Source organism: Macaca thibetana, chromosome 5, assembly GCF_024542745.1.
Source record: "Macaca thibetana thibetana isolate TM-01 chromosome 5, ASM2454274v1, whole genome shotgun sequence".
NCBI lineage: Eukaryota > Metazoa > Chordata > Mammalia > Primates > Cercopithecidae > Macaca > Macaca thibetana.
The window spans coordinates 48,296,631-48,368,719 of record NC_065582.1 but is presented as its reverse complement, the minus strand read 5'-3'; the positions used below and the strand labels follow the sequence as shown (position 1 = coordinate 48,368,719).

At 38.2% G+C, this 72,089-nt stretch overlaps 1 protein-coding gene and 1 pseudogene across 6 annotated transcripts; both read left to right on the top strand.

Annotated features, from left to right (window-relative positions):
- Positions 1–27,282: 27,282 nt before the first annotated feature.
- ZNF330 (zinc finger protein 330) lies at positions 27,283–45,274 on the top strand. Of its 6 annotated transcripts, XM_050790253.1 has the most exons (11): positions 27,283–27,421; positions 28,922–28,979; positions 33,238–33,363; positions 35,282–35,301; positions 35,402–35,472; positions 37,558–37,637; positions 40,130–40,256; positions 40,728–40,832; positions 41,998–42,044; positions 43,090–43,207; positions 44,286–45,274. In XM_050790253.1, exons 3-11 carry the CDS (start codon positions 33,244–33,246, stop codon positions 44,558–44,560), a joined length of 963 nt encoding a protein of 320 aa, XP_050646210.1. In that variant the 5' UTR covers positions 27,283–27,421; positions 28,922–28,979; positions 33,238–33,243; the 3' UTR covers positions 44,561–45,274. The 6 variants fall into 6 exon arrangements, with proteins under 6 accessions (XP_050646210.1, XP_050646208.1, XP_050646211.1 ...); XM_050790251.1 differs by lacking the exon at positions 28,922–28,979; XM_050790254.1 differs by lacking the exon at positions 27,283–27,421 and having other exon boundaries at positions 28,886–28,979.
- Positions 45,275–53,020: 7,746 nt separating this feature from the next.
- On the top strand, positions 53,021–53,600 carry LOC126954619 (probable ribosome biogenesis protein RLP24; annotated as a pseudogene).
- The last annotated feature ends 18,489 nt before the right edge of the window (positions 53,601–72,089 follow it).

The following is a 72,089-nucleotide window of genomic DNA, read 5'->3' as shown; positions in this document are numbered from 1 at the left end:
TCAGGAGCTCTTGTAAGGCAAGCCTGGTGGTGACAAAATCCCTCAGCATTTGCTTGTCTGGAAAGGATTGTGTTTCTCTTTTGCTTATGAAGTTTAGTTTGGCTGAATATGAAATTCTGGGTTGAAAATTCTTTTCTTTAAGAACATTGAATATTGGTCCCCACTCTCTTCTGGCTTGCAGAGTTTCTCCAGAGAGATCCACTGTTAGTCTGATGGGCTTCGCTTTGTGGGTAACCTGACCTTTCTCTCTGGCTGCCCTTAACATTTTTTCCTTCATTTCAACCTTGGTGAATCTGACAATTATGTGTCTTGGGGTTGTTCTTCTTGAGGAGTATCTTTGTGGTGTTCTCTGCATTTCCTAAATTTGAATGTTGGCCTATCTTGCTAGTTTGGGGAAGTTCTCCTGGATAATATCCTGAAGTGTGTTTTCCTTCTTGGTTCTATTCTCCCCATCATTTTCAGGTACACCAATCAATCGTAGGTTTGGTCTTTTCACATAGTCCCATATTTCTTGGAGGCTCTGTTCATTCCTTTTCATTCTTTTTTCTCTAATCTTGTCTTCATGCTTTTTTTTCCATTAAATTGATCTTCAATCTCTGATATCCTTTTTTCTTCTTGATCAATTAGGCTACTGATACTTGTGTACACTTCACAAAGGTCTCATGCTGTGTTTTTCAGGTTCATCAGGTCATTTATGTTCTTCTCTAAACTGGTTATTCTAGTTAGCAGTTCCTGTAACCTTTGTCAAGGTTCTTATCTTCCTTGCCTTGGGCTAGAACATGCTCCTTTAGCTTGGAGGAGTTTGTTATTACCCACTTTCTGAAGCCTACTTTTGTCAATTTGTCAAACTCATTGTCTGTCCAGTTTTGTGCCCTTGCTGGTGAGGAGTTGTGATCCTTTGGAGGAAAAGAGGTATTCTGATTTTTGGAATTTTCAGCATTTTTGTGTGGGTTCTTCCTCATCTTTGTGGATTCATCTATCTTTGATTTTTGATGCTGATAACCTTTGGATAGGGTTTTTGCATGGGCGTCCTTTTTGTTGATGTTTATGTTACTGCTTTCTGTTTGCTAGTTTTCATTCTAACAGTCAGGCCCCTTTTCTGCAGGTCTGCTGGAGTTTGCTGCAGGTCCACTCCACACCCTATTTGCTTGGATATTACCAGTAGAGGATGCAGAAGAGCATATTGCTTTCTGCTTCTTCCTCTGGAAGCTTCATCCCAGAGGGGCACCCTCCAGATGCCAGCTGGAGCTCTCCTGTATGAGGTGTCTGTCAAACCCTGCTGGGAGATATCTCCCAGTCAGGTGGCACAGGGGTCAGGGTCCCACTGGAGGAGGCAGTCTGTCCCTTAGCAGAACTCGAGCGTTGTGCCAGGAGATCTGCTGCTCTATTCAGAGCTGGCGGGCAGGAACGTTCGAGTCTGCTGAAGCTGTGCCCACAGCTGCCCCTTCCCTTAGGAGCTCTGTCCTAGGGAGATGGGAGTTTTATCTATAAGTCTCTGACTGGGGCTGCTGCCTTTCTTTCAGAGATGCCCTGCTCAGTGAGGAGGAATCTAGAGAGGCAGTCTGGCCACAGTGACTTTGCCGCACTGTGGTGGGCTCCACCCAGTCTAAACTTCCCAGTGGCTTTGTTTACACTGTGAGGGGAAAACCACCTACTCCAGCCTCAGCAATGGTAGTGCCCTCCCACCACCACCAAGCTGAAGCATCCCAGGTTGACTTCAGACTGCTGTGCTGGCAGCGAGAATTTCAAGCCAGTGGGTCTTAGCTTGCTGGGCTCCGTGGGGGTGGGACCCACTGAGCAAGACCACTTGGTTCCCTGGCTTCAGCCCCCTTTCGGGGGAGTGAACGGCTCTGTTTTGCTGGGGTTCCAGGTGCTACTGGGATATGAAAAAGTACTCCCGCAGGTAGCTTGGTGTCTGCCCAAACAGCTGCCCGGTTTTGTGCTTAAAATCCAGGGCCCTGGGCCAGATAGCACAGTCCCTCACGGCATAGTCCCTCACAGCTTCCCTTGGCTAGGGGAGGGAGTTCACTGGCCCCTTGCACTTCCTGGTGGAGGCGACACCCCACCCTGCTTCTGCTTGCCCTCCGTGGGCTGCACCCACTTCTAACCAGTCTGAATGAGATGAACCAGGTACCTCAGTTGGAAATGAAGACATCACCCACCTTCTGCGTTGGTCTCGCTGGTTGCTGCAGACCAGAGCTCTTCCTATTCAGCCATCTTGCCAGATCCCCCAATCAGTCGATTTTAAGTTTATCTAAGTGGAGATTATCTGGGTGAGTCTGACCTAATCAGGTGAGCCCTAAGAGAGAGAGTCTTCTCCTGGCTCTAAAAAAGTAAGCTGCCGTGTTTTGAGATAGTCATGTGTCTGTGACCTGAGGACGTCCCTAGGAACTGAGAGCAACCCTGGCCAACAGTCACCCAGAAAATTGGGAACTACAGTCCTATGACCACAAGGGAGTAAATTCTACCAACAACCTGAATGAGCTTGGAAAAGGTCCGTGAGCTTCACATGAGAGCCTGGCATTAGAGACGCCTTGCTTGCAGGCCTGTGAGACTTTAAGCAGACTCAGTGAAGCTATGTCTAGGTTTCTGACCCACAAAAACTCTGAGAAAATAAGAGTATTGTTTAAACCACCACTTAGAAAACTAAGACCTTTGGACTTAAGTATTCATACTTTTAACAAATAGTTATTGATCAATAATTATGTCTTCTGTCCTGTTAATCCAATCTGCACTTGGATATGGAGAGAGAATTAGGTTTTATTGTATTTTGTATAACTGACTGTATTTTCATAAGCCTTCCACTAGCTGGAGTAATTAATAGAGTGAAAAATTTAAAATTGTCAATTAAAATCAGTTCAGTCCCTTCCTATTTTAAACCTTCTCATTTCATGTAAGTATTCAGCCAATTTGAAGTCCAGCTCCATGAGGAACATTTCAGCATTGTGGACCTTCCCCACTCCACTTCACAAGTTAGCATGGTAAAGACTTAAGCTTTCCATGTAATCATTGTAATGGAGAAGAGATGGGTCCTTAAATTCATGCAGTGGCCACTAGTCCCTCACTGGTGTCAGCCATGAAGTGGTTGGCCTCGGTTACTTTCTGGATGGTGACCACTAAGTTAGGACTGATCCTATCCCTGATGTTTCTGTGGGTGCCAGTTGCTGATCTGTGGCTGGCGTAGGTCATGGTCCTGATTCTCTTGACTTGGGCTAGGCCTCAAGTAATCCCTGGCTGACACCGCCTCACTCAGCCCCTCTTCTGAGACTCCTCCACTTGTCTCTGGTTTGGGTGTTCCACCTCAATCCTTTGCCCAAGTATATCCAATGTCAGAACCTCTGGTTCTAGCTCTGCTTTCATCCACATCCCCTCAATTCTGGAGAAACTTTAAATGATGCAACCATTTACACAGCTCTTTGGGATAACACTTAGTATCTATTTGTAACAATGTACATGTCATATTTCCACATTGCTCTTGTCAAAGAGGGCGTCGTGTATTTGGAGAATGTTGTGACTTCTGTAATGAAGGGGAGATGGGTGCTTGGATATATATACTGCTTCATAAATAATAAATACAGTGCCAATAAATATAAAATTTTTAATTCATACACACATAAATATACTTTGTAGATGTGTTGATATACTATCTATCTATCTATCTGCACACACAATGCTCTATGTTGTTTATAATACACATATGTCTTAGCAAGGGATGCTCCCTGGCTTTGTGACCATTGAGGGCTGATGGTCCAGCTCCTGGTCATCTTATAGGTGTGTGCTCCTGATGTCTAACACCAGCATATCCTAGTCCATTTCATACTCAGCTTGGTTGTGGCCTCATCATTTTTCCTGCCACTTTGGGCCACTTTGGTGCTCACTGGCTTTGTAGACTCCCCTGCTTCCACCTGCTCCTACTTCCCATCCCCAGATCCTTATGAATCAGATGGAGCATGATTGGGCTTTTTCCCTTTTCTGGTCAAGATTTACCCAACATCATCATGGCTTCCTCTCTTAGCCAGCAGTGATCTGAATCCTAAGTGCTTGGTTCTTGGTTTGTTAAAAAATTTAGAAAATATTAACTTCCTTCAGCCTATTGCCTTACTGCAAAAAGCCCTCTTTTAATATGAGAAAAGGAAAATTAATTTGATTCTCTCTCCATTCCTAAGATAATAATCTTAATATCTTCTCCTCATTTCCAGTAAGCAGGTGAATGCCTCAGTCCAGGTAGAGAGTCAGGTACCCAAAAATGCAAGACAGGAAAATGTGACTATTTTTAAGGCTGTTACTTAAAAGTACACAGAGTATTCAATAGTGAATAAAATGGAAAAATCTCTGCTTCATGGAGTTTGTAGCCTAGTGAGGTAGACAGATATTATACAAATAAATACATAGTTGTTTTGTGTTTTGAAGTGGTGTTTTGAAGGAAAACAGCTGGTAGGGGAGAGAATGAATGGGGTTGACAGTGGTGAGAAATAGTTTAGACAGGAACATCAGGAAAGGTCTCTCTGAGACACAACAGAGACTCTCAGATGAGTGAATTTTGGCCAAAGCATAGGGGGAAGACATGTAGGAGAGCTCTAAGGTGGAGGAGTGTAAGAGAAGGCCTATAGTGCCTTCATATCCCACACAATGCAGAAGCCAAAGTCCTATCACCAACAACCCTCTGCCAGGGTGTAATCCCTCATTGCCTTGCCAGCCTACTGCTCTCGTGCTCTTTTATATCTCTGACCTCGTCCTCTACTTCTTTACTCTTCATTCTGTCTGAATTAGCCATACTTGCTCACTCGATGTTCCTCAAGCATGCCAGGCAAGCTCCCAACTCGGGGCCTTTGCACATGCCATTTTTTCTGGCTGGAAGGCACTTTTGCCAAGTAGTTGCAAAGATCACTTCTCACATTCTTCAAGTTCTTTCAAAAAATTCAATCTCTTCCTAAGACCTGCCTTGGCCACCTTCTCTAAAACTCCATTTCCTTCTGGTCTGTCATTTTATGTCACTCTTCCCTGCTTTTAGTTTTCTTCTTAGCACTTATCTTTATCTAACGTAATACATGTTTCATTCATGTATCTTATTTATTGCCTGTCTCCCATGTAATGTAATGGAAGCTGTAAGGACAAGGGATTTTATCAATGTCATTCACTACTGTATCTTAGCAATTAGAATAGTGCCTAGCACATAATAAGCATTCAATAAATGTTTGCTGAATGAATAAATGAATGATGGACAGATCTGTTTGGTTTGTGGTCCAGTTGGGACTGGTCATCCCAGTCTTTCTGTGTGAGATTCCCCAGCAATCTGAAACGTCTCCTGGGTTTTTAGCTGGTGATTCAAATTGTGTTCCTTTCTTCACATCTTTAACAGTTATTTGTGGAGCACTTATTATGTACCAGGCATTATTGTGGACACTGCGGATATGGTAGCAAGAAAGACAATATCCCTGTCTTTATGGCACTTAGATTTTAAGCCAAGTTTTGTTTTTTTTTTTCCTAGAGATTATATCTTGTGACAAAAATATCTTCTGCCTTCACCTGCCACAGTGCAACAGTAACGGCAGCAGCCAGCTTCACCAAATGTGGCACAATGGAGCAGGATGTGGGAGCAAGAAATGAGAGAGAAGCCTGTCTGATACAAATCTTCCAGAAGGACACAGAGATGCTTAGCAAGTGCCCTGCAGAAGAAATTATTTAGCTGGGAGGGGCCAGTGAATTCTCTATTTACAAGCTGGCTACAAGCTGGCTATGCAATTTCCCACCACTGTTTAACTTCCTCATTACATGACAAGGAGGATTATTTTATTTTAATTTTGTTCTTAGATAAATTAGAATGGCCACTGAGGAAGAATGACTACATCTGTGTGGGCTATAAAAAGCAACGAAGCATTGTCATTTCGATTCTCATACGCACATGGTTTTATAAAACTTGACTGCTCACATTTGAACGTGCCATTTGAAACACACATACTGTACACAACAAACTATACATTTCCAATGGCAAATGCCCACAGAAAGTTAACTGGAGTCATCGATGGAAAAAATCTGACAGGTACCCACTGCTGGCACTAATGTCTTTCTGCAGGGATTTCTGATGTATTGAAACAATTACTATGAATACAACTGGAGATATAGTATTATACACATTCAAAGTGTTGAAAGGTAGCTAAAGTATTCTAGGGAAAATTAATTTTTACTAACATTGTAGCTGAGGACAAAGGATTAGAAACTTTATATATATGGTATCTAGTTACTTAGGCATTACATTTTAATGAACTATAGAGTATTTTCACACATAACTGAATCTTAATAGCTAATATCATTTTCATATTTTATGTTAGGCCATATAGAATTCTTGCTTTGTGAATGCCAGATGTTTTCCATAATAATGTCAAATTTTAGTATAAATGGAGAATCTCAGACTGTTTTTAGGTTGATTTGAAAAAAAATACATGCTAGCGTACTGCCTGTTACAGTGTTACAACTGCAGGCTCTTTCAGGGTAGGGATGGGCTGACCTATGCTTGTTTTTCCTCACACATTACTAGAGCACCAGGCCCATAACCTCACATATAGAAGGTACTCAATATGAGTAGAACTAATGAAAGAACTGCCATATAAATAGGTTGGCTTAGAGAAACAGAGGTGTGAGTATTTAATCTTCACACTATTCACAGAAAAGGTAAATTGCATAAACATGGAGCCAGACTGCCCGAGTTCAAATCCTAACTCTGCTACTTACTTCATCTTGTGCTTCAGTTCCCTGCTTGGAAAAATGGGATAATAGTGGTATCTGCCTCATAGGCTGGTCATGAGGATTAAATGAGTTAATTAAAACATGTAAAAGATTTACAACACTGCCTGGCATATGGTAAGGACACAATAATAGCTACTATTATGTAAGATAAGTACAGATCTTCAAAAAGGAAACATGAAATACAATGCTATTAAGCCCTTTCTACCCTTTCCCCTACACATACCTTTCCAACACACATGAATACACATGAATACACACACACACACACACACGCCTGTGCACAAGCATAAACCCCTCATAAAACTAAAAAGAAAAGTTCCTCATAGGCTACCATGAAAAATACTCAATTGCCCACTGGAGATCCTGATGTAGTGTCTGTCACTTTAAATGAACTCAGCCTGCCGTCCTAAACCTGAGCTAGGATTATGTAAACAGCCACTGGAAGGCCTCCAAACTCTATTTCTGGAATTATTCCAAGTCATTTTCCATCTGCCAGTAATGCTAATCCTTGATCTTGGTGTGACTAGATAATCTTTTCAGATATTAATTTATGTGGCTTTCTCCCTGTATCTTTCTTTTTCAGTGCCCCTGACTACCTCCCTCTCCCTCTTTCTCCTTTCCCTACCTCCATTCAAGCTGTCCCTTGATCTCAGCTCTCTGGCTTCAGTGACTGGTGGAGCTGGGTAGAAGGTTGAGGGATGTGGTTATGGTAGAAAGCATCAGTAATCTGTAAAATGACTTACTTTCTTTGCTAAAAATCTAAGCCCACAAGGTAATTAATTATATGGGTGGTAAAACTGGTAGAAAGGTTAAGTCAATTTATGGGAGTAGGATGGTTTAGAAAAACACAAGGGGAGAAAGATTTTCTGCAATGTTTAAAAGGGTTCTATTATTGGATTGTGACAAGGTTTGCAATCTGAGGGTTTTATCAGTAAAAGAGACCTGATTATTGTTCATTGATAAAGTCAAAACATGCATCATGATTCTAGAGAGGTTTGGCTGTGAAGTAGTCTGGGAAACTAGAGTTATAGGCGCCTCATTACAGATTTCCACATGCACAGCTCACGTTGGAAGTGATAAAGAACAGCAGAAAGGGGGCACATGGACAAAGATTATGGACTTCTCCAAGTAATCTATGTGGACAGTAGACCAAAATCCAAAGTGCTCCTGTGCTTTGGCAATGCACAAAGTTTTGGAAATGTAGCAAAATCCCTATGGTGAAGAAACCCCAAGAAACAACAGGTAAAGCTTTCCCCTTGTCTTGTTGGATGGGGCTCAAAATAGAAATGAATTTGATGTACACAAAGTAAAGAGGTATGATGATTCTGGCAGGTGTTTTTACCATGCTGCAGTTCTTACTCTTTCTTCTGTTGGCAAAACCCTGATCCCCTTAAGGGGATTTCTGTCTCCTCCATTTGAGGAGACTTGATGAAACTGTTGGTCAAGTTTTCCTGTCTTTCTATAGCAAAAGGAGGAGGGCAAATGACCCACATTACATCAGTTAGGTTCCCCCTTTTGGACTTTGATTCTTGAGAGGGATGATGCAAATACCAAGGAGCTGTTGCATTTGATTGCCCCAGTGTCAGCGGTAATTCGTTCCTGCCAACTAGATCTTCCGAGCTGCCTTCGGTTCCGCCCTTTGCAAGTCCAGTTCTTTGAGTTTGCCTTTGATTTTGAGAATTGATTCATTATGCTTCCACTACATTCTTTCTCAAGTCAGAAAGGCTTTTGGTAGAAATACAAAGTTAGAAAGAGTTGGTATTTCTTGTTACAACTCATAAAACTATCAGTTCTAGTAACTATTTTACCATCCCACTGTGCATAGCTTTGGATTGAGGAACTAGTGATGAATTGCAGTTGTGGTTGGCCTTGGCTTCTTGATAAGATATGCATTTTAGTATCTCTTTTAGCTTTACAGATTGACCCTTTTAATAAGAGGCAACTCACCCTTTCCCCTGCCTCAGCACAAGTGACTGATTCCTTTAACTTCCCATCTTCCAGAATCTGCCTTGGAGACAAGTCCCAGAAAGGTGGCCAGCTGATCCAAAATCTCCTGATCAATTCAATGATGGTCCATCTATCTCAGTAAGTGTCAAGGTGAAGGTTTGCTCATATCCAGTGATCAAAACATGAACATAAGCTAATCTTCTTTTGATCAGTGTCTGATGTCAAGAGCTGGATTAATTTCATCCCAAAGACAAGGTGTTTTAACAATTTTTTTTTACTTCTTTGTGCTATTTCCTTTTATCTGAATTGTAGCTTTTGTTTGCTGTACAAATGCCACGCTAAAATTTTTATTTTATTATAAATAATTTATGTCAAAATCTTAGTGAATTCAGAATTACTATTCAATTTTGAATGTCTTCATTTGGTTTTTGTAAAAAAATGTAAGTTGAATATATGTTACTGTTGTTTTGAGTTATACAATAATAAATTTAGTTTTACATGTTAGGTACATAATTTCTAAATTTTGAATGTATCTATTTCCTCCATTTTTTGTAGCAGATTATCTTAGTATTTCAACATATAATATAAGGTAAAAGACACTCAATGTATTTATTTTAAAATTCTTAATAGTTTTTATTTGTAACTTATTGTATTTTAGGATAAACCATTTTCAGAATAACAAAGCAAATTAAGCTAAAACACATTTTGTATTTTCTCTCCAAATTTACTTTTATCATCTTTTACAATTTGTATTTTCTAAAGTCAACTAATCAAATATTTAGAAATGATCTCGGCCAGGTGCAGTGGCTCACGCCTGTAAATCCAGCACTTTGGGAGGCCGAGGCAGGTGGATCACGAGGTCAGGAGATTGAGACCATCCCAGCTAACACTGTGAAACCCCATCCCTACTAAAAATACAAAAAATTAGCCATGTGTGGCAGTGGGCTCCTGTATTCCCAGCTACTCGGGAGGCTGAGGCAGGAGAATGGCGTGAACCCGGGAGGCGGAGCTTGCAGTGAGCCGAGATCGCACCACTGCACTCCAGCCTGGTCAACAGACCGATACTCTGTCTCAAAAAAAAAAAAAAAAAAAAAAAAAAAAAAAAAATGACCTCAATAAGCAGAGTGCTCAGCACATAGTAAGTGCTTAAATATTTATTGTATCAATTAACAAGGCAATTTGATTGGCTTTTATTCACTATGAACTATCTTGCAAAGTATTAGACCACTCTTCTTTTTCTTGGTTTTTTTTTTTTTTTTTTTTTTTTTTTTTTGTTGTTGTTGTTGTTGTTGTTGGAGTTTTGCCCTTGTTGCCCAGGCTGCAGTGCAGTTGTGCGATCTCGGCTCACTGCAAGCTCCGCCTCCCGGGTTCACACCATTCTCCTGCCTCAGCCTCCCGAGTAGCTGGGAATACAGGCGCCCACTGCCACACACGGCTAATTTTTTGTAGTTTTAGTAGGAATGGGGTTTCACAGTGTTACCTGGGATGGTCTCGAACTCCTGACCTCAGATGATCCACCTGCCTCAGCCTCCCAAAGTGCAGGGATTACAGGCATGAGCCACCGTGCCCAGCCTAGACCATTCTTTATTTGTCCCTTTTCATAGATCATGAGAGATTAATTCATAGATTTTTCAGTTATGTCTGTTTCCAGAAATGCTCTCAGTTTGTCCAAAGTATTTACATGAAGTAAGATTCATTCACTACATAAAGTTTTGTTGAACACCTATTATGCTTTGGACATTGGGCTGACCTAAAAGTTAAACACATGATTCCTGCCTTCAAGGAGCTTGAGAGAGTTGAATAATGAACAGATAATGATAAGAGTGAAAAATGGTAAGTGTAATTATCGGTATGTTCAGAGGACCATGACTAAACGGAAGTATACATCAGAAAGGTTTTGGGGGTTCGAAAAAGATTCACAGAAGATGAGTTCGCTGATTTTTAAAAAGTATAAAAAGTCAATAAAAGTTTTATTGCTCTGTTTGGGGCTAAGAGCATCTCAAGCATACTTGTCTCTGCCTTGAAAATAAATCTTATCAGATAAGGCTAAAGTAGAACAATTAAGTGGCTAAACAGAAGTAGGCTTTTGCAACACCAAAAGCATAATTCACAAAATAAAAAAGATAAATTAGACTTTATCAAAGTTAAAACCTTTTTCTCTGTTAAGAGAATGAAAAGACAATTTACAGACTGGAAGAAAATATTTGCAAATCATATTATCTTGCAAATATTCTTATATTCAGAAGATACAAAGAACTTTTGAAACTTAACAATAAGAAAACAAACAACCCAATAAAAAATGAGCAACAGATTTGAACAGACACTTTACCAAAGAAGTGTGAATAGCAAACGAACACATGAAAAGATGCTCAACATCATTCATCATTTAGAGAAATGCACAAAAAAACCCTGAGATACCACTGCACACCTATTAGAATGTCTAAAAAACACAAACCAACAATACTGAGTGCTAGTGAGGATATAGAGCAATTAGAACTGTCACACATTGCTGTTGGGATTGCAAAATTGTATAGTCAATTTGGAAAGTAGTTTGTCAGTTTTTTAACATATACTTACCATATGACCCATCAAGCTACTTTTTTATCCAAGAGAACAGAAACTTATTTTACTTAAAAACCTTTATGTGAATGCTTATACATTGATTCATAATGTCCAATGGTGGAGACTATCCAAATGTCCTTCAACTGATGACTGGATAAAGTAACTGTGAGACATCCATATAGTGAAACAGTACTCAGCAATAGAAACACGCTCCTGGTACACTCAATAATGTGGATGAATCTCAAATGCATTTTGCTAAGTAAAGAAGTCAGACCACTAAATCTACATAATGTATGATTTCATTTATGTGGCATTCCAGGAAAAGCAAAATTATAGGGACAGAGAATAGAGGATTGGCAGAGGGCTGACTACAAAGAAACAGCACAATGGGAATTTTCAGATTGATGGACTGTTCTGTATTATAATTATAGTGATAAATATCACTATGTTTTGTCAAAACCATACAACTATATAACAGAAATTACATTTTACTGTATGTAAATTTTTAAAATGATAAAAGTAGAATTTCTATATTCTTGTATCTTCCCCCAAATTATACATAAGGAGGCAAACTCAATTTTTAGTAGAATGCCCTCAATATTTATAGTGGGTAAACAAGAGTATCAATTATTTACAATACATATGTGCATGTATACATATTGACAAGTGCTAAATCCAGGTTGACCATTTGAAGTACAAAAGATTGAACAGAGAAAATTAAATTTAAAATAATTAAATTACTGATGAAGCTTAGTTAGTTTGGGCTACTATAATGAGATACTGTAGACCGAATAGCTTATATACACAAGAAAAATTTATTTCTCACAGTTCTGGAGGCGGGAAGTCTGAGATCAGGGTGCTGGCATGGTTCGCTCTGGGGAGGGTCCTTTTTTGGGTTACAGACTGTCATATTCTTGCTGTATTCTCATATAGTGGAAAAGGTGAGAGAGCTCTCTAGGGTCTCTTTTATAAGGGCACTAATCCCATTGATAAGGATTCCATCCTCTGGACCTAATTGCCTCCCAAAGACTCCACCTCCTAATACTATCACATTGGGATACAGACTGTCATCTTCTGGGATACAGACTTTCATCTTCTTGCTGTATTCTTATATAGTGGAAAAGGTAAGAGAGCTCTCTAAGGTCTCTTTTATAAGGGCACTAATCTCATTGATGAGGATTCCATCCTCATGACCTAATTGCCTCCCAAAGACTCCACCTCCTAATACTATCACATTGGGAATTAGGGCTTCATTTTATGAATTTGTTGTGTGTGTTGGGGGAAAACACATACATTCAGTCCATTGCAGGCTCTTCTGCAAAAAAAATGTATGAAAATAAAAATTAAGGGTAACTCACATGGAGGTACAAAAGCATCATCAAGAAAAATGTTATGAATAGTGAGAAAGTAAGTCTTGGCTTTTGATTTTAAAGAATCTTCGTTTTCAGTTCTGGCTTACCACTGACCCTGAAATAAGTTGAAAAAAGTAGGCACTAAAAGTTCCAGTATCATCTGTATTGGGGATTCCCAATAAATCAGATCTATTTTACTAGTTAGGACTCATTTGGTTGCAAACAGCAGAAACCCAATCTCAACTAGATTAAACAGTAGGGTAATTCATTGGCCCACAGAACCAAAAGGATGATAGAAAAAGAAAGGTGTAGGAAACTGAGATAATACAATAGGTCAGATTATTATATCAGACTCACATGAATTAGTTACCTTACTCTGTGAATCTTTACTAATAATTTCAGAGACATAAGTAATATGAGACACAGGTGAAGCAGGGGAATGTTCTGGGACCACCAATGTAGGTCCACACATCTTTTCTTATATCTGGATGCATTCTGGCCCAAATTGATATACAATTACTATAAACAATGCATGAGGCCACATTACTCACACAGAAGAATGTTGTTTGGTTATGAAGCATTTTCATTTTATACCCAAATATAAAATGAAGTTTTAGGTTATAATTTACATGGTTTACATGAGACTTTCCAGATAGCCATGCCTCATAAATCCATAGATTCCAGATTTGTTTATATTAAGTGATTCCACACAGACCAGGTATATCTTTCTGAAGACATTGTATGAATGATGATTCTCCTTGTAGTTTTTATTGGTGTGTCTTCCAGAAGGTCAGCCATTCAAGGGTTTACAAAGAAATTTTTCCAGGTCACCTTTCTCATTTTTCTTTCTGGATGTGCCACCTCCTCAGTGTCTCCATGAAAAGGAGAGAATGGGTGTAGTCTTGCAGCTATTTTCTTCTTGGAACCAAAGCCTCAAGGACCTCTTAAATCAGGGACTCCACCTCACCAAGAAGTTTCTTTCTTTTTCTTTCCTTCTCATCCTTTCTATATCTCAATCTCCGCTTGACTTCATTTTGCCAATGTTCCTTCCTTATAGTTTGGAAGATGGCTACCAACAAACAGCTTGACTTTAGAAACCTTGTGCTATGGTCTGAATGTTGACCTTTCCCCAAAATCCGTATATTGGAACAGAATCCCCAGTGTGATACTATTAAGAAGTGGGACCTTCAGGTGACAATTAGGCCATGAGGGTTTCCACTCTCATGAATGGGTTTAGAGACCTTATAAAAGGGCTAGAGGGAGTTTGCTTGCCCTTTCAGCCATGTGAGGACACGGCAAGATGGTGCCATCTGTGAGAAATTGGCTTTCACCAGACACTGACTCGGATAGGACCTCGAGCTTGGATTTCCCAGCCTTCAAAATAAGTTTCTGTTGTTTGCAAATTACCCAGTCTAAGGTATTTGTTATAACAGCCCAAATGGAGGAAGACACTCCAGTAAATAGAATTATTTTTTCTTCATTTGTTTTCCTCTCAGAATCCAAGGAAAAATCTTGATGTTCCTTGTCTGGCTCATGTACCATTCCACTGTTGTTACGGTATTCAAGTCTTGGATCAAATGAAATCAGGGGAGCAAGTTTCTCTATTTAGGAAGAGAGATAGCAAAACTTCCTGAACTGCTAAAAAATAATAGCTGAGTTCACCAAAACATTTGAATCATACTTGTTTTAAACATAACCAGAATTTAGTCAGAATCCTAGTATTTTGTTAATTGATATATTCCTATAGACACTTTTATTCATGTTTTACTAGGTCTGAGTTTAAAGTAAGACTTTTTCTTAAAAATTACATGAAATTAATATAGAATGATTATTTTTCAAATTTTTTTTTGGAGGAGGAAGTCATACTCTAATTTAAAATAGTCTTTAAATATTTAAAAACTTTTTGGAATTTTGTATAAAAATGCTTTCAAAACCAGTTTGTGAGTTTTACAACAGAACTATTCTTATTAATTTATAAAAATATATTAAATTTTATTGTCTGTAGTCAAATGTTTTATCATTAGCATTTGTCTTAACAGGAAAAATGGAAAGTTATTCAATATATAGTGACAAAAAAAATTTCAAAAGTCTTTAGGGGTCAGACCACTAGCAAATTAACAAATAATATTTTACTCTGTAACTGCATGCTATTCCATAAAATGCAATACTGTCTATAAAAAATACAGTGGCAATAAATCCTTAAGAGTATGAGGTTTGGCACACATTAAAAAACTTTATGGTTTTTTTTGTGAAAATGCTGAAAGATTTATTTTCAATTTTGTTTTATGATATATATTTTGACCATATGACCACTGAGTTGGGTCTCTTCTTGGAGATTATTTTATATATATGTATAAAATATATATATTTTTTACATATATATAAAATATATATGTGTAAAATAATCAGACTGGGTAATTTGCATATATAATATATATAAATATATATATTTAAAAATACATAAAATATATAAATATGCCATATATACGTATATATATGGCATATTTATGCAGGCAAAAATACACAATTATAACAAAAAATGTGGACTCTGATCATTCTGTGTTACTGGGGAGTAATGTGCTCTGGTCACCATTTCCTCCTCCTTCAGCCTTCAGATAGACAAGGATTACTCCAACTTAATGTACTAGATACCCCAAAGGCACCAGGTCTGGGGAAGTTATTCTCACCCTTCCTGTAATTTTCAGGGTCTTTTTCTTGTGTCTTTGCTTATTAGCTTAGGACAGCCTTCAAGGAAGTTGTTTTGTTTCATCTCCATTTTTGCCAACAGTGCTGTTTGGATTCTGAGGAGGATAGAGAAAAGGCTCCCCCAAGAAGGAAAGGCATGGGTTTGGGCACAAAAACAACAGCCGCAACAGCAGCAACAACTAATCAGCTCATGTCTTCTTGGCTTTTGGTAAGGAGACTAACAGAAATATGCCCTCCCAAGCACAGTGAAGAAAAAAGAAAGTTCTTCTCTAGACCTTCCCAGAGGGATAACGTTTCTGTTAAGAATTTTGGAAGAATGGGTAGGACCCAGCAGAAGGGCAGGTGAGAGCAGAGAGAAAAGACATCCAAGTCAAGGCAACACTGTGTAAAATGCAGCCATTCAGGAACTGAGAACAGTTCATTGTGGATAAAGCCTGGGGTGTCGGGCCAGGAAATTTCCTGGTTTGTTAAGGAATTTGGATTTCACAATGTAAATTATGGAGTCCATTTGAAATAGATAATTGATATGAATAGGCTGCAGTTTTGAAGAATCAGTCTTGGAGTTAGAGGATAGATATGGGCAGATGTGATCAGAAACAGGGATGAGAGCCAGCAATATTCCAAGTGAGAAAAGCAGGAGAGTTGAGCTTATGCAGGAGCAGTGAGAACAGAATAAAAATTGTCATAATCTACTGGAAGTGAGAATTGAGAGATAAGGAGGAGTTCTTCATATTGTACCAAGAAAAATCTTTGCAAAAAGTAGTTATGATAATCCACTCACCTTGCTTAAAATGCCTTCATTGCTTTCATGTTCTTCTTAGACAAAAAGATAAAATTCCTTATCTATTTACTTTTGCATCTCTAGTATTTATTATACAATAGACACTAAAGAAGTACAAATATTCTGCATCCCATCTCCTCCCTCTCCTATGAGTATGTGCCATTTAAATTGATCTATTTTGCCCCCTGAGGGTGGAGAGGAATTTTAAAGAAGACAAACTGAGGTTACTGTCAGGGGCAGAGCTGGAAGCAGCATTTGGTACTCACAGTGCCAACTTTGATGTACATCATCCAAATAAGATAGCTAAGATAAAATTCTCAATAAGCTATACATTTTGATACAAATGTAAAAATTATTGTTATGCTTTTTTGCACATTTTATACTTGCTGAGTTGGTTCTCAGTCTTTGGTCAAATGTTAAGTATTTTGAGGGTCAGATATACAAATCTTGTCTCAGCATAACTGCAATCTAAGACTGTTCGTTATTTTAAAGGACCTTTTTCATATAAGTAAAACCCAGGAGTATTTTTGAGTGTAAAATTTTGTCAAGATCACTGATATATTTCTATAAATGCATGCCTTGCAGTCTTTTCCTGAGCATAGTTAATCCATTTGGGATAAACATTCTTAAAATAAAATGATCTTACATCAAACAAATATTGACATGCTTTTTAAGGTCATTTGAGACAAGGCTAGAATATTAACAATATTGATGCATGTGTTTTCACCAATGACTAGAGTTAAAATTCACTGCATTCATTTTATTATATAAATCTCAAGTATTAAGAAATCATATTAACTCATTTTGAGTTTTCATAGTCATTGTTATACCCTAAGCATCTAGTACAGGTACATAAGCTGTTCACATACAATGCTTGTAAGATGTTTTTCATATCCCATTTTTAAAAATAAACTTGAGGACCTAAGATGATAAAACAGAAGATTCTTTCAGGCTATTATTAATCTCTGCATGTTTCATTCTTTCTTTTCTACACTATGCTTCACAGGTAATAAAGGAAACAAAAAGAATGAGAACTGGGTTTGAAAAGGCAAAATTAGAGAGGAAAAATGGTTTTTATTATTGAGATAGATGATGGATTTACAGAGGCAGGACAAAAGATCCAGTCATTCTTCTAATGAATATTTTTGTTCCACATCAAAGCACAAATATGTTCCAGGGTTTGTGCATGAGTGGGTATTCATTATGATGAGAAATATTTCTTCTTGGGTGCCAAATAGCAGGGAATACACTTTATCCCAATTTAAAGCTAAACACATTTTATTTATTTAAAGAGAGCTGGCAATACCTTCAATACCTTCATATCCCACAGAATAACCTCTTAGTTTCTAGCTTCTCAGGGGCAATCCCAAATTTTCTGTCTATCTTGGAGGAGGCATGTCGCTAAAATTAATTTTAAGAAACTACTAATTTCACAGTTTCGGTCAGTGAGTGTGTGTGTGTGTGTGTGTGTGTGTGTGTGCGCGCGCGCGCCTGTGTTAGAAGAAAGGTTGTTCAATTAAAAAGAGTTAACATGTATGATTGCTTGATAAGGGGCGAAGTGGATCTAGCATCTTCCTTTTATGAAATGAAATAGCCGGGCGCGGTGGCTCAAGCCTGTAATCCCAGCACTTTGGGAGGCCGAGACGGGCGGATCACGAGGTCAGGAGATCGAGACCATCCTGGCTAACACGGTGAAACCCTGTCTTTACTAAAAAATACAAAAAAAAACTAGCCGGGCGAGGTGGCGGGCGCCTGTAGTCCCGGCTACTCAGGAGGCTGAGGCAGGAGAATGGCGGGAACCCGGGAGGCGGAGCTTGCAGTGAGCTGAGATCCGGCCACAGCACTCCAGCCTGGGTGACAGAGCGAGACTCCGTCTCAAAAAAAAAAAAAAAAGAAATGAAATAAAGATGATTCCTCTGTAAGATGATCCACTCTTTTTCCAAATTCACTCAAGATCACTCTCGCAGTGCTTGCTTCCTAAAGCCATCTTGGGGTCTGCTTTGTTGTCATTGCTCTCCTTGCACTGGCAGTTCCTTCCATCTTTTCTCTCTTTCTTTTATTTAAAAGAGTGTTCCCGGCTGGGCGTGGTGGCTCACACCTATAATCCCAGCACTTTGGGAGGCCGAGGCAGGTGGATCACCTGAGGTCAGGAGTTTGGACCAGTCTGGCCAACATGGTGAAACCTCATCTCTACTAAAAATATAAAAATTAGCCAGGTGTGATGGCAGGTGCCTGCAATCTCAGCTACTCAGAAGGCTGAGGCAGGAGAATTGCTGGAACCTAGGAGGCAGAGGTTACAGTGAGCCAAGATCGCACCATTGCACTCCAGCCCGGGCGACAACAGTGAGACTCAATCTTGGGAAAAAAAAGAAAAAAAAGAGTGTTCCCAAAGCAAAACAACAAGTTCAAAAAGATTGCCATAGTCAAGGACAGGTCATAAAGGTTTCAAATGAAGATGTCAGATGAAGAAAATGTAACAAATAAATTAGATACAAGTGGATTCAAAATTTTATAGATAAGAGGTAGTCAGAATGCCCCCCGAGTTGTGTGATTGCCCTAATCCTGGAAACCTGTGACTGTGTTATATGATCTGGCAAAGGGACTTTGAAGGTTATATTAGTTAGGGTTCTCTAGAGGGGCAGAACCAATAGGATATATGTGTATACGAAAGTGAGTTTATTTGGGAGAAATGGCTCACATGATTACAAGGCAAAGTCTCCTAATAGACTGTCTGTAAGTGGGGAAAAGAGAAGCCAGTAAGTGGTTCAGTTGGAGGCCGAAAGCCTCAAAACCAGGGAAGCCAGTAGTGCAGCTTTAGTCTGTGATTGAAGGGCTGAGAACCCCCGAGAAGCTGCTGGTGCAAGTCCCAAAGGCAGAAGAACCTGCAGTCTGATGTCCAAGGGCAGGAGGAGTGGAAGCAACTGTCCAGCATGGTAAGAAGGCAGCCAGCCAGTCTCACTTTCTTCTCTCTGCTTTGTTCTAGCCATGCTGGCATCCTGTTGGATGGTGCTCACCCACAAGGAGGGTGGGTCTTCCTCTCCCCGTCTGTGACTCAAATGTCCTTCTCCTCTGGCAACACCCTCACAGACACACCCGGAAACAATACTTTACCAGTTATCCAGGCATCCTTCAATCCAGTCAAGTTGACACCTAATATTAACCATCATACAGATTAATTAGAGATAAATTAAAATAGAGAGGTTATCCTAAATTATTTATGTGGGCCCGATCTAATTGCATGAGCCCTTAAAAGCAGAGTACTCTCTCTGGCTGGAATTAGAGAGAAGCAGCAGAAGGAAAAAAATCAGAGGGATGAAAAATGTGGGAGACACTTGACCCCATCAGTCTGTTGCTGGAGGGGGTCAAATGGAAAGTAGGAGAAGAAATGTGGGCAGCCTCTGAGAGCAAAGATCAGCCCCTGGATGACGGTCAGCACAGAAACAGGAGCCTCAGCGCTCAACCACAAGGTAGTGAATTGAACAATCCACCTAAATGAACTTTGGAGAGGATTCTTCTCCACAGCATCCAATCAGGAACACAGCCCTCCTGACATCTTAATTTGGGTTTTGTGGAATCCAAAGAAGAGAAAGCCTACCCAGACGTCCAACCTACAGAAGCTGTGAGATAAAAAATTGGGGGTTGTTTTAAGCCATTAAATTTGTGGTAATTTGTTTTGGCAGCATAGAAAAGTAACATATAGAGATATGGATTCTAATCAGCTAGTTTTAACACTAAAGGTTAAAACCTACTTAGGATGGCCTTTTCTCAACTTTTACTTTCTTTTTATCAGGAGGGTTTAGTCAAGACAAAAGAAACCATTGCAGGTATTTCAAGCAGGAAGGATTTAACACAACATACTAGGCACTTTATAAACAGAAAACAAACACAAGGGTTGAGGAAACAGTCAGGAAAACTGCCTCACAAAATATGGAAGTTGAAAGACTCACAGGGAATCACTATGGATGATCTCAGTTATCTGTGGCATCACAATGAGTGATCATCAGGAGAATGTCTGGAAGCCACTGGTAAAATTTCGTTTCTGTGGTATTCCTGCCTTGCCCTGCAGGAAGAATAATAATAACTTCTTCCTCTGTTCTGCTTTCTAAATCTCATGTGACTGCCTCTCACTGGTGGAAGCTAACTCAGATCCCAGCCTTCCAGCCCCTGTACTACAGAGAAGAGCACAGAAGGAGAAATATGGCCCCGAGTGGCTAGCATATTCCTCTATCTCATTGTTTCCATTGCATCGATACCCATAGGCAGAAAATTAAGTAAGGGAAAAAAAAAAAGGCAAGAAAAGAAAAGGAACACCAGCCACCAAAGCACTTAGCAGTTTCAGATTCAGACATTTACAAAGTGAAATTGCAAAAGAGTTTCAATTCTTCTTTGCAAGCTCTGTTCTACCTGGATGAGTGCCATTACTCTAGGTGTCAGGATATTTGTTCTGTGTTTATACAGAATCATGGAATGCTAGCAGCTATACCTTAATTCTTTCCTTTTCAATTTTGTTCTTTTTACAAAGGAATGGAAAGTCTTTTGAGGTTACTGAATACTTCAAGTCAAGATAGCTAGTTAGTAACTAAACAGGGTTAAGGTCTTTTGAAGTCTTTCTCATTTCCCAACTTAGTGTCAAGTTTTACAAAGAGTCTGATACTACTTGCAGACTAACAAGTCAGCCTGCTACTGTTTTGTGGATACTGGCAGAAGACACAAGACTCTTGGGTCAGAGACAAAGGACTTCAGTACTCATGGGATAACAGTGGCCAGAGCAGATACTATACACACTGTAGATTTGCATCACAGCAAGGAACAGTAAGTTTGAATAATTAACTGTTTTTTCAGCAAGTGGAAGCAAGCTTGCTCTTTGTCTGGTGAGACACCTTACGTCAATCCTCAAAGTTGCTCACTGCAAATATAAATCTCAGCAATGGCCCAGCTAAAGGGCCTTGCATTCTTGGCATATCAGCAAGAATATGCAGCTGAAGGACAAAGGCAAACTGCATCTCCCGACACCCACCAAGAAAGGGAAGACTAGAGGATATGCAGGAATTCACAGTTATAACTAAAAGTATTTCATATTTACTACAGGCAAAATAGTATATTTAATATATATGTACATGCTATTCTATTTCTGAAATTTGTCTACAAGTCTGCATGTTGTTATAGTTCACTTTTCACTACCATATAGCATTGCATTAGGTGAATATGTAACAATTTATTAATCCATTCTTATGCTGAACAGTTGAGCTGATTTGCAGTCTTTTTCCATTATGCTACTATAAATATTTTTGCATATATTTCCTGCTACCTATGTTTAGAAGTTTCCCTAGAGTATTTGATTAGGTGTGAAATTACTTGATTATCGAGGCTAAAAATAACTATGTATTTATTCACAATTTGTGTTTTCTTGCCTGTGAATTCCCCATTCATATCCTTTGCCCATTTTTTGATTGGGTTGCTTGTCTTTTTAAATGTATTAAGAGTTCATAATTTCATCATGGATTCGTAGTTAAAACCAAATCTCTTAGTAATAGAAAGTAACATTTTTAATTCCCCATCTGCCCAAATTGTGGGGGATATCTATAAAAAGACTCTAATTTCTTGAGGCCAGGAGTTTGAAGCCAGCCTGGGCAATATAGCAAGAATCCATCCCCAAAAGACAAAAAAGAATCCTATAATTTCTAATATTATTTTAACGGCAATATAATAAAATCATTTTCTTTAAAGGGACCAAACAAGGATGCTCTCTGTATCATGGTTTCTATTAACTATTGTAATGGAAGTCTTACCCATATCAATAAGGCAAAAAATTGAAATAAGATATAAGGAGATAGAAAGTAGAAAGAAAATGGTCATTAGTCACAGATGATATAATTCCTAATTATAAAAGCCAAAATTATTTGTGGAAAAATTATTAGAAATGGAAAGATGAATCACATTTGTAGTTTTTTTATTTGTTTTGTTTTTCTATGAGGCCACTTCTGTGTGTATTTGATGATCTTTTATTGTGATCTCTCATGGTTGGCTGGTTTTAATCTGTGGACAATCTGGAGGCCTAAGTTGACAATTCTTTCCTCCAGTGAGTATTTATATTTGCTTCTCACTGCAGTCAGGGACCACCACAGATCCGGGACCACTTTAGTTACCTTCAGGGTTTCAGGTTAGAACCTGAATCACTGATTAAGCTCCTTGAAGTGGTTGCTGGCAGGAGGCTTAATTTTCTTTTTGCAATGCTGACGTTGATTTTGCCTTCAGACAACACATTCCTTACACGTCAGCTTACATTTAACGTGCTGGTTGCAGTTGCAGCTTTTTTTTTTTTTTTTTCCAGGGAGAAGGTAGTGGTGATAAGAGATTTTTCTTACTTCCTATTAGCTCAGCAACATGTTAAAAATTATGTTTTATACAGAATCTAATTGCTTTGTATTGGAAGGGATTTTTAAAAAACATTGTTTTTCATTTGGCCCCATTGTTTTTTTAAAAGTCACCCTTACAGTTTGAAATTTCTTGTTTTGCGGAGTATCAAAAATCAAGGTGTGGCCAGCACTCTGGTTTCCTCCTGTATGTCCATTTTTCCATTTCTTCCTAATAACAGAACCCCAATTTTATTCTGGGTTGCAGTGTCCAGCTAAAATAAATCTCCATTTGCCAGTCTTTCTGGCAGCTAGGCATGCTCATGTAACTCAATTCTGGTCAATTATCTGAGGCCAGAGTCATTTGGTTGAAGATTGGGGAAAACTTCTTGGCAGAGGTTGACTTTGTTTTTGTGTGTCCTTTTGTCCTTTCTTCCCTTCCTCAATTTTCTTACTTAAAAGGTTAGTTAACTGTGATTATGATTGAGAGCACGGTAAAAGAATCCCAAAGACTTCAGTAGTAAAGTTCTTGCCTCACTATCCTTGTCTTGGACTTCTTGTACATGAAAGAAAAACCACCTTGTTGAATCCATCATTAATTAAGTTTTCAGTTACATATAGTTGGATGCATTTTCTGCCTATTTGGTATCTGATTTTGATGTAATGTTTAATCAGTGCCTAAATATCTTTAAGTAGGTTTTAGGAAAAAACCACAGTAGCAAATCACATTTATTTTTTATGTTTGGTAATTTAAACATATAACCACATAGCCACTTTATTATGGCTAATTACAGAAGCAGATGGTATTAGATGCACCTATGCTTGCTATTTCAAGAAAACTTTATTGAAGCTATAATTTGATCTCATTCCAAGAGAAATGAAAATATAATTTAAGTCAATAATTATTATCTGATAGTATTTTTCATGATGAACACATCTTACACTCCCAGTTAGAAAATGATCTGATTCAATTTATAATAATGCCCTATTATTTCTTCCAAGTACAACCATTAGTTTACTTTAATTCATATCATATTGAGTCTGTTTGAAAAGCACTAAGGGTTATTTATACATTGTTTTTCCACTTGTTGCTAAGAAGGAAAGTAATAGAATTGACTATCCCTTAACTATTTCATTTATTTTAACTTACTTTGATTTTTTTTGGAGGTCTGGTAACTATTGTCATCCAGATGGCCATACTGGATAAAACTTACTTTCTATATTAAAAATTAACAGTAAATGACTTTTCAGGTTTGGAAGATAGGGCTGTTTGACTTTGCTGTATAATCTTTACTGTCAATATTTTAATCAACTGGAAAAACCTCATTCCATCTCAAGTTCTATCCTCAGGCAGAGTTGTAATAATCATTCCTAAAGTGAAAGAAAGAATTTAATAGAAGAATAGAATTTAATTAAAAGAAATAAATAGAACAGGAAACTAGAAAAAAGTGGATGCTTTCTCCACTTTGAGTTGAGGCTTCACAGGATAACCTTGAACTACTCAATCTGATTTAAATGTCTCACTTAAGTGCTTCCAGAGTTCCAGGTGCTACCGAGACAATATCTCACTGAATAATCTGGAGGACCCACTGGAGACCACTGGATGACTATAGGCTCAAGGAGCAGGCAGGCAGGACTAAAAGGTAAATAGGAGGCTAAACCATGAGCAGGGGGCTATGGATCTCCAAGAGCCAGGTAGCAACAAAAGGAACTTAGCACTTAATGTTTCTCATGTGCCAGGCACTGTGCTGAGTGTTTTATATGTATTTTCATACTTAATCCTCTCAGTAAACCTAGGAAGAAGGGACTTAGTAACTGCAGACCGAAGACATCAAACTTTATGGATACTCTTGAGCCTCTTCAGCTTCCTCTTATCTGTTCTTATTCTACTGCAGAATACAGCAGTGAAGACCTTCAAATCAAACTAAACACATGCTTGAAGGTGGGCTTGTGGGTAGGAATTTTCTTGTGGTGTTTTTTAATCTTTGCTTTTTCCCACCCTACTTAGATACAAAGGCAACACAGAAAACTATTCCTACCAGCTTCTTCTGTGTGGCAACATTTTTTTCTAACCTTGTTTCTGCACCGAAGCTATTGTCCACTGTTCGTCCCAGCTTTATGCAAGAGTCTCCAACCCAGCTTCCTACTCTTCTTGGCCACAGGACCTGTGTCTCCAGCTGTACTGGTCCATTCTAACACTGCTATAAAGAACTACTTGAAACTAGGTAATTTATAAAGAAAAGAGGTTTAATTGTCTCACAGTTCCACAGGCTGTACAGGAGGTCTCAGGAAACACATAATCATGGCGGAGGGATGAAAGGGAAGCAGGCACAATCTTCACATGGTGGAGTGGGAGAGAGAGAGAGTGAACGGGGGAAGTGCTACACACTTTTTTTTTCCTTTTTTTTTTGAGATGGAGTCTCACTCTGTCGCCCAGGTTGGAGGGTTGTGGGATGATCTCGGCTCATTGCAACCTCCACCTCCTGGGTTCAAGCGATTCTCCTGTGTCAGCCTCCCAAGTAGCTGGGATTACAGGCTTGCACCACCTTGCCCAGTTAATTTTTTGTATTTTTAGTAGAGATGGGGTTTCACCATGATGGCCAAGCTGGTCTTGAGCTCCTGACCTCAAGTGATCCGCCCACCTCGGCCTCCCAAAGTGCTAGGATTACAGGCGTGAGCCACCACGCCCAGCCAGCTACACACGTTTAAACAATCAGATCTCATGAGAACTCACTCACTATCATGAGAACAGCAAGGGGGAAATCCGCCCCCATGATCCAATCACCTCTCTCCTCCAACATTGGGAATTACAATTCAACATGAGATTTGGGTGAGAACACAGAGCCACGCCATATTACCAGTGTACAAATTTCTCAGTAGAATCCAAGTTCTAGTTCACTGGGGAGTTTCAGATGGTACCAGCCAAATGCCAGCTCCAGAGCTTGCTTACTGTGTGGATTCCTACTTTCTCAGTCTTTCTGGTCTCCTTGAACTTTTATCACTTTCCTGCCAGTTTAGTCATGCACTCGAAAATGTCTTTGATCTGTTTGCTTTTGTTTTGTTTTATGCAGTGTTATGTGTGCTCTATTGTTACAGAATTTCTCCAGATATCTTACCAGAAATAGAGATCTGGACTTTACTGAGGAAAAGTACTTGACAGATAATTTGGAGGTCATATTACAAAGGTTTAGTGATTAGATTGATAGGTTAGAGAGATGAAAGTGTCTGGATTGACTCCCAGATTTCTGGCTTCAGCAGATGAATTAGTGCCGTTTGTTCATTGAGCTAAGACACCAAGAAAGAGGCATCAGTTTTGGGGGAATGATGGTGAATTCAGTTTTGAAAACCCAGTTTGATAACAGATAAAACTAATTTTCAGCTTTCTATTTGTAAAGTGAAGAAATATGTACTTTACAATAGAGTTTTTATTGATATTAAATGTAATAATGAATGTGAAAACCTTAGTAATATATAAAGGGCTATGCAGGTATTGGACACTTAGAAATCCTTCTCCTTCCCTCAAAGCTAATTGGTAAAAAGAGGTACTCAGAGTCTTCCTTATGACACATAGGTCCAGTGGATAATAGGGTGTGAGAACTAGGATAAAAAGGAAAACTAAGTTGCTAGACAGTTATGAGCAATATAAAGTTTTCCCAAAATATACAAACCATTTGTTAAAAGATCATTTATCTGTCTAAACATGTGATGCTTTAAAAGTACTGAGGTGAAATCTATTATGCAGTTATTTTATGAGCCACAATTATTATATGTGGAATGCTCAAAAGATGGACAACATAGGTGTCTGGATTTAGGAAGTACTTTTATGAGCTAGAAGTTTTTTTTTTTTTTTTGAGACGGAGTCTCGCCCAGGCTGGAGTGCAGTGGCCGGATCTCAGCTCACTGCAAGCTCCGCCTCCCAAGTTTACGCCATTCTCCTGCCTCAGCCTCCCTAGTAGCTGGGACTACAGGCGACCGCCACCTCGCCCGGCTAGTTTTGTGTGTGTGTGTGTTTTTTTTTTTTTTTTTAGTAGAGACGGGGATTCACCGCCTTAGTCAGGATGGTCTCGATCTCCTGACCTCATGATCCGCCCGTCTCGGCCTCCCAAAGTGCTGGGATTACAGGCTTGAGCCACCGCGCCCGGCCGAGCTAGAAGTTTTTTAAAAATTTTATTGTGGCAAGAATGCTTAACAGAAGGGCTACCCTCTAAACAGATTTTTAAGTGCACAGCACAGTATTGTTATCTCTAGGCACAATGCTGTAGGTCTCTAGAACTTATTTATCTTGTGTAACTGAATTTTTTTTGCCGATTAGCACCTCTCCATTTCCCCCCTACTGCCGGACCCTGGCAACCACCATTCCACTCTCTGCTCCTGTGAATTTGACTATTTTAGATACTCACATATGAGTGGAATCTTGTAGTATTTGTCCTGTGTCTGGCTTATTTCCCTTAGCATAATGTTCTTAAGTGTTCTTCAGGTTGTTGTGTATGACAGGAATTCTTTATTTGATTTAATAAAAGGAAGAAATTCCTCCTTTTTAGAGGCTGATAAATATTGCATTATAAGTGTATACACACACACACACACACACAGCAGGTAACATTAGAAAAGGAATTTTTATTTGCAGAAATAAACAAACTTTAATTCCTGAAAGAAAGCCAAACTGAGATACATGTAAATGGGCAAGTGAAAGAGCCCTGCGTTCCGGAGCTCTCCAAAACGTCCCGGAACATTTATGTGCTGCCAATAGGTCACAAGTGTGGCTGGACCTGAGTCAGGACCCAGAAATGAAAAAAATCCTCTTGCTTCTAAAAATAATATGTGAGAAGTGCCGGTTAAGTAAAGAATACTTTTCCAAAAGATAAATGAATAAAGATTTTACCTTTCCACAAAAAGAAAAAAATGAAAAGGGGAAGAAAATTACAGAGTCACCTTCGGTAATAAACAGACCTGTCCTGTTTTTCCCTGTGTGACCTGTAAGTATTATTTTCTACTTATGTCACAGCAAGTGTTTCAGAAGAACTGCTATAGATGGCTTATTTTAAGGCTTTCATCCATACTTTCCTGCCTCTATTTTAATATTTCTCTTAAAACCTTGTAGCAAAATGCAATATGCATAAATTACATAAATTATAATACAGATTGATGAAGGGTCACAGATTGAACACAGTCATCATAAGTAGGATATTTTCATTACCTTGTACTTTAGAAACCCTGCTTGTGAACCTTTGAAGTCACTACCTTCACCCAAAGGTAACCTCCATGCTAACTTCTAATCTGATTAATTTTGACTACATTTAAACTTTATTTAATTAAATCATGGTGTTCTTTTTTTCTTTGTGAGATTTGTTTGCTTAACATTATTTTAGTGACATTCATCCATAGTTACGTGAGATTGTAGTTTGTACATTCTTGTTACTGTATAATATTAATATTTTATTATATGAATATGTCACCATTCATTCATTCTCCTGTTAAGGGATAATTGGGTTGTTTATAGTTTTGGAGATGTTGCAAATAATGCTACCATAAACACTATTTTACATATATTTTATTTTATTTTATTTCATTTCATTTGAGATGGAGTTTTGCTCTTGTTGCCCAGGCTGGAGTGCAATGGCAGGATCTCGGCTCACTGCAAACTCAGCCTCCCTGGTGGTTCAAGCAATTCTCCTTCCTCAGTCTTTCAAGTAGCTGGGATTGCAGGCACCTGCCACCACACCCAGCTAATTTTTGTATTTTCAGTAGAGATGGGTTTCACCATGTTGGGCAGGCTAGTCTTGAACTCCTGACCTCAGGTGATCTGCCTGCCTCGACCTCCCAAAGTGCTGGGATTACAGGCGTGAGCCACCATGCCTGGCCTATTTTACATATATTGTAGTAAATACAGGTATGCATTTTGGATATATATCCTTTAACACATGTGGCTAAATAATTTTCAAAGTGGTAGTCCATTTACATCCCCCAAAACTGGATGAGAGTTCCAGTTACTCCACATCTTTACCAATAAACACTTGGTCACTGGTATTGCCAGTCTTTTAATCTTAGTCATTCTGGTGGCTGTTGAGGATTATTTATATATATGTTTTAAAATTAGTATTGTTCTGAAAACTAAAAGTATGGCTAACACTCCACATCATCAATCTTTTCTTCCCTCTCCAGAGGTAACCATAATCTGAAGTTAGTAACATTTCCAGCATTTTTGGTGTGTATATATATCCATAAATAATGTATACAACTGATTTTTGCTTTACAATTTTACATATGTGGCATTCCAATTTGATTTTTCACCAAATATCTCCCCCAAATTTAGGAATTAGTCCATATTGATACTTATAAAGTCTACGAATTCAGTACTTAATTCAGTACTGGGCCTATTCATCTGCTTCTTCTGAAAAGTATTCAGAATAGTATTGTTCTGGAAACTAAAAGTATGGCTAACACTCCACATCATCAATCTTTTCTTCCCTCTCCAGAGGTAACCATAATCTGAAGTTAGTAACATTTCCGGGCATCTTTTGGTACTTTTACAAGGTGTGTATATGTATATAGCCATAAATAATGTATACAACTGATTTTTGCTTTACAATTTTACATATGTAGCATTCCAATTTGATTTTTCACCAAATATCTCCTCCAAATTTAGGAATTAGTCCATATTGATACTTATAAAGTCTATGAATTTTAATTGCTATTAAATAGACAGCATGCAATTTGTCCCTTTTCCTAATAAAAGGTTGCTTAAAAAATTGTGCTATGGTATCGTTGTATATTTGTATGCAAATTTCTTATGGTAGAGACCCAGAAGGATGATGGTTGAATCTTTAATTTTGCACATTTTTACGTTTACTTAACATTGCCATGTGCTTCTCCTAAACAGGTTTAACATTTATACTCCCAGTAGAATTGCTTAAAATTTGTTTCTCCACCTTTCACCAATACTTTGATCTGCCAGGCTTTTACATTTTGGACAGTCTTTTGGGTGTCATTTATTCTGTATATAACTCTTTTGTCAGTTACATGGGTGTCAAAATTCATTCCTCTCATTTTCATTTACCTTTTTACTTTATAATGTCTTTAGTCATCCTGAAGTTTTTAAATTTTATTAAATTCATTGTTCATTAAATTTTTTTGGGTTTTTTTGTGTCTTAAGAAATCATTCTACTTTAATATCATAAAGGCATTCTCCCATGTTTTCTTATAATAGTTTTATTTTTGCTTTGTATATTTAGGTCTTTCCACCTGGAACTTATTAAATATGTGCTGTTAATAGGGATCTAATTTTATCTTCCTCCATATGGATCGCCAATAGTTTTTGCCTCATTTATTGAATAATACCCGTCTTCTTACTGATGCTAATGCAACCCGTACCATTTGCCAAATAGCCAAATGTATGTGAGTCTGTATCTAGGCTTTCTATTCAGTTACATTTGTCTATTTGCTGACACCTGAAACTATGCAATATTGTTTTAATTACTAGAGCTTTATAATAAATAAAAGTATCCTTCTGCTTGTATAACTAAAATGGTCTGGGCTTTTCAATTCTTTAATTATTCTTATGAATTTTAGAGAGCAATTAACCAAATTCCATTAAAAAATCTGTATGAGGATTTGATTTGAATTGCCTTGCATTTATAGAATATTTCAGTTCCTTATAATTTTCATACCCCAAATTGCTTATTATAATTTTGTTGTTTTATATAGACAATGTTTTAGATTGACCCTATATATTAAATAAATTGATTATTATTACTTTTTGTATCCCCTCCTGCCTTTTAAATTCCATTTTCATCTTGTGAAGACCGTCCTTTGAAATTCTTTCACTGAGTATCTGTGAATAGTAAAGGTTCTCTGTCTTTGTCAGAATAGTTATTTTGCCATCACTCTTGGTAGTGAATACTGGCAGGCACTACCCGGATCCATCTTCCTCAATGAAAGACTTATTTCCTGAGCTGCTGAGAGTACAGCAAGCCAACACAATCCAACTCTTGGCCCTCTTCAGGAGTCCTTTAACCCAAGGTCGCACTCTTCTCCTTTGGCAGCGCTCATCCAATGACTAAATGTCATAGGTGTATAAAGGCCCAGCCCATTTCCCCTAACTCAAGACAACTCTGAAGGGATATCCCAGATTCAAAGATGAGGCCTTTACTGAGACTTCACTGCAGGTCAGCTCTTCCCTATGCTCAATCCTGCTTCCGTTTCTTCTGCAGATGTTGTTCCCCAAAGCATTCCCTAACATACTCATTATACTCTTCTCTGACTCAGATTATGCTTCCTGGGGAAGCCAACCTAAAACAGTTGGTGTCAGGAGTGGTCCAAGATAGTAAGCTAAGATGGGATTTATGATTTGAATCACAGGCCATGTGACTATCAGTGAGGACCCCCTCGGGGTAGGTGTAGGACAGACAGACCTTGGCACAAGGTAACAGTGCAGTAGTTAAAACTTTCATCAGTAATGAACTGGGGTGGTATTCTAATGTAAGGTTATATAAGAGTGGGTAAAATGTATCAGGCAGTTGAGAACTATGAGGGAAATAGTAATCTTAATGACAGTGGCATTGACTGTTATTGCTAAGTAAAATTGATGCTTTGAAAATAGCAAAAAGCTGGGAGTGGTTAGTTGGCTATCAAAATCTAAGAGTAAATTCCAGAAGGCCTTTTTGGTAGCAAATAAAGGGGCTTTTATCTCCTCCAGTGGGAGGGCAGAAAAAGCAGAGGAATAGGCCCAGTACTAAATCCTAAGTGCGGCAGAGCTCTAAAAGAGATTATGAAACCCAGCTTGGTCGGCTATGCAAAGGTCAAGGTGCTTGATCAGAAGGAGATTCTGATGCAGGGGGAGGATCATCAGGTTTCAGTTAAAAACGGGCAGAGCACACATTAGAGGCAGAGAATGTGGGATGATTTGTTCACAAAGGAATGGAATCCAGAGGGCAAAACAGAAATAAGAGACGGGGAGGCTAGTACTGAAGTTCATCAGGCAACTGAAGGCACAGCTTAGCGCAGCAACCAAGAAAAGGTGGGATGTGACGCACGGCAGATAAAAGGTTTCCAACAGAAGTAAGCATGAATTTGCTGTTTGAGTCAATTGATCCAGTCCCAAATCTGTGAGTTCATTTTCCTCTTCCTTTTAGATTCCTCCTTTTTCTAAAAAAGTAAAACCAAGGGGGCCTTCCCCCGCTTTCCCTCCGTCTGCTTCCCTATTTTCCCTCGCATTTCCTCCCTTTTCTTAAGATCCTCTGCTTAGGAATGGGGCATTGGCTCCCGCAGGTGTGGGCGGGGAAGGGGCGGAGCGAACAGAAGTGGGCGGGCCCCTTCCTGTGACGTCGGCCGTAAGGGCGCTGCTGTCGTAAAAGGACGTCCGGTCCGTCTCCTAGTGTCCGGAACCAGCTGTCAGCCTCCCTGGCTCTTAGTACCTTCTTTCCCGGAGTCCTGGTCCACGAGTTGGATTTACTGCTGTCGCGGGCGGGCCTCACGCCATTCCCTGCCCTTCGGCCCCCTGACTGTGTCCGGCCTCCCGGTGAAAGTGAGCTAGGTTTGCCCGGAGCGCGCACGAGGTAGGGTGTCCCTCGGGCGGGTGACAGTTGCGGGTCCCCAAGCCGCCTGGCACCTCTGCCGCTTCTCCCCTGGATGCCCCTCCGCCCCACTGGGTTCTCCAGCTCCAGGCTGGACTCCTAAAGCCGCAGTGCCGCGTGCGTATTTCCTCACTTGGTGACACGCGCAGTGCCCGCAAGAAGTTGGAGTGTTACCGGAAAAGGGCTTGAACCCATATAAGTCTGAGAAGAAGATTCACTCTTTTGAGCGTGCAGAACAAACTGGAGGGAAAAAAAATGAGATTTAACTTTATCAGAGGATTCAAAGGATATCTCTGAGGACGCAGAAAGTTCATCCGCATGATCACCTCGTGATTATTTTCTGAGGTTCTTTGGCCAGGGCAGCGCGCCCTCTAGATTTTGTCATTTTACATACTGGAATGGTGACTTAGTGGTCTGGGCGTTACGTTACCGAAGTAACCACCTATTAAATGTGGCTATTTTTCAGTTGCTACCGTGCTGCTTACCACCGGTTTTTTTTTTTTTAATTGAGCATTCAGTTCAGAAAACTTCAGTTTAGAAGAATCTTGTATTTCAACTAAATAATGAAAATTAAACATACTCTTAAACATAAATTTGAACCCCGTTAAAATTACATGCTCACTGCGTGTAGAGGGAGAAGCATTTGCTAAAGATGCAAAGCAACTAATACCTTAAATGTCTTCGGAATGTTTTGACTTTGTAGTTAATAGTGTTTTTTGTTGACAGATGTTTTGTTTACATATTACATAGGAAAAATTAGACTTGTTTTACTTAAGGTGTTGGCAGGGTCAGGTCATCTGAATATATAGCTCAAAAAGGTGATATAAACTGGGTAAATAATGCTCTTTTTAATTTTTTTTTTTTTTTTGGTAATGAGATACATGATTCATTTGTTTTAATGAGGTGTAGAATACTTTATCATTGGAGAAACTTTTTTCTTAGTGGGAAAAGAAAACCAGTTTGTCTTTTAGGGTAAATTTTTTTGACGTTTACATTTTTAGAATCGTAAGTGCCAATAAATGCCTTGTTTTAAGGGTCACCCGCTTCATTTGGAATAATACGTGCTTAACGTTTCGTAAGGCTTAGAATGTGCTTAGTTATCAAAAGGATAGAGTTTAACATTTAACAAGAATAAGAATACTTTGTTATACTATTTCTTAGTTTATTAAAATAGTAAATGCAGTCAATTATATCTTTTCTGTTCTCTTGTGTCAAAATAGGGGAAAATGCCTAAAAAAAAGACTGGTGCGAGGAAGAAGGCTGAGAACCGCCGGGAACGTGAAAAACAACTAAGAGCATCAAGAAGCACTATAGATTTGGCCAAACATCCATGTAATGCTTCAATGGTATCAGCTTTTTTTGATATCAGTTGATAGTTGAAAAAACCATATACTATTTTATCTGAAGTACACCTGAATAAAATTTTAGTGAAGACAGTGTTTTTGCATATATTTTGTTACTGAATTTAGTATCTCTGGCTCGTCCGTTGATTTCACTGAGTAGCAGTGATTCTTGTTGGATTTTATATTATTTATAAAACCTAGCATATTACTTCACATACTGTTGGTGATAAAGGTAGATATTGGACAAGAATAGATAATAGAAACTTTCATTTTCCAGTTTCTTTAATGCCTTAATTTGTCTTATTAGTTGGGTTTTCATCATATTTTCTTAGCTATTCTTTCCTTTCTCTTTTCTGAACTTCCCACTTAACATCTGTTGGCTTCCTGTTCTATTACCTTATCTGCATGTGCTAAGTGGGTTAGCCCTGATAATTTCTGGGCTGCTTTGAATGGTTGCTGCTTTTGAAATATGCTTTTTGAAATACGTGAAAAAACAATTATGTCATCATTTCGTCTTTGCTTTCACTGACTGTAGAGTTATTCCAGTTCTCCCTATTTCTACTCCTTTCTTTGTTTTTCTTTTCCCACTGTTTCTTTTTTTTCCCTCTTCCTTTTGTTTTGTCAAACATATATGAATTGTTTAATGTAGCTTAATTTAGCAAACGTTTATTGTGCATCTACTCTGTGCCAGGTGTTATTTCAGACACTGTGGATGGTGATACATAGATGAATTACATGGGCCCTATTTCCAGAAGTTCATAGCTCAGTTATCTTGTATATTAGGATTTGTTTGTTTATAAATGACAGAAATCTAACTTAAATTAACCTTAGGGAAAAATAGTTTATTGAATGGATAATGGAATAACTCATATTGCTGGGAAGGGGAAGGATATACCTGGGACTCAGGGACAATCGGAACGTGGAACAACTTGTAGTTCTATCTTTTGCTTTTGTTTCTTCTTCCTTATTAGTTCCATTTTTTCATGTTGTTTTACTCCATTTGTTTGGTTTCATAGTTGCAGGTAGCTTGCATGTCTCACATCACATATTGTTCCTCAGAGAAGGAAAGAACTCTGAAAGGCTGGACTTGACCCAGTGCCTGTCCCAGGACTAACATTTATTGGGGTTGGTTGGGAGAGGCCAGATTACATAGCACAAATGTGACAGTGAGGCTCTCTTCTGTATGTAAGAGTCCTTTCCAGAGAAGAGAGGTGTTAGGCAGAGAAAACAATAAATGACTGGCATGCCTAAATATATATAATGACAGCTAGATTTTAGAAGTGCTTCAATAAAGGTACAATGTACTTATTAGGACTAAGAGGTGATAAAGTTGACTGTGTGTGGAAGGGGTACAGTTCACAGAGGAGGTGGGATTTTCACCAGAACTTTCAACAGGTAGTAGGCACTTTTCAGGGAAAAGTATTAGAATAAGTAAAGACATGGAGAAGAGAGAATGTAAGACATATTTGGGGAATGGCTGACCATTAGTGACTTGAGTCTAAAAAGAGTAGGCCAACAAGGTTTGGAAAGTGGTTAAGGGCCAGATTGTGGAGAGTTTTTAAAACCATGTTTAGGACTCTGGATTTTCTGTGAACTTTATTATTTTGTATTCTCTCCTGTTTCTTATGTTCATTCTGTGATATTTTATTCCTTACAAACAACTGAAAAATAAACTACCAATGTGTTTAGCCTCCTTCGTGATAATGCCACTTCTTCCTCTGGAATCTACCCAGACTCTCTCTCTCTTACATACCTTTGTTATTTAAGCATGGGTAGATGCTTGTATACATGGGTGGAGTTGGAGCTTTAGTGTAGTGTCACTTAAATTTTAACCTGAAAAGCAGGTTATTCTTTGTAATACAAGTAAATTTGCAGTTTTCAGTCTGCAGAAAAATTAATGTGGTATTTTTATATGTTACAGGAATGTGACAAGTGTCAGAGGTAAATTTTATTTCTTTTTCTATCTACCTTTACTAAAATTGTCCCTCTGACCTTTTATTTGACATTGACCATATTTTAAAATTTTATTTTACATGACAAGGCGGCAGAAGAATAGAGCATTTTGCTACTTTTGTAATTCTGTACAGAAGTTACCAATTTGTGCACAGTGTGGTAAGTAAGTAATAACTAAGGACATATACTTTTTATAAACTGGTAGTTCATCAATTTGAACTTGAGTGGGTTTGTTGCTATTGGTTACAGAGCTTACAATTGGTTATAATGTTATGCTTTACCATTAAAAAAATAACAAAATGTGTTATGTTGCCTACCAAAAAACTATCAAGTCTTGATTTTGTCTCTTTGATGTAATGCTGGAAAATAATTAAGGTACAATTTAGATATAGGTTACCAATAAGTTTTTTTAAACAATAAAGGATCAGATTTTAGACGTAACATTTGGGGATCCTGAACTTTTAGTTATACTACCTTAGTCTTGTCAGTATCTATTTGTTTACTTATCTACATTTTGATTCCTGCTGATATTACCTGCAGTGTGTTAGACCATTGGGAATAATTTTATTCCACATTTACCTGGTACTTATTTTGTGATCAGTAGTTTGTGAGTTTGATGCTTACCATGTGATTCATGAGTTTCCTCACATGTATTCTCAAATTATTGAAATCAAGTTCCTAAGTCATGTGCCCAATTCTTAAGTATAGGTGGAGACTTGTACCCTGAAATGATTATTCAAAATAAAACTAAATGTTAGCAAGATGGGTGTTTCCCAAATAGTCTTCCACAGACTACCTGAAATACTAATGGATATTTCTTGAAAAATATATATGGATATACATTTGAGAAATATTGCATGCATCCTCTCATTCTCATCTGGGAGATTTCTATTATATATTTATATGTTAGAAGTTCTGAAGACTTGCAATAAAGAAACCGTTAACTTTATTACTCTAGATTTACTTCCCTCCCCAACTTTTGATGAACAAGTATCACTTTTATTTATGAGATAATAATTTCAGGTAGAACAATTTGGGGTATGCCTCATTTAAATGTGTTTATATATAATAATATTCCAGAAAGTTAGTAGTGTTTAGGGCTATATCCCTGAATATTTCTAGTGTAGTTCTAGATTTCAAAGAATATATCTTTTCAATTCTACAGTTAATGAAAAAGAGAAAACTGGCCTATATGGAACACTCATGGTAGTTTTTATAGCCTTGTTTCACAAAACGTAATGAATGTAGAGTGAGAAAATAGACTTTGTGGAAGATTAAGAGGTAAGTTCTTGCTGGGACTTACCCATATTTTCAGTGTCTCTGGGCTTAAATTTTGTAGTGCTGTTAGATGGATGCATTTCTCATTTACTGACTCTTAGTGCTAGACATGGAACAGTTGGGTAGCTGCTGCCTCTCATTTCCAGTTCCTCTTCCCATTTCCTATTGTCTAACTTTATTCCTTAGGAAATCAAGATAATGGAAAATGGTTTCTTTTGTGTTCCATTTTGTGGAGTCTCAGATGGATGATTAATGTCATCATTAATTCTCACATAATATCTGATAAGCAAATTTCCTGATAGTGTTTTGGGTTGGTAATTTAATTTGCTTCTAGATCAGAGGTTTAGTGGTTGTGTGGTGATTTGTAGCTGTATCACCGTATCGTTTATTATGCTTATTTGGGCACCATTTCAAAATTTTGCTGGGAAAATGTTTAACTGGGGGCTTTCTTGTAAATTTTTATGTTTGGATAAAATTACATTAACTTGATAAGTTACATAATCATTTGGTTTGTTTGAGGTATTCTGTGGAAAGAAATGATAACTTCAAACCACAATTTGTATTGTGAATTATAAAATGTAAAATTTATTATAAAAAAGCATTCCTTTAAAAATATTTTGAATAATCTGAAGATTCATACGTTTTTAAACTGTTAAAATGATCATTAGATTACAAAGCATAACCTGTGATTTCTGATTTAGTACAAACAAATTAGCATATATGTTGTTGTTTAGTTCATTTTACAGATTTCTTAGTAAATTTGAAATCTGAAAAGTCTGATTCGAGTAATGAAGTCTCAGTTACATCTATTTTCTCTTTTTAGTTATGTAAGCAGTAAATACTGATTCAATTTCATTAGTTTTTAAATTATTTCCTCAGGAACTTGGGCTGGATAAAAGAGGAATTTGTGAGTACTGGTATGTATTCCTTTGCAAGACTAACAGTGCAAATGTTTCTCTTCATTAGGGAAAACAAAGTGCATGATGAAGTCTTCAGACTGTGTCATAAAGCATGCTGGTGTATACAGTACTGGCCTTGCAATGGTGGTAAGCTTCTTCTTATCTCTTAGACTAGTACGTTTTCAAGGATAAGAAAAAGACATTCTGATCAATGGTTATTTTTTTCTAAATATCACTGCTTTATCCCTTGTTACAATCAATCTGTAGTTATCTGGATTATCAGTGGCATGCTTTTTGTATGATTTTCCCTTAGTACCCACTTGTTTCTAGCTGCTTCTTTCTTTCTTATTAGGAAATATACAAGGCATGGAAACTTTTCATGCTGATCTAAACAGAATTTCATTTATCAGTGGTACCTTTCTAATATCTCTTAACCAGGCTTCACAAAACAGTATTTAGTGTACTGAAAGCCCTGCTTAACCAATGTTTAAGCCTTTGCTTAAATAAGCAACCTAGTTCTAACGGAACCTAGGATAATAGTGTTCTTTAAAACTTTACATTTCAGAAAAGTGTATATATTTAACATACCTCTTCATTACATACAGGATTTTTTTTTAAGTAAATTCAGCTTTTTGAATAATAAAAACAATTGGATTATGTGATGTATTTTGCTCTTTTTACTAAAACATGTTTTCCTTTTAAATATGAGGTAACCAGTTTTACTGTATTGTTGTATGATTTTATGTTCAAATAAAGTTTTGTTCAAATTGTAGTCCATGAGGAAAATGATACTATATTTATGTCAAATGGAATATTTTATTTATGGTAAATTTCCAAGAACATGTAAACTTCTATTATGAGGGAGACCTATATTTCATATGTGCATATATTATAGAAGCAAGGAGCGAGAATTATCTTGTGAATTGCTATTTATTTTAAATATAGGATTGTCAATGTTATCTTTATTCAGAAACCCTTTCAGTCTTCCTTGGTAGCTTAAGTTCAGTCAAATTTATTTTTTAAAATCACCGTGTGTTTTGAATGTGAATAATTTCTTCTTAAAACATTTAAGTAGAGTCATATATCATTAGTTATAAATTCTAGAAAAGTGACTTTCTGGATATTTTATATTTGCCTCCTCAGATTCCCCCTGAGAATAGCAGGAGAATAAGATCTGGTGTTCATTCTTTCATCTCACTCCCTACCAGGTTATCCTGGTTTGGTTTTGTCTTTTCTCTAAGGACCACAGTTCCTCTCTGTATGGTCAGGTAGTCCTCTCCTGTTTGTCCTAAGTCCTTCCCTGTCCTCTGTAAATTATCTCTATTAAAACTCTTCTGGATTACCTAGTTTGAGTGTACCATCTCTTTTTTGCAAGAACTCTGGCTGATCCAAGAGAGATAGTTGATGATTTGCTAGCTATACTGATAACCCATTCTTGCAAGTCAAAAAACATTCTTCCTATTTGTTGTTCGCTACATTTGTTTCAGAGTCTTGAATAATAGAATACTGAATTGAGATTCTGAAATCCTGGCTTTAAATCTCACCTCACCTGTAATCCAACTCTGGGACTTGGATTTAGTCTTGGGCCCCATGCTTTTCCTTTATAAAGGAAAGATTGTCTGATCCTACTCTCTTTTTTTTTTTTTTTTGAGACGGAGTCTCGCTCTGTCACCCAGGCTGGAGTGCAGTGGCTGGATCTCAGCTCACTGCAAGCTCCGCCTCCCAGGTTTATGCCATTCTCCTGCCTCAGCCTCCCGAGTAGCTGGGACTACAGGCGCCCGCCACCTCGCTCGGCTAGTTTTTTTGTATTTTTTAGTAGAGATGGGGTTTCACCGTGCTAGCCAGGATGGTCTCGATCTCCTGACCTCGTGATCCGCCCGTCTCGGCCTCCCAAAGTGCTGGGATTACAGGCGTGAGCCACCGCGCCCGGCCTGTCTGATCCTACTCTCTTAAGATTCTTTCTAGCTTTTAATATTCAATAGGTGTCAATGTTTTATTGAAACACATATTGTTATTGTCTTTTTTTGATATAGAATTGGAGAATCTTACCCTGTATTTTAGTTCCATATATTTTACTTAAAAATTTTTCCACAAAGAAGTGTAATTATTATTAAAATATAAGTTTCCATAAGAGAAAAAAAGCTGGCAAAAGTTTCATATTTCTCAGTAATTCTAGAAAAGCTATGCAATTATTTTATAAATTATATAGATAAGAAGGTGTTTTAAAAATCAGAAATGGTAGTATTTAAAAATTCAATTTAGTTACAGGAATTATTATAGACAAGAAAGCGTAAACTTGTCTCCTCCAAAGTCCATTTGAATTAAATTCATTTTGAGGAGAACACTTCCAACTCTGACTTAATTAAATAATATTAGGGTAAGTGTGCAGTTTACCTTTTCTTCTTTTGATACGTAACTTTTGAGTTTTGTATATTGTGGGTAGCTGTTAAGTTGTTTTTCAGAGAACCCTTTTTAATTTTGGCTTAGAGTGAGTAGTACAATTTTTTAATGAAGCTACCTGCTATCATTGAGCGTTGATAAATTGCTAAATGTATACAGTTTTTATGGTTGTCATGGTTAAGCAATGGTTGCAGGTGATCAGGTGATAATGATTATCTATTCTTGTTCCTTGGTTACAGGGTGCAATATGTGACTTCTGTGAAGCTTGGGTTTGCCATGGTAGGAAATGTCTCAGTACACATGCCTGTGCCTGCCCTCTTACCGATGCTGAGTGTGTTGAATGTGAACGAGGCGTGTGGGACCATGGTGAGTCATTGGACACAAGCAGTGAGCTTCGTTATAGGTGAAGGTTGACTTGGAAACATTTTGCATGCTATTTTTGAGATTTTTTTTCAGGATACTGTCAATCCTAACTACCGGTACTATTTAGATTATCAGCGTAGTTAGAGAAGGGATCTATACTATCAGTTATTGTCAATGCTAGTATTGTTTACTCAAACGTGGAGGGAGTTGGCGTGGAGCAGGTAGTCTTTTTGAGCATTGTGAGTGTTATATGAGTAGCTAGTGGATAGTAAGAGCCCCCTTTTTTCAGTTTCAGTTTAGTTTCAAGGACTTCCAACAGTTTTCATTTTAGCTTTTATCAGAAAAAAAATGGCTGAACAATTTTGGTGTACCTCCAAAGTAACTTGCCATCTCTTCTAAGCAGTTTTATAGATAGGAGTTTTTCTTAATTAAAGTTTATCTTATTTACATTTGTATTTTTTTTTAATCCAATAGGAGGCAGAATATTCAGTTGTTCTTTTTGCCATAACTTTCTCTGTGAAGATGATCAATTTGAGCATCAAGCCAGCTGCCAGGTTTTAGAGGCAGAAACATTTAAATGTAAGTTTTTAAATATTAGATGTTCTTTATACCCAAGATTCTGAATAGTGTATTAATCTTAATGAAAAAGGAATCAGGTTTTTTTATACTGCTTCTCATGAACTGTAATTTAACTCAATCTGTATTTTCTGTTTCTAGAAAACACTCAGAACAGTCAGAATATAGTTGTAAATTTTTCAGCAGGGATGCCACTGGCATATTGGTTGGGCCAGTTCTTCATTTTGTAGGCTTGATTTGATTAGGCGTTGCAGGACTTACACCTTTCCTGGTTCAGACTACCACATGTCATTTTTACCTTCAAATTATTGTAAAAACCAAACCCTCACCCTTCTTCCTTCCCATTTCCAAATGCCCTCCGGTAAGAGATACCACCCTGTTTGTTTCTGCTAGTTGGTTCCAGTGATTCTTAGACAGGACTGTATATCAAAAATACCTGTGGAGGTTTTAAAACTAATGTGGATGCCCAGGTCTCATCCCTGGAGATTCTATCTTTTAAGTCTGTGGTGGGTGCCAGGCACCTGTATTTAACCTACACACAAAATTCTCATGTATTTTCCAGTTGAGAACCAGCATTACTGACTGGGATAATAGTATCAACTTTACAGATGTTTCTTTTTTGGAAGGTTCATTGAAATGAGACTCCATATAAAACAATAGTATGTAGTACTTGGCATTTAAAAAGCCCTTTTTAAATAGTAGTTACTATTATAGGAAAAAGACTGAAATTCCCCAGGTATTCTCTTCCTTTAATTCGGTTCTTGTTCTGTTATGAAATCCTAATTCTTACACTTACTTATAAATTTAAAGTAGATAAGTCATCTCTGTAATATACATACAACATACATACTACACACACACAATATATATGTATGCATGTGTATATAATTCTTACAATATATATAAAATTCTCAAAGATTAAAAGAGCATCTTGAAGTATATATCATTTTTGAGCCTTTCTTAGCCTTTTGCAGAATGTATAATAATAAATTTAATTATTTTATTTGCAGCATGGGAGCTTTGTGTGTTTTATAACATTTGAACCCAAAAGACAGGCAGCTGTCTATAAGGCTGTATTTCCATTGCAAGCTTTTAGTGATTTGATAAAAGACAAAGGAAAATTCTAAGAATGTAATAATGGGATTTAAGATTAATCTCTTTCCCATAGGTGTTTCGTGCAATCGGCTTGGTCAGCACTCGTGTCTCCGTTGTAAGGTATACCTATGCATTTTTTCTTTTTAGATTTTGTTTTTAATCTTTATACCCCTCCACCAGTCCTTGGATTATATGTAGCTGTAATTAATGTATAAGATACCTTAAAATTATATAGTTTAATTCTTTTATTTTTGAGATTATGGAATTGAAGTTGAGAAGGCTTACATGACTTTCCAGTGGTCATCTAGTCACCTTGTAGTAGAGTTGTGACTAGTGCACATTTCTCTGGAATCCTGGCTCTGTGTTTTTAATGGAGAACATTCTGACCAAGGTGATGAGAGTCTATTTTAATTAATGTCAAAATGTACCTGCCTAGAAGAGTTTGGGTAAAGATTTCCAAATTTTTCTGTGTCCTTAGGCCTATTCTCTAGCATTTGTTCATCAAAGATTACTAAACAGATGTAGCCAATGCCCTTCCTCTCAGAAGCATTTCTCTAGTTCTTATATTCCTAACCCTATGTCTTATTTATCTTCCAGTTCTGTTCTAGTTTTACCAAATGGCGTTCAGGCGTTGTCTGTGTTGTTTTCTTTGTCTGGAGTACTTTTCCATCTTTGCTTACCCTATTGCCCTTCCATTCTTCATGTCGCGATTAAGACTTCGTGTCTCTAAGATGCCTTTCCCAAACCCCATGTCTGCTTTAGTGCTCTTCCCTCTGCACTTCCCCTTCAGTGCTTAGTGTCTTGTAATTGCCCTTTCACTGTCTCCATCCCCAGTTAGACCATACACTGTGTGAGAGTAAATAGGCTGTTCACCATTATTTCATTTCGTCAGGGGCCTTATGAATACTGAAATATTTTTGAACGGCTAAATGTACTTACATGTCATACTCAATATAGTTAGTCTGCCTTTTGTTAGATCATTGTTCAGAAGAGTCCTGACAAAAATCATTTCTGTTAAAAAAATGAAATGAAAAGTGTGACTGGTCCCAACAAAATTCTTAATCTTACTGCCTTAACAAAGCTATATCTTTAAAGCAATGAATACTGTCTTTTTTGTATATTTTTATATTTTTATTTATTTACTTATTTTGCTTCTCCTATGTAGGCTTGTTTCTGTGATGATCATACAAGGAGCAAAGTGTTTAAGCAAGAAAAAGGAAAACAGCCTCCTTGTCCTAAGTGTGGGCATGAAACGCAGGAGACTAAGGACCTTAGCATGTCAAGTAAGGCCCTTAAGATACTAAGGAATTGATTTTTGCTTTCATACTTAGACAAAGTTTATCTTTTTTTTTTTTTTTGGTCTATTTTTCTTACTGCCTCTTATTTGAAAAGATGAATGTGTTCTTTTAAGCAAGTGGAATTTTACAGCTTGGGAAAATATGTCGGTAAAGTTTTTCAGTTTTACTTAAATATACCAATATTCATTTTGATATTTGGTATTTGCCTTAGTTAATGACAGCAAATACTGAAATTTAAGATAAAGAGTGATTTTTAAATTTTTGTTGAAGCTTCCTTGTTAAATAGTTGAGTAGCTATAATTCCTTCATATTAAAGTGGTGGTAATCTTAAGTACTTAGAAGTCAAATTTACTCTGAAGCTATCTTAGGCGTGTGGTATTTGAGCACCTATGTTTTTTTATGTAATAGCACTACTATAGGAAATTATTTTATGGTTTTTATGTAACTTTTTTTGTGAAGTAATAACACTACTATAAGCATGCTTATAGTAATGCAGCTCCCAATTTTGTTAAAGAGAAATTTGACTCTTAACCAGACATATCAGAATGGAAGCATAATTCTAAGTGACTGACTGCCTTGTTTAATCATAGATGTAGCTGCACAGTGAGGTGAGACTGATGATTTTGCTGATCTTCCGCACTAAACTTTGTGTCACTACTAAGGCAGAAGAAATGACAGGCTTTGTTTTTCAGGGCATCTACATTGTAAAATAGCTGTCTTAAGAAAAATGTACTGATATGAAATCAACTGTATTCTGTGATTTATGTGATTTGAAAATAAACTGTCAGTGACCAAACAGAAGGTATTTTAGTTTTAAACATGCCTCATTACCTTTGGAGTGGTCTGTTGGTCTAATTTGTTTTCTAGATTTAATAAAATGACACTGTAGTTTTTATCTTTTATGGTGTGTATATAGACTCAGGTGAAAAAATTAGGAAAATATGACCTATTTTTTCATTTGGGATTAAAGCAGCCAATGAAATTCATGAAATGTTATAGAGGAAGATGAGAATGTAGAGGACTGGAACTAACCAAATGCCTTGTACATGTCTGTCTTCTATAGCACGCTCCCTGAAATTTGGCAGGCAGACCGGAGCTGAAGAGGGAGATGGAGCTTCTGGGTATGATGCCTACTGGAAGAACCTTTCATCTGATAAGTATGGTGATACCAACTACCACGATGAGGAGGAGGATGAGTATGAAGCAGAGGATGATGAAGAGGAAGAAGAAGAAGGCAGAAAGGATTCAGACACTGAGTCATCAGATTTGTTTACTAATTTGAATTTAGGAAGGACCTATGCTAGTGGCTATGCTCACTATGAGGAACAAGAGAACTAGGGGAGCTGCTTGTCCTCTAGTGGCCGTGTGTGAGAGGAGCAGGAGTGGGTGTGTGCGCTTGATGAATTGTGGGTGGATGTTCAAAAGTACCTTAGCCACTTAGCCTTGTGCGGAAGGCTAGTTACACTTAATGGGCCAAGCGATAGGATGTAGCGTTTTTATAGAACTGATAATCAAGCTTACGGCATAAGAAAAATGAATTTCAAATGTAAGATGTTTATTGATCGAACCAATTGAAGTATCATGGATTGGATTGTTACTGATTTCAGTAAAGTAGTGTGTTTTGCCAATTAGATACATATATACAGGATAAAGGAATAGGATGGTAATATATTTGTTTGAAATTAAATTACTGCTTTTATTAAAAAATACTGCTTCATTCATTTGTCTGATTTTGTAAAATGTAATGAGTAAAATGAATTACTGTATTTTTCCTTTTATGTCCACAGAATGAAAGTCATATGTTGTTATATTCTAAATTTTCATTAAATATTCATGTCACCTTGAGTTGTCATGATATGTGTGTTTTAGTATTTGACCTATTCTCTTTCTTCACCATGTATATCCTCAGTGGTACCTATTATTAATGCCTTAAATGTAGTGATAAGGTGACTAGTTAGCCATTTTTCAGAGATACAGTATCAGAAATAGTATTATTACAGAAGCTTTACCCAAGACATTTTATTTCTCTTTGAATAAACCTATTATTTCACTTAAGTACTTTTGATATTATATTTAATTTTTTGTTCTGTATTTTCAGTTTGTTTTGGAAAGCATTCCAATTTTTTTACAAATTGCTTCAGTTTTTGCACATACGGAAATAGGTAGTAGAGACTGTGTGGTATACACTTAAAGATAAGCAGCCCAGACCCCATCACTGATGATAGGTGGAGGACAGTCATGTCACAAGTCCCAGTTGTTACAACTTACACTGGCAGTTAATAGGGATTGGGTAGTTGTAGAAGGAAAGACAATATCTGATTGCCTGACATTTTAGATGTATGGAGAAAATGTAGCTATGAGGATAACAGGGTTGGATGGCCATTGTCAAGCCATTTTTGTTCTATAGAGGCATACTTAACAGCCAAGGACAATAACAGGCAATGGAAAGCCAGAAGTCAAAGTTAGAGGGCCTCTGGTGGCATATGAAAAAGGGTTTCGTCTTTTGCAGTAGGACAGCTTGAAAAAACCGAGGACCAAGCCCAAGACTTAATAGTTTCAAAGGATAAACTTCAAAGACAGTTGCCAGCCAAGGTAAGTCTATTATGCCAACATTGGCAAACTGCTTGGGAAAACCTGTGACCCTGACAAATTAGATGGAGACATCTGAATCGATGGTACTGGAGATTTTTACTCCCCAGACTCCTGGATTTCTGAGCTTTCAGTCATAGCCCACCCCTCCATGTTAAGGGCAAGCACTCCCCGCTTCATTCTCAGGCTGGATGACAATGCAGAGGCTTCTTTCCTCGGGAAACATGCTCCCTTCAAGACTTGTCCTGTCTCCAGGCCATTATAGTTAGTATCTCCAGGCCTAAAATTAGAGTTAAGTGATGATAAAGTTAAGCAAAACTCAGTTGAGGTGCTGGAAGTGAAGTGAGGGGAAACAGACTATACCCCAAAGGAACTGCAAGAATTAGGAAGAGTTGGAGGAATATGCTTGAGGTTGGAATCAGTGCTTAAGAGGATCAAAACATAAAATTAGGGAGGAGTTTGATGGCAGCCCCTACACTGCATCTTTGGATTGCTAAGAGTTATCTTAAATTAGAGGGTTTTAATACCTTCGCTAGGATCCTGTGAAACGGTGTGAACTCATTACCAGGATGGCTTCTTGAAGTTTGGAAAAAGTAATGGTCCTTTCTGAGCAAAGTCGAAACACTAGGATTACTGTGACATGGTGGAAGAATGGATTTAAAAGGTTAAGGGAATTGGGTATGTTGGAATGGATTGGAAGATTAGATGATTGTGTTCCATGGGAAGGCTCGGTGGACACACCATTGAATAGGGCCGTAGAAACCTGCACTGATGATGGGGTATAAGCATCTCTAAAAATATGTGGTAGCTCTCAGTGGGCCATATCAGATAGTAGGAAAAGAAAACAGTTCAGCTTGCTGATGGCAACGTATGACAAGGTTCTGAAAAATAGTGGCTAAAGTGGCAGTGCCCAACTGCCAAAAGTCAGGGGGTTACAGTTAATGAGAAAGTGAGAGTGGTAATCAAGGGGTCCTAACCTGCAAAGAGTTATGGAGAAGGCTAATGTAACATAGCATTTTAGGGACAAAACAAATGGGTAGCCAACACGAATACTACTCAGTTGTCCCACTAGATAAAATTAAGGATGGATTACATGGAAGCTAAGGGTAGTCACCCCAATAAAAAGCTAGCATCCCTTGCTCAATTTCTGGGCCTGAGTCACTTCAGACCTGGAGCCCAGACTGAAGAGGTGGCTGGGTCCCAGGAGGAAAGACATGACACCATGGCATCTGTACAAGGTAATGATTCCCTTTGGTGTTTCCTCAAAGGGATCCAGAGCCATTTGCTCTGGTAATTCTAAGTTTAGGAAAGGGGAAATATAAGGGATTTCAAGGATTGTTGAACACAGAATCTGAATTGACATTGATATTCAGATAGTGTCCCTGTTGCTTCTTTGTAGGGGATGAGGGAGGAGTTGGGTTATACAAGGAGTCCTGGGCCAGTTTAAGCTTACAGTGGTTTCACAACGTGTGTGGAGGGCCAAGTGAAGCCTCTGACACTGCCTACCCTTGTGTCCTCTTACTTCAGCCAGGTAGTAATACACAATAGTGTCACTTGCAGGATGCAGTACCACCCCTAGGGATCTAAAAGATGCAGAGGTGATCATCTCATCACATCTGTCAATTCACCATTTTGGCCCCTGCAGAAATTTTATGGATCCTAGAAGATGGTGATAGACAAGCTCAACAAAGTAATATCCTTGATTGCAACTGCTATGCTAGATGTGGTATCTTCGTTAGAGCAGATGCATATGGACCAAGTATATGGAATATCATCTTGGTTCGTGCAAATGCATTCTTCTCTCTCAATAAGAGAAGGGAATCAGAAACAATTTGCATTCACACAGAATGGGCAACAATATATATTTATAGTTTTGTAAACTACACCACTTTATCCTAAAGAACAGATCTGTTACCTAATGACTATGTTGAGGCTGGATGAACAAGTGGCTAGACCATTGAGAACTCGGCAGGAGATGTGTTCCAGAGGGAGGAGATAAAGCTTATGAACTTTCAGTGGATAAACCTTATAAACTTTTTGCCATACTCATACATTTTTCAGGGTTCCAATGGTGAGGGGCAGTTTGATGCATCTGATCTAAAGTATAAAACAAATGACAGCATGTATTCTCTTACTCTGAGGAAGGAAGCACAATGCCTGGTGAGCCATCCTGAGTTCTGGAGGCAGCGAAGGTCACACCTGAGGATAGTGTCCCGGCCAGTGTAACAGTTGATGCAAAAGGCTGCCTGTTTTAAGTGGAGCCCCCAGCAGGTAAGAGTTCTGCAGCTGGTCTAGGTTGCAGTGGAAGTAGCCCTGCTTTCTGAGCCACAGAGTGATGCTACTATATTGGAGATATTAGTGATGGGATAAGTTGTGCTGTAGCAAGCCGCAGCAGGAGAGTCACTGTGCTCATCTCTGGGTTATAGAGGAAGCTTATGCCATCTGCATTTAGAGACTCATATACTCCCAGAGGCAGAGAGAATGGTTTCCAACTTACCAAGGCCTATCTAGTTACCACCACTGCCAAATGTCACCTGTCAGCAACAGGGGCAACTGCTGCACCCTTGATGGGGTATCATCACTTGGGGAGACAAATCAGAGAGCCACCCCAGAAAGGCTAGTGGTTCATTATCAGTGGAATAGATCCACATTCTTGGAATAGGCCTACCTTTCCTTCCTGCAGGGCCTCATCCAGCATTGGTACCTGAGGGCTTATGGAATGTTTGATTCACTGGCATGAAATCCTACATAATATATGTCAGGCCATGGAATCATCTTTAAAGTAAAGAAGGCTGCAGTAATAGGCCTGTGACCATGGGATTCACTGTATCATATAGTGCACCACCCAGAAACTTCCTGCCTGACGATGTGGCGCAGTGGTGTGCTGAAAACACACCGAAGCAGCAGTTCAGAGGCGATACTCCGTAACAATTTCATACCATCCTTCAAGTTACAGATATGCCTTGACCCACAGGTATTCCTATTCCAATGTGTTTCCAATAGATAAAGTGCATGTGTGGTAGGTTGAATAGTGTCACTTTAAGGTCATGTTCTTCTGGAATGTCAGAATGTGACCTTATTTGGAAGTAGGGTCTCTGAAGATGTAACTCGCTAAGATGTCAGTTAATTAGGCTAACATCTTAGGGGTTGGGCTTATATCCAAAGGTTAGGTGGGCTCATATCCAAAGATGATGAGAGGACACACAGACACACAAGAAAGAAAGCCATGAGAAGATGGAGTCAGAGATTGGCGTGATTCATCTACAAGCCAAGGAATGCTAAGCATTGCCAGCAACCACCAGAAGTGAGAAGAGAAGCATGGAACAGATGATCTCTCAGACCCTCTAAAAGTAATAAACCCTGCCAACACCTTGATATTGAACTCCTGGCCTCCTGAATGGTGAGAGAATACATTTTCTGTTGTTTTAAGTCATCCAGTTTGTGATAATTTGTTATAGCAACCCTAGGAAGCTAATATGCCATGGGAATTAGGCATGGAAGCAGGAGTTGCCACCACTCCCAGTGATTCACTGGGGAACATTATGCTTCCCATCTCTACACTCCTGGGTTCTGAATGACTAGAATTCTATGTCCTCAAGGGGATACCTTTCTTCATGGGACCCAGTAAGTACCACCATTGGATAATAAGCTGTGCCTGCCACCTTGGTATTTGTGACCTTTTATGTCTAGGGACTGTCACTGTCTTGGCAGAGATAAGTGCCTTTCTTCATCAGAAGGAGGTAGGGCTGCTCTTACCTGACGGGGATAGGGAGGATTATAAGTGGAATCCAGCAACTCACTTGAGTTTTCTAGGTGCTCCTTTGCCCACTTGTGACTATACATGAACATATATGGACATAGCCAGCAGCCACAGGCTATGAAGGGCATAGTGACTAGACTCTTCGGGATGAGGGTTTGGGTTATGCCACCAGATAATTACCAAGACTAACAGAGGTGGTAGTTGTCAGGTAACTTTAGGACCTGCCCCAGCTTCAGAGAGCTGCCTTGGCTGAAATCAGATCCTTCCCAAAGCAGACCCTGCATCTGGTGACTTAAATGACTGGTCTGGCTAATTTAGCCCAACACGGCCCATCATGACAAATAGCTATGAAGTTACTATCCCTATACAGAATCTAATAGTTGACACTTAAGAATATGGGGGTAAATATGCTGCTTCCTCTAAGTTTTGGTCATGGTTTGGCAAACTTCTTGCTGGAATACTGTAATGATGTATGTAAGGTTGACCTTTATAAGTCACCTACCAGCTTCTGCTCATGCAAAATATACTAGTCCATTTCCGAAAGTGAATAGACCATATAGCATGCTCACCTGTGCTTTAGAGAATGGCTGGTTACTTATTTGCCTAATGAGAATAAGTCAAAGAATGAAGCTTAATATATTAATCTCTAATAATATTTTGTGGAACCAGACATAGTACAATGCTAAATCAGGCATATGGAAGCATTTTAAATAAGAAATACAGTGTAGATAGAGGCAAGAGCTTTCTTTTTCTTTTCTTTTTTTTTTTTTTTTTTTTTTTTTTGAGATGGAGTCACAGTCTGTCACCCAAGCTGGAGGGTAGTGGCCTGAACTCCGCTCACTGAAACCTCTGCCTCTGGGGGTCAAGTGATTCTCCTGCCTCAGCCTCCTAAGTAGCTGGGATTACAGGCATGCACCACCGTGCCTGGCTAACTTTTATATTTTTAGTAGAGACAAGGTTTCGCCATTTTGGCCAGGCTGGTCCGGAACTCCTGACCTGAGGTGATTTGCCTGCTTTGACCCCCCAAAGTGCTGTGATTACAGGCGTGAGCTACCACACCTGGCCTGGGCATTTTTGATAAAGAGCTTTGGTGGGAAAGCAAAATAATATGCTAACTGCAATTTGCTGATTTGTATAACTCAATTTTGCCACTAAACAGCAGCACTTTTACATTAAATCCAGGTAAAAATTCAGTTAGCATTTGCTACATGCCCATCGTCAAAATGCTAGAATACTAGGACTGATGAAAGATTTAAAGGTAAATACAGTATTATGTAAGCTGTTAAAGCTTACATTTTATTAGAGAAAATAAGACACTTATATCCAAAGGTTAGGTGGGCTCATATACAAAGATGATGAGAGGACACACAGACACACAAGAAAGCAAGCCATGAAAAGATGCCGTCAGAGATTGGCGTGATTTATCTATAAGCTAAGCATTGCCTGCAACCACCAGAAGTGAGAAGAGAAGCATGGAACAGATTATTCCTCAGACCCTCTAAAAGTAATAAACCCTGCAAACACCTTGATATTGAACTTCTGGCCTCCTGAATGGTGAGAGAATACATTTTCTGTTGTTTTAAGTCATCCAGTTTGTGATAATTCAGTTAAAGCTTACATTTTATTAGAGAAAATAAGACGCAGTACAAGGTTAATAGTAGCTAACATTTGCTATGTGTTCTCTGTACGGCCCAAGCTGCTTTACCTGCATAGGCGCTTTGAATTCTCACAGCAGAGGTAGGGTACAGTATTTAGCTCCCTGAGCAAGCCAGGCCAGTCTCCTCACCCTGCTCTGTCTAGAGCTGTTCTAGTAGCAAACTGCCTGTGCTGCTAATGTGATCGTGGAACCAGAGCACTGTTGTTGCTGCTTCTGTCACTACAAACTAAAGGATCTGCTGCAGCAGTGGAGACCACTGCCTCTTGTCACTTGTGGGTATAACCTGACGGCATCTCTGGTCACATGTCCTGGGGTTTTTTTATTGCCATTGAGGTATGACATACAGTCGGATTTGCTTTTGGTCCACTTTTGTGTAATGGAGAAGTGCAGGCATAGTAAAGCCTCATGGGAGTGACCTCTAACAAATGGGAAACAGAAATTAGTAGATAAACTTACTCCCTCTTCTCCACTTTCATAGTAACTTCAAATGTTCTCTCTGAAGACGTCCTGTGAAATCAAGAAATCGGCTTGTCACAGACTCTGGCCATACAGGACTCTAGCCTGTGAGGTTTCTCTCCTCTCTTCACCGCTTGGTTTCTCCTTCACTAACCCCTGCTTCTGTGGGACTGCACATTTAATATTTTCTGAGGAAACTGGGCTAACGCAGGTAAAAGTTACCAATACCAGGCTGAATGTGTACTTAAGAAAAGTACAAAGGAAATGTAGAATGCGAAAAGGTGGAAATAAGAACTGGAGTCACTGTGGAAGGATTTAAGGATATTCTAGGCTGGATACTGATGGCTCATGCCTGTAATCCCAGCACTTTGGGAAGCTGAGGCGGGTGCATCACCCGAGGTCAGGAATTCGAGACCCGCCTGGCCAGCATGGCAAAATCTTGTCTCTACTAAAAATATAAAAATTAGCCAGGCGTGGTGGTGGGTGCTTGTAATCCCAGCTACTCTGGAGGCTGAGGCAGGAGAATCGCTTGAATCCAGGAGTCAGAGGTTTCAGTGAGCCAAGATCGCCTCACTGCACTCCAAACTGGGCGACAGAGAGAGACAAGAAAAAAAAAAAAAAAAAGAAAAGAAAAAGGATATTCTACATGGGGAGGGACTTCCTAAACAAAGAAAACATTTTTCAAATAAACAAACCTAGAATGTGTTCTTTAAATCAATAAATAATCTTGAAGGTGATTTATATTTTTTGATGAAATTTGTGTTATTCAATATTTTCTTTAGAAGTTATTTGACTTTTGTAGGCGTATGGTAATTTCAGTTCAAAATTGATTTTACTTTGTTAGCTCAGCATCACTGGCTCCAAAAGATTCCTAGCTTTCCTACTTAAATGTAGGAATGTTTGAAAAATCAGTATTTATTACATTTGAAGATACCTGTGTATAATTCTAAAAGAATATTTTTCAAAAGTACTCGTAACACCTTTAGAATAAGTTAATCATTTTCCTAACTGATTTCAAAGGAGCAGCAGATATTTTCAATACAAAATTACTGATATGTTTGCATATATTTTACTGATTCATTTTCAATTTTGGGATCAAATACAGCTTCAAGTCCTGGGTTTATCATTTCTTAAATATTGAGATCTTTTCCTGAGCTTCCTCATCTATAAGGAGAGGGTAATATCTCAGAAGGCTATTTTGATGATTAAATTAGATAAATGCATCTGAATTCTTTTGTACTATTTTAGGCATAATACATCGTAGCTCATAGTTAAATCTCTGATAGGGCAGAAACCAAGAACTTAGGTGTCACTTCCTCTCAAGCTTAGCGTTTTTTTGGTGGGGTCTCATGCGGGTTCAACATGCGTATCGAGAAGTGTTATTTCTGTTTGGGGCCCATCTACCCTGGACACGGCATGATTGCAAGATGTTCAGATTTTGCAAATATAAATGTCATAAAAACTTCAAAAAGAAGCGCAATCCTCGCAAAGTTAGGCGGACCAAAGCATTCCAGAAAGCAGCTGGTAAAGAGCTTACAGTGGATAATTCATTTGAATTTGAAAAACGTAGAAATGAACCTATCAAATGCCAGCAAGAGCTATGGAATAAAACTATTGATGCAATGAAGAGAGTTGAAGAGATCAAACAGAAATGCCAAGCTAAATTTATAATGAACAGATTGAAGAAAAATAGCTACAGAAAGTTCAGGATATCAAAGAAGTCAAGCAAGACATCCATCTTATCTGAGTCCCTCTTGCAGGCAAAGGGAAGCAATTGGAAGAGAAAATGGTACAGCAGTTACAAGAGGATGTGGACATGGAAGATGCTCCTTAAAAATCTCTGTAACCATTTCTTTGGTGTACATTTGAAAATGCCCTTTGGATACTTGGAACTACTAAATTATTTTATTTTTTACATAAGGCCACTTAAATGAAAAGCAATTAAAATACATCTTTCCTACATTGCCATCTACATAACATCAGATATTACGGATGTTAGATTGCATCTCAGTGTTAAATCTTCACTGATAGATGTACTTAAGTAAATCACGAAAATTCTGCTTATAACTATAGAAGTGAATTGTGGATGTAAAATGGTTATGCCATTTGGATAATGGCACTAGGCAGCATTTGTATAGTAACTAATGGCAAAAATTCATGGCTAGTGACGTATAAAATAAAATATTCTTTGCAGTAAAATATTCTCTTTGTTAATGTTATGGGGGGGATACAAAAAGGAACTAACAATTTGTATGGCAGCGTCAGATATTATTTTTATTTTAGTATTTCCTGTTTTGGTTTATTTGCATCTTAGAAGAGCATAATGACATTGATTGATGAAGTCTAATTATGCTGGACTGTTTTGACCTGGTTTAACCCTTCTCGTAGGTAGTTGTGGATGTTGGGGATGAGAACTGAATAATCTTTGCCTGAAGTGACACTACACTCTAGAATTTCCACTTTGGAGAATATTCAGTTCTAACTTGTGATTCCTGGTAGAACAAACATTTTTCTAGCTCAGCAACGATCTAGAAGCAGAGTAATCCCAGCACCTTTTAAAAGTTATTATGTGGTTTTCTTTTAAAAAGCTCCTGTTTTTGGAAAGTAGAATTTATGGGTACAACATATGTTCATTATTTTGTACATAAAATAAAACCATTTAAAAAGTAAAAAAAAAAAAAAAAAAAAAAGAAAAAGAAAAAAGAAAAAGTGAAAAAAAGGAAAAGAAACCTAGAATTTAACCAAGTCAGTGAAAATCATGCTATGCTATGGGTGTCTGTGTGTGAGGGTAATGATCTCTGCCTAAGATGGTACTGCTATTTTAATACATGTGGAAATTTGGCCAGTGTGTTTGTGGTGGTGGTTTTAGAAGAGAGGAATGGTTTGAATTTTATCTCTGTATATATGCTGTGGTTGCCAGACAGCTCAATTATTATAGCTTCCTGCAGTCTGTGCTGTCTACTGAAATTATTATCCCTGGCCCTCACTCTTTTTTTTTTTTTTTAAAGCTATATTGAGGTATAATTGATGTACAATAAACTACACATATTTCAAAAGTACAATTTGACACGTTTTGACATATGTATATATCCATGAAATCATCACCACAATAAACATATTCATCACTCCAAACATTTTCTTTTGCAATCCCTCTCTCCAGTCTCTTCTCTCAACTCCCATCTACTCTGCACCTAGGCAACAACTAATCTGTTTCTTGTCACTACAAATTAGTTTGTATTTCTAGAATTTTATATTAATAGAATCATGCAGTATGTACTCATTTTTGTTTTGGATTTTTTTTTTTTTTTTTTACTGAGTTTAATTATTTTGAGATTTACCCATGTAGTTCATTCCTTTTTTTGCTGAGTGGCATTCCATTGTATAGATTTACCACAAGTTGTTTATCCTTTTGCTTGTTTCTTGACATTTGGGCTGTTTCCAGTTTTTGGCTATTACAAATAAAACTGCTATTTATATTCACATGCAAGTTTTGGTATTAATATACGGTTTCATTTCTTTAGGTTGAATATGTAGGTGTGGAAAGGCTAGAACATATTTAAAAAAACTGCCAAACTGTTTTTTAAAATGACTGTATCTTGTTACATTTCTAGACAACTTATCTTTTTTCTTGCCAGCACATGGTATGCAATCTTTTTAATTTTAGCTCTAATGGGTGTGCTATTAGGCAATAAATATTTAGGATTGTTATGTTATGATCGAGCCTTTTATCATTATGAAATAACTCCCTCACCCTGATCCCCAATAACATTCTTGGTTCTGAAATTTATTTTATCTGATATGTTTATGGCCGCTCCAGCTATCTTTTGATTAGTTTAAATGTGGTTTATATTTTTCTAGCCGTTTACTTTTAATCGTTCATGCCTATATGCTCAAAGTAAGTCTCTTATAGGCAGCATATAGTTGGGCCTTGCATTTTTATTCAATCTGACAATCTGTCTTCTAATTGGGGTGTTTAGATCATTTACATTTAATATGATTATCATTTTCGGTTTATATTTCTCACCCTGCTATTGCTTTCTGTTTGTCCCGCATTGTCTGTGTTTTCTATATTCTCCTCTTTTAAAAAAAATTCATTTGGATTAACCACATTTTTTTTGTGATTTCATTTTATATCCTTTGTTGGCCTATTAGCTATAGTTTGCTGTTTTATTGTTTTAGTGGTTGCTTTAGAGTTTATAGTACACATATCTTTAACTTATCACAGCCTTTCTTCAAGTGATATTTTAACATCTCATATACTGTACAAGAGTCTTATACATTCTTAATTCTCATAAATTTATGTATTTTTTTCTCCTGTTTCTCACCTCTGGATATTTGTGCTATTGTCATGTGCTTTACATTTTACATAAATTATAAACTCCACACTACATTAATAAGCCTAGCTGCAAGTCCACCCAGACTCAGTTCTTTCTCTTCAGGGAGTCCACTGGGCTCCACTTGGGTTTTGCCACCCTATACTGTGGCCTGCAAAATCTCTTAAGGTAGAAGTTTGGGTAATTGCAAGACTCACTCTATTCATTTTTCATCTTTTAGGAATTATTGTCTCTTGAATTACTTGATACCCAGTATCTTAAAAATTGTTATTTCATATATTTTGTGTGTTTTTAAATTTCTTTCAAGTGGGAGAGTAAATCTGATCCATGCTACTTTATTCTGGCTGAGGTGAAAGCTGTGATCCAGATATATTTTAATGCATAGAAACTAGTCCATTAGACATGACTTTCCTTTGGAATATTATTTTTCATCCATGTTTATAAAGATTCTTTTAGTATTTTTAATCCACCAAAGAAAAAAATGCATGGCAAAAAACTACTTGCAGTACTGTGTGTATCTATTCCTAACAAAATAAACTTAGTAATATTAGTAAACTTGCCTTAAAAAATCTTGTCAGTGGTTTTTCATCAGTAAAGTAAAAATAATTCTTACTACCACCTTTACATTTAGTAGATATTTATAAGTTTTTAAAAATATTGTTAGTGAAGGTTTAATGTAAGTATAGATTTTGCTTGTCAGGAGAAACCAGGGCAATCAGTGATCCTTCTTTTTTCTTAATTTTTAAAAGATATAGTTCTATATTCAGAGATGTTCAAGTTTAACTTGTAAGAATCTTATAGTTTTGATGAGAAAACATTTTCTTCCTGCTAATATCTGTACCCTAATAAAAGTTAAGCCTCTATTGCTTCATGGTGGCTAAGAAGGTATAAATGGAAAGAATAGATCTCTGCAGGTCCTTAGGAGATTTGCAAAGTTTGAAAATGCTGCGTATCATCTGGTTTAGTTATTTACCTAATTCAGGGGTCTTCTGTATATTGCTGACTCAGCTCATCCAAACTGTTTATAGGCTGTGCTTCTTGTTTTTCTACAACTGCATATAGTTGTATCTTTACAGAAAATGAAGATTATTGTACTGAATAAACTCTATAAACTAGATCATATGTACCTAGGGTTTAAATTGATAGGCTTATGAGATCCTGGCTCATGGACAGAGATTTTTGGCAGTATTAAATATCTATCTTGATTTAATCATTTCACAAGTATACATATATTAAAATCTCATGTTGAACACTAAGTACATACAGTTTTTATTTGTTAATTATAGCAGAATAAAGCTGGGGGAAATTTTTATCTTAGTACAGTAGGCAGAATAATGGCTTCCTGAGGGTGTTCATGTCCTAATTCCAGGAAACTGCAAATGTGTTACGTTATATCACAAAGGGGAATTAAAGTAGCTGATGGAATTAAATTTGCTAAGTACCTGATACAGGTTGACTATGTGCCCACCCAAATCTCAACTTGAATTGTATCTCTCAGAATTTCCACGTGTTGTGGGAGGGACCCCGGGGGAGGTAATTGAATCATGGGGGCCAGTCTTTACTTGCTATTCTCATGGTAGTCAATACGTCTCATGAGATCTGATGGGTTTATCAGGGGTTTCTGCTTTTGCTTCTTCCTCATTTTCTCTTGCCACCGCCATGTAAAAAGTGCCTTTCAACTCCCGCCATGATTCTGAGACCTCCCCAGCCATGTGTAACTGTAAGTCCAATTAAACCTCTTTTTCCACCCAGCCTTGGGTGTCTTTATCAGCAGCTTGAAAATGGACTAATATAGGCCCTGACCTTAAATCAAAAAGGTTTTTAAAGGTGGAAGACAGGCAGAAGAGAAGATTGAAGTGATGAGATATGAAGAATTGGGTCTTTACCTTCCCAATATGACTAGAATTTCTTTGAACATGAAGTAAGGGGATGATGAGCCAAGGAATATGGCGGCCTCTAGAAGGTGGAAAAGTCAAGGAAACAAATTCTCCCCTAAAGGCTTCAGAAAGGCATACAAGCCTGCCAACACCTTGATTTTGGCCCAGTGAAGCCTGTGTCAGACTACTAACCTACAAAACTGTAGATAGTAAATGTGCATTTTCTTTTTTTTCTGAGATGGAGTCTCGCTCTGTCATCCAGGCTGGAGTGCAGTGGCGCGATCTCGGCTCACTGCAAGCTCCATCTCCCGGGTTCATGCCATTCTCTTGCCTCAGCCTCCCAAGTAGCTGGGACTACAGGCGCCCACAGCACGCCTGGCTAACTTTTTGTATTTTTTGGTAGAGACAGAGTTTCACCGTGTTAGCCAGGATTGTCTCGATCTCCTGACCTCGTGATCTGCCTGCCTTGGCCTCCCAAAGTGCTGGGATTACAGGCATGAACCACCACGCCTGGCCATGTGCATTGTTTTAAGCCCTAAATTTGTGATAATTTGTTATAACAGCAATAGGAAACGAATACACTTAGTTATCTCCCAAACCTTAGATGAAAGTGTAAACACTTTGGCATGTGTCATATGACTATAGGATCAAATGCTTTTACGTAAAACAGTTATTTCAATACAAAATTGAAATGCTTCCAGAATTTATGGTGAAGTATTAGCTAAGCCATAAGTGAGGTGCAGAAAATTATCACATTATAACTCCTCAAAGAGACAAAGCAGAAAGTGAACTAACACAGTCTCACAACATTAGTACTTAGCACATTGTCTGATAGTGTTTATATTAATGAAGAAATTTAAACTGACTCACGAAATGTGAAACTCTATAGTCTTTGGGATATTGTCACTAGGCTATAATTAAAACAAAAGACACCAAATAATTGTTACTGGAAGTCATCTTAAATGCTGTATTTGGTCTCTTGGTTTCTTTATTCAACATTGTCTATAAGCTTTTTACATCAGTGAGGACCAAGTCATTAATGGAACCACAGAACAAACTTATTCTAAACATCGAAACAGTAAAATCTCTTTACAGTGCAACTTCCCTGGGCTAGATGAAGACTAAGGATTCCACATCTGAGTTAATATAAGAAACCATAAAGAGAGAGAAGAAATGCTCTGTAACGGTGTTTCAAATTTGAAAGCTTGCACAGTCCTGAGAAAACAACTGCGGATTCCTAGGATTCCACAGGATGTACTGGTTAAGAGGGCATAGCTCTTTTTGAGAAAAACTTATGAGTTCAACAGAGGTATAAAAGTCAGAGTGAAAATAGCAACAGACTCTTTAAATAGCTCACGCAACTCTGAAGCAAAAATAATTTTTACATAGTTAATGGAAGGAAATGACTACTGTAGAGTAGAATCACAATTATAAACATGAAGGGCAGACACACACACATTGTTATTTTACATTTTGAGATTTACATGTATTCTGTGTAACATTTCTGTAAGAAATATATATGTAACATATATGCTATATATATATTCCTTATTATACAAATTTAGTATAAAGAGTCCTCTTTTTACATGAGGCAAGTTTTTCTTAGCCTCCAAGAGAAGAAAACACAATGAAAGCAAGGTTTGCAGCATCTATATGGCTTTGACCTGTAGGCATCTGGTGCCAAGTGCTTTGTCAGCCCATTACTATGTAACACACCTGATGAGCTCATCAAATTATCTTACTTTGCTGATAGTATTTCTCTGTTTCAAAAAAGAAATGTACTTAATGCTATCAGACAATCATCATAATAAAAAAAGACTCTTGTTATTGAAGTTTTGTTTGCCTGGAAACTCTTGTTGTTGAATAAAAGGAAAGTTAAAAAAATATTTTTTTTTCCTCCAAATTTCGGTCTAGAATGCCACCCAGGCCTCTCAATCTAGCTTTGAACTTGAGTCTAAAGAAAATATTTGATCTTCTTTATCTTTCAACTTGACAAAATGTTCTTCCTTTTTGAAATCCCGCGTTTTGTTTTAAGTGTGCTTGTCCATGTGTTTTATGAAGGTAAAGCTCTTAGAGGTATGATATGAGTCTTTTTTTGTTTAACCTTTGAACATCCTCTTAAGTATCTACCCCACCAAGTTGGCATCCAAAAAATATTTCTCATTAAAATCATACTTGTCCTATAGTGGTTTGGAAGTAATAGAAGAAAGTGTTGGATTTACCTTTTTCACTTACAGGTTTAAATACTTAAAGGTAACATTTCATTTCATTGAACAAATACACATTGAGGCCTTTATGCATGGCGATGGTTAATACTCATTAAATGATAACTGACACAGCCAGCATGACTAAGTTATGTGTTTGATACTTAAGAAACTTAAAAATCATCCATGGATTACAAAATATGCTTGTAATGAAACAAAAAGCCGTACTTGTTTTCAAATAATGTTATTTGGTCAAACGACCAAAGAATACCAGATTCCAGCTCTATAACTACTCCTTATTGCATGAAATAAATATACAGAAAAAGGGCAAACTTATACTTTATTAAAAGATGATGATTTTGCTTTAATCCAATGCAGGACCCTAGTGACCTAGGCTGAAACTTGAGAAAAACTCTTTCCTAAGTGCTTCCAACCTGAAATGCCCACTCAGCGTTTCTTTTCCATGAAAATAGGATGTATAGATGGGGGTAAGAGGAGACATCATAGAGAACACAAATTGTCTCTAGTCACAATGGAGAATAATGAAGAAATATAGCTTATTAAAATATGTCATGTGAGTCTACATAAAATGACAAGGATAATTCAATCTTTGTAAGTGACATTGCTGACTCCGGGATTAACTTTAAATAGCAGGCCTCTGACATTGCCTTAATTTTTGTTAAAATAGAAGTGAGAATATTCTGGCCTGCCATAGTGACTCACATTTGTAATCCCAGTGCTTTGGGAGGCCAAGGCAGGCAGATGGCGAGAGTTCGGGAGTTCAAGATCAGCTTGCGCAACATGGTGGTGAGCACTTGTAGTCCCAGTTACTTGGAAGGCTGAGGTGGGAGGACGGCTTGAACCTGAGAGGTGGAAGTTGCAGTGAGCCAAGATTGCGCCACTACACTCCAGCCTGGGCGACAGAGCCAGACCCTGTTTCACACACACACGAAAAGAAGTGAGAATATTCGGATTTTAAATCAAACAACTTAAATCTATGAGCTTCTGCTTTATGCTAACTGAAAAGTCATTATTAGGAAAGATGTATTAGCTACTAAGATAGCCAGTAATAAGTAATAATATAATTGTGTGTAGTTCAAATAAATGCATTTGCATATCACTTTAGACTACATCTTGAATAATGCAGCATGAATAATAAAAGTCAGCTCTTTTTTTTTCTGGAATTTGTCATTCACTCAGTTTCCATTTTAAAAAGGCACTTAATTTGGCTGCCCTTCAGAGAATTGCTGATTCCTTAGTATGCTGATGTATTCTAATATCAGAATGCTAGAGTGCAGTGACCTTCATTTATAGTTCAACTATGAGCTAAGTCTGAAAATAGACCTCATAGCACCTATTGAGCACGCTACTTTATGAGCAAACTATATAAGGACACTATTTTTTAAGGAAAAGTAAAGAGATCTTGGTCTTAACAGGTATGGGAGAATAAAGAAAACCAACATGGCTGTGGCAGAGAGTGAGAAGTGTCTGCCACCCACAAGAAGAGGAAGAGAAGGATTCCTGCAGGGCTCCTTGCACCACTAGGATGGCTGCAAGATGAAGCTTGAATCCTATGCAGAAATGGTTGGTAGAGCTGCAGCCACACATGCAGCTTTTGGGAGCAGTACAAAATACTTGAAAGAGGGCTTAGAGTCTGCACAGTCACATTTCCATCTATTCTTCTGGCTTCTACCTGACCAGGCCACTCACTCAAACACTACTTTCATCAAGATTACCAGTGGTCTCCATGCTGCCACATCCAAGGATCAGCCTCCCAGTATCATACCCTCTCCTCAATATTTTACACAGGTTGCTACTATCTTTTCCCTCAAACATATTTCGTTTGGTTTCCACCAAATCATACTCTTCCAGCTTTCCTCTTACTACACTGACCATTCCTTCTTAGAGAACTTTGCTGGCTTCACTTCCTTTCTCTACTTTAAATGCTGAATCTAAATGGTGCAACCAAATGCGTGATTGTGCACTTTCTGCCTACATGATCTTGCTACTGGTGCCCTGGGTTCTTGTAACCAAATCGTTTTAGTAGAATTGGCACCAATTCTTATTTAAAGGTCTGGTAGAATTTGGGATGTGAATCCATCTGGTCTTTGGCTTCTTTTTGTTGTTAGCAATTTTAAAACTACAGATTCAATATCTCCGCTTGCTATTAGTCTGTTCAGAATTTCTACTTCTTCCTGATTCAATCTAGGAGGGTTGTATGTTCCCAGGAATTTATTCATTTCCTCAAAATTTTTAGTTTGTGTGCATAGAGATTCTCATGGCAGTCTTAAATGATCTTTTGCATTACTGTGGTGTTGGTTGTAATGTCTCCATTTTCATTTCTCAAACTCTTGGCTGCAAGAAATCCTCCTGCCTTGGCCATCCAAAGTGCTGGGATTAGAGTTGTGAGCCACAATGCCCAGCCCTCCATTTTTATTTCTAATTGAGCTTACTTGAATCTTCTTTCTTCTTTCCTTGGTTAATCTAGTTAATGATCTATACGTTTTGTTTATCTTTCCAAACAACCACCTTTTTGTTTCATTAATCTTTTATATAGTTTTTCATTTTAATTTCATTTACTTCTACTCTAATCTTTGTTACTTCTTTTCATCTGCTAGCTTTGGGTTTAGTTTGTTCTTGTTTCTTTAGCTTCTTGAGGTGTGGCTTTACATTGTCAATTTGTGATCTTTCAGACTTTAATGTAGGCATTGAGTGCTATAAACTTTCCTCTTATAGGAAAGTTCTCTCATAGAACTTCCAGAAGTTCTGATAACTTGTGGGTAACTATTATCATTCATTTTGAATAAATTTAAATTTCCATCCTGATTTCACTGTTAACCCAAAAATCATTCAGGAACAGATTGTTTAATTTCCATGTATTCGTAGACTTTTGAAGCTTTCTTTAGGAGTTGATTTCAGGTTTTGTCACTGTGGTCTGAGAATATATATGATATGATTTCTATTTTAAAAAATTTATTGATACTCGTTTTGTGGCCTATCATATATGCTGTCTTGGAGAGTGTTCTATATTCTAAGAAGAATGTATATTCTGCAGGTCTTAGGTAGAATGTCCTGAAAATATCTATTAGGTCCATTTGATCTAGAGTGTAGTTTAAGTAAAGTGTTTCTTTGTTAACTTTCTACCTTAATGATCTATCTAGTGCTGTCAGTGTAGTGTTGAAATGTTGAAGTCTTTTGCTATTATTGTGTTGCTGTCTATCTCTTTTCTTAGGTCTAGTAGTAATTGTTTTATGAATCTGGAAGCTACAGAGTTAGGTGCACATATATTTAGAATTGCAATATCTTCTTGTTAGGTTGATCCTATTATCATATATAATGACTTTTTTTGGTCTTGTTTTTAACTTTTAAAGTTAAAAACTTTAAAAAACTGCTTGCTTTTGTTTTCCATTTGTGTGGAATATCTTTTTCCACCCCTCTGCCTTGAGTCTGTAAGAATCCTTACATGTTAGGTTTCCTGAAGACAGCAGATGTTTGATTTGTGATTTTTTTTTTAATCCATTCTGCCAAACTGTATCTTTTAAGTGGAGCATTAGACCATTTACATTCAGTGTTAATATTGAGATGTGAGATACTGTTCCAGTCATCATGTTGATTGTTACCTAGATACTTCATTTTCTTCATTTTTTTGTTTGTTTGTTTGTTTTTGAAACAGGGTCTTACTCTGTTGCCCAGGCTAGAGTGCAATGGTACAATCTTGGATCACTGCAACTCCCACCTCCTGGGTTCAAGTGATTCTCCTGCCTCAGCCTCCTGAGTAGTTGGGATTACAGGCGCCCACCACCATGCCCAACCAATTTTTGTATTTTTAGTAGAGATAGGGTTTCACCATGTTGGTCAGGCTGGTCTCAAACTTCTGACCTCAGGTGATCCACCTGCCTCGGTCTCCCAAAGTGCTGGGATTACAGACGTGAGCCACTGTGCCTGGCCATATTATTGTTTTTATAAACTGTGAGTTTTATGCTTTCAAGAGGTTCTACTTCAGTGCATATTGATCCTTTGTTTCAAGACTTAGAACTCCTTTTAGCATTTTTTGTAGGACTGCTCCAGCAGTGAACAAATTCACTCAGCATTTGCTTGTCTGGAAAATACTTTATTTCTTCTTCATTTATGAAACTTAGTTTCGCTGGATACAAAATTCTTGGCTAAAAGTTATACTGTTTAAGCAGGGTAAATATAAGACCTCAATCCCTTCTGGCTTATAAGGTTTCTGCTGTGAAGTCTACTGTTAGTCTGATAGGTTTTCCTTTATAGGTTGCCTGATGCTTTTATCTCACTGCTCTGAGAAGTCTTTCCTTTATGTTGACTTTAGATAGCCTCATGATTGTGTTCCTTGATGATGTCCTTTTTGCAGTGAATCTCCCAGGGGTTCTTTGGGCTTCTTGTATTTGTGAATCTAAATCTCTAGCAACACCTGGGAAGTTTTCCTCAATTATTTCCTCAAAGAAGTTTTCCAAACTTTTTCTTTCTCTTTTCCCTGAGGAACACCAGTGAATCTTAGGTCTGGACATTTTACATAATCACGTATTTCTTGGAGACGTTCATTTCTTTTGATTCATTTTTCTTTATTTTTGTCTGATTGGGTTAGCTCAAAAACCTTATCTTTGAGCTTTGAAATTATTTCTTCTACTTATTCCAGTCTATTGTTAAAACTTTACACTGCATTGCTGAGTGCGTTGGCTCATGCCTGTAATCCAGCACTTTGGGAGGCCGAGGCAGGCCAATCACTTTTGGTCAGGAGTTCGAGAACAGCCTGGCCAACACAGGAAACCCCATTTCTACCAAAAATACAAAAATTAGCCAGGTGTGGTGGCAGGTGCCTATAATCCCAGCAACTCGGGAGGCTGAGGCAGGTGAATTACTTGAACCTGGGAGGTGAAGGTTGCAGTGAGCCAAGATTGCACCACTACATTCTAGCCCAGGTAACAGAGTGAGACTCTGTCTTAAAACAAACAAAAAACCCCAAAAACCACAAAACAAAAAAACCCACAAAACTTTACTCTGCATTTTGTAATGCCCTAAATATATTTTACATTTCCAAACGTTATGATTGATTTTTCTTCAAAATATGTCTTTAGAAAATTTTTGACTCATATCCTGAATTGTTTTTTACATTTCTTTATGTTAGTTTTCACCTTTCTTTTATATCTCCCTGAGTAGCATAATAATAAACTCTTTGAATTCTTTGCCTGATATCTCAAAGATTTCATCTTGTTTTGGATCCACTGCTGGAGATTTACTGTGATCTTTTTGGGGATGTTATAGAACCCTATTTTGTCATACTGTCAGAATTATTTCTCTGTTTTTTCTCATTGGGGTAGACATTTTTTCCTAGTTATTCTTGAATTTATTTTTGATTCACCTGTGGTTTTTTTTTTCTTTTTCTTTCCCCCTTAAGGATGTGACTTCAATGTTTACAGTTCTTTGTAACCGAATTTGGGTTTGGTGTTTTCAGGGGTGAAGGCTCTGTATGAGTCCCTTGGTTATAAGTCTTTGTATAATAGCTTTCTTAGAAGCTGGCTATAGTAGCAATGTGCTCAGTGTATGAGCAAGTTCACTGACTCCTATGAGGTTGGAATGGCAGAGGTCTCTGAAAACTTATCTCATTCCTCTGTGGTATGCACTTATTTACTTATTTATGCCCTAGTATTTTATTTTCTGGGTTGAATAGTTCAGGCTTCAGATGAATAGGGAAGGAGTCCTTGGGTTTAAACTGGCTGTGGCTAAAGCAGGTGGGTCGATGCAATACCTAATGGGGCATTGAGGTCCCAGCCTTGACAGAGGTGATTGGGGACCTCTTGGTGAAATGTGCTGAGGTCTCATCAGGGGGAAGGGTGGGAGCCACCTCAGCTCCCCTGCCAGGCAGGTAGGAAAGTGAACTACCTCCCAGTCACACTGCTGACCCTGTGTTTAGCTATTCAGATCAGACAGGTAGTTATTTCTATTTTGATGTTCCATATAAACAGGGATCATGACTCTACCCTTCATGCAAGACAGACATGGAGGGCACTCCTGCCATGAGGATGCAGTCGCTTTGAGGTGTTCCAGAAAGACTGTCTACAGGTATACTCATGCTGAGCTCCCATGGGAGAAGCCCCAGCTGTGTCTGCAGTGGTGGAGGAGGGGAAAAAGAACTCCTCTTCTCCAAGATCCTTCGCAATTACCAGGGCTGCTTGCCTGTTGGGGTAGAGCCACAGATTTTCCTCTCTGAACCCAGCACTGCACCTGTGCCTCTGTTGAAATAAACTTCCCACAAGCAGAAAGTTCTGAGACTCAAGGCTTGCAAGTCTGGATTCTTTTGTCCCACAGGTTGCTTCCTTCATGTGGTGCCATCCCCCTTCCCCTAGGAGGAGGAGCCCCTGAGAGCCAGACTACTGTGAGTGCTGCTGCTCCTCTGGGTCCAGCCGCCCAGTGGGCTGTCACATTATAGGCTGGTTCTAGAGAATGTCTGCAAGGGATCCAGTGATACGCCCTGTCCTCAAGTCTCTCAGAAGTGGGCACCAGCACTAGCTCTGATGGGGGTGGCAGGATAATGACACAGAATGTGAGATTTCCTTGGTTATGAATAGTCAGTGTGTTGACTTTCTCAAATTCTGGTTGCAGTAATGACGAACTGCTCACATGGACAGACTCAGGACCTCCTAGCTAGCCAGCGTTCTGCAGGCATTCTGATAGCTGAGGTCACACACAAGTTTTCTCCTTCATGAGTGCTATGTTACTCTACCTGGCAGCGCTATGTTATTCTACCTGGCAATGCTATAGTGGACTGTGTCGACTGGCTTCCAGCCAGCGGGTGGTGCTTGCAAAAAGCACCAGCTGCAGTGGCAGTGGTGGGATTTGTGCCTGCCTTATGTTACCGAGGGGAGGTACTCCGGTGTCTCTGGCAATGAGTGGGGCCATAGGGTGCCTAAAAATTTCTGTCCTTTTTGTTAAGATACCAGTGGGGGGGCAGTGGTGGAGGTGCAAAGTCAGTGGGGGCTGGGTCTTGAACGTCTGTGTTGTGGCTGTCCACTCGTGGGGCAAGCAGAAGGCCCAGTTGGGGTCAAAGGGTGGTTATGTGGCCATTGGAGTAATGTTCCAGGGAGGAGCACAGCTGCCTCTGCTGCACAGGAGAGTCTGCCTGGGAAGTGGGGAGTAGCAGGCAGCAGTAAGCCCCAGCCAACTCCCATGCACTTGGCAAGGCAGGTCTCACACCCACAGTGTTTCACTAGCAGCAGCTAGCTAGGTTCCAGGCAGCCTGTGCTCAGAACTCAAAATTGCCCCAGGCCATAAGCCTTCCCAGGGAGACAGCAATGATGGCTTTCAGGCCATGCCCCTCCCAGTCCACCTGCAAACAGCTCCTGTGCTTGCACACTTCCCAGTTGCCCTTTGGTTCAGGTCAAGGGAGTTTGTCTTCGATTGAGATTATATTGCAAATTTCAGTTGGGAACTTCTTTTAACCTGTGACTACTGCCTGAGTCAGCTGACAGACATCTGTGTGGTCATCTGTGAGGTAGAATCAGAAATAGCTTCCCTCCATCCTTACTGGAGACTGGGATTGCACACAAAGCACTTTCCACTGCTGCTCTTCTTGTACACTCCCCACTGGAGCTAAATCAGCTCCAGCACTGGGTAAGGTTAAGGCCTTCCTCTGTGGCCAGGATTCCTGGGTTCCCCATTGGGGGTGTATATCCTGGAGGCAGTTTATTCCCCTCTCACACTGGGGCCTGGCTCATGATTTTTACCCGGGTTTGTGAACTGACAGAAGCTAATTGATTATTTTTGGTAAATGTTTATTGCCACTTATAGTGAATAAGTAGGTGCAAGCTTGCACCTCCTCATAACCAGGAAGCAAAGCAAATGTGTCAGGCTAGATGTTGCCTATCACACCAATGAGCAACCATATCACAGACATGTAACCCATTCCCTAAGCCTATTGAAGCTATAACTCTCTGTTCTTTTAGATGCTCAATGGCCTCTGATATGAAAGATTTATCTAAGGCAAATTAAGCATTATTCTTGTGTCAGAATTTGGTGAATTATCTATTGGAAGCAATCAACTAAGAATTCTCAGAACCAGCATTTGAATGTAGGATCATTTAAGGATGCAGCCTAGGGTGCTATACTTAAAATATAGGCCACAGAACTCTAAATGTTCATTTGTCCAAATATGAAGAAATGCCTCTCTAAAATTCTAACAGTCTCAATACTATATTAAACAACTCTAAACTTATCCTGGGTGTCACTAATTTCTGCCAATGAGAAACCTATTTGTTACACTCATTATGTGCGTGATGAAAACCCCAACTGTTGCCAAAAGCTAAACATAGTTGAAGCTTATTTATTAGCCACCCCATAAGTGTGACCTTTCCAATTAAATGCGAGCTAATTATACCAGAAATGTAAATTCCTGATTTAGGTAACTGGCTTCCCCTATGTATAGACTGAAATGAGCTAACAATTTATATCACATTAGATATATTCAACAATTTTAAATAAATTACAGATGTAAATATATCAGCAAAAGATGCTACTCATTAAGGAAGACAATGACCATCCTAATTAACTGAATTTATACACAACTAGGGAATCGCAGCCATGAAGTTGACTGAATTCTTGTCAGTTACTGTAATAGGATACGTGGAACTTTATTTATAGTTGCTATGTCAATAACTGTAAATCTAAGACACATAGCCTTTTTCTTTGGATTCATATTATACATACTGTATAATTCTTTTTTGTAGTCATGGAAGTTAGCACATCCTGATCAGCTTTATCACTTAACTAAATTTTTCATTTCTTTGGCTCTTCAGAATCCTGAGGAATAGAAATAGGAATTCTCTTTAACTTTAAAGATCTTTGAATGTGATGACTTTTCATTCTTACCTATACTTTCAGGATCCTTGACTTCTTATAGATATTTTTGTCAGTTGAATCCTACATATTTCTTGTGGTCTTGAGTGACTTACAATAACAACCTATAAGGTCAGTCTACTGATATAATTGCTATTATGCCCCATTGCAGGAGACACTCAAGTATTAGAACTTCTTCTTTTCTAAGGGATCATTCTCAAGAAGAAAACATACAATGTTATTTTTAGGTGTATATGACATATGCTAGTGGGCCTCAAATGTGTATCTTTAACCCTAATTACTTTCCTGAATTCTGGAGTTTTATTTCCAGTCTTCTACTAGACATTTCAACTTACATACCTAATAAGTATCTCAAGTAATCACGGAGAAAATCCTATTGAATTTTGCTTCCACTTCTTTAATCTCTTCCTCCGTACATCTTTCTCATGACAGTACCAAAGCACAAATATTCATTCAGGTACTCAGGCCAATAATCTAGGAGTTATTCTTGGTTCCTCTTTTTTGCTTACCCATTCCTCCTGTTTCATCCACCCCACCATTAAGCTCTGTTGCCTCTGCCTATAAACGTACTCTGAGTCACTCCATCCAACTCACCATCATCTCTCAGCAGGACAATTTCAATATATCTTCAACTGATCTTGCTGCTTCTGCTCCTGCTCTTCTGTCATCCATTCTTCATGAAGTGATTTTGTTAAAATTGAAATCAGATGTTCTTCCCTCCCCAAAACTCTCTAAAATTTTCTTACCACACTCAGAATAAAATCCAAACTTATTACCTATTTTTTACAAGATATGACCTTTCTGAATTCTTTGACCTCATCACCTAGCCCCTTCCTTACTCACTAGACACTGGTCAGAGAGTTTTTTTACTTCCCCCAAACTCACTGAGCTTATTTCTGTCGCAGGGATTTTGCTCTAGCCCTTCCCTCTGAATAGAACACCATTTCCTCTAATTGTAGGAAGGCTGACTCTTTTTGCATAATTAAAATTTCAGTGGAAGGTACCCCTTGTTGCCCTCTACCATTCCACATTATTTTAATTCTGTGCATTGCATTTATCAATACTTATATATTATTTTGTGGTCATTATATGGCTTTTCCAATAATATATACCGATCATGCCTATTTTGTTCACTACTATATTTCCAGGGCTTATGGAATATGATATATTTAATGTATATTTTTAAAAGAACAAACATTCAGAATATAATCTAGCTTTCCAAATATCTATTGATAATTTCATCCATGTGTCCCATAGGCACCTCATTATTTAATTTCATAATTACTCTTTTTTCTGTATCCCCTATGACAAAGACTGTCATCACCTGCCCATGTGATTTTTTAAATGCTCTCACAGGTGACTTACAGGTCCAGAAAAGATTATTCAGAGGCTACATTTTCTTTAATATATGAATTTGATTTGATCCCATGAATTTGATTATATTTATTAATATGCCAATTTAAGTCACCTTTAAATTTGTTTTAACCAGTTATTTATATTTCATTTATATATCTATTGTACTTAAGATTTCCTTTTGAATCACTTTATGTGACTCACTAACAAATAACACCATCAGAATTACTTAATAAATTCTTAAAAATCTAGTAAATTAAACTTATACATACGCTGAGTCTTACATTATCTGAAATGTTGCAGTATTGTTTATATAGCTAATAAAATTTTACTTTAAAATAACTAGTAACAAGTCTAAATCAATTTCTATTTCTAGAAATAGAAATTTAAATCTATTTCTATACCAGAAATAGAAAATAAAGGAGAAAAATTCTCATAAACCTAAAATAATATGCACAGTTTTGTTCTTTTTACACAAAAATATTAATATTGAGGAGGAAGCTGGAGCAACATGGCTGAATAGAAGTCTCCAGCAGTCATTTCTGCCCACAAGAACACCAAATTGAACAACTATCCACACAAAAAGGTACCTTCAGAAGAACCAAAAAATCAGGTGAGCGATCATAGTACCTGGTTTTAACATCATATTAAGGAAAGAGGCACTGAAGAGGGTAGAAAGACAGTCTGGAATCATCTACATCACCCTCCCCCATCCACTGGCCGTGGCTGTGTGATACAGAGAGAGAGTCCATGTACTTAGGGGAGGAAGAACACAGTGATTGTGGGACTTTGCATTAGAACTCAATGCTGCCCCATTACAGTAGAAAGTAACATGGGGCAGAACTCAGCCAGCACCAACAGAGGGAGCATTTAGACCAGCGCTAGCCAAAGGGGAATCACTGATTCCAGTGGTCAGAACCTGAGTTCTGGCAAGTCCTACCACCACAGACTAAAGTGCTAGGGGGTCTTAAATAAACTTGAAAGTCACTCTAGGACACAAGGACCTCAATTCCTGGACAAGTCCTGGTACTGTGCTGGGCTCAGAGTCAGTGGATTTGGGGTACACATGACCTAGTGAGACACCACCCAGGATGGACAAGGGAGTGTTTGTGTCAACCCTCATCTGGCCCCAGGCAGCACAGCTCACAGCTGCGGGAGACACTTCCTTCTTCTGCTTCAGGAAAGGAGAGGGGAGAGGAAAGAGGACTTTGTCTTAAAACTTGGATATCAACTCTGCCACAGTAGAAAAGGGCACCAGGCAGAGTCTTGAGGCCCTATTCCAGGTCCTAGCTCCCAGACAACATTTCCAGACATACCCTGGGCCAGAAGGGAAGTTGCTATCTTGAAGGGAGGGAACCAATCATGGCAGGATTCATCACCTGCTGACTAAAGAGAACTTGGGCCTTGAATAATCAGCAGCAGTCCCCAGGCAGTACTCACCAGAAACTTTGGGTGAGACTCAGAGATGTGCTAGCTTCAGGTGTGACCCAGCATATTCCCAGCTGTGGCGGCTGTGGGGAGAGACTCCTTTCGCTTGAAGAAATAATAGGGAAGAGTAAAGAGAATTTGGTCCTGCAGCTGTGTATCCACTTAGTAACAGTGGGATAGAGCATGAAGTAGGCTCCTGGGTCCCTGATTACAGGTCTTGGCTCCTGGATGACATTTCTGGGCGTGCCCTGGGTCAAAAGGGAGCCCACTGCCCTGAAGAGAGAGTTCCAGGCCTGGCAGCATTCACCACAAGCTGACTGGGGAATGGGTCTTGAATG

Bases quoted from the DNA above. Each gene is read 5' to 3' on its own strand.
- ZNF330 (XM_050790251.1), top strand. From the start codon at position 33,244: ATGCCTAAAAAAAAGACTGGTGCGAGGAAGAAGGCTGAGAACCGCCGG. The intron at 33,364-35,281 runs GTATCAGCTTTT...TATATGTTACAG, and splicing joins ATCCATGTAATGCTTCAATG to GAATGTGACAAGTGTCAGAG. The intron at 43,208-44,285 runs GTAAGGCCCTTA...TGTCTTCTATAG, and splicing joins TAAGGACCTTAGCATGTCAA to CACGCTCCCTGAAATTTGGC.